The following is a 72,089-nucleotide window of genomic DNA, read 5'->3' on the forward strand; positions in this document are numbered from 1 at the left end:
CTTTGTGTCCTTTGTGTGTCCTTTGTGTTTCCTTTGTGTTTCCTTTGTGTTTCCTTTGTGTTTCCTTTGTTCATTTACTCACTCACTCACTCACTCACTCACTCATTTACTTTCTCACTCACTCACTCACTCACTCATTTACTTTCTCACTCACTCACTCACTCACTCATTTACTTTCTCACTCACTCACTCATTTACTTTCTCACTCACTCATTTACTTTCTCACTCACTCACTCATTTACTTTCTCACTCACTCACTCATTTACTTTCTCACTCACTCATTTACTTTCTCACTCACTCACTCATTTACTTTCTCACTCACTCACTCATTTACTTTCTCACTCACTCACTCACTCATTTACTTTCTCACTCACTCACTCACTCACTCACTCATTTACTTTCTCACTCACTCATTTACTTTCTCACTCACTCACTCACTCATGTTATGTTTCCTTTGTGTTTCCTTTGTGTTTCCTTTGTGTTTCCTTTGTTCATTTACTTTCTCACTCACTCATTTACTTTTTCACTCACTCACTCACTCACTCATTTACTTTCTCACTCACTCATTTATTTTCTCACTCACTCATTTACTTTCTCACTCATTCACTCACTCACTCATTTACTTTCTCACTCACTCACTCACTCACTCATTTACTTTCTCACTCACTCATTTACTTTCTCACTCACTCACTCACTCACTCACTCATTTACTTTCTCACTCACTCACTCACTCATTTACTTTCTCACTCACTCACTCACTCATTTACTTTCTCACTCATTCACTCACTCATTTACTTTCTCACTCACTCATTTACTTTCTCACTCACTCACTCATTTACTTTCTCACTCACTCATTTACTTTCTCACTCACTCACTCATTTACTTTCTCACTCACTCACTCACTCATTTACTTTCTCACTCACTCATTTACTTTCTCACTCACTCACTCATTTACTCTCTCACTCACTCATTTCCTTTCTCACTCACTCATTTACTTTCTCATTCACTCACTCACTCATTTACTTTCTCACTCACTCATTTACTTTCTCACTCACTCACTCACTCATTTACTTTCTCACTCACTCATTTACTTACTCACTCACTCATTTACTCTCTCACTCACTCATTTACTTTCTCACTCACTCACTCACTCATTTACTTACTCACTCACTCATTTACTCTCTCACTCACTCATTTACTTTCTCACTCACTCACTCACTCATTTACTGTCTCACTCACTCACTCATTTACTTTCTCACTCACTCATTTACTTTCTCACTCACTCACTCACTCACTCATTTACTTTCTCACTCACTCATTTACTTTCTCACTCACTCACTCACTCACTCACTCATGTTATGTTTCCTTTGTGTTTCCTTTGTGTGTCCTTTGTGTTTCCTTTGTGTTTCCTTTGTGTGTCCTTTGTGTTTCCTTTGTGTTTCCTTTGTGTTTCCTTTGTGTTTCCTTTGTGTTTCCTTTGTGTTTCCTTTGTGTTTCCTTTGTGTGTCCTTTGTGTGTCCTTTGTGTTTCCTTTGTTCATTTACTTTCTCACTCACTCATCTACTTTCTCACTCACTCATTTACTTTTTCACTCACTCACTCACACTCATTTACTTTCTCACTCACTCATTTATTTTCTCACTCACTCATTTACTTTCTCACTCATTCACTCACTCACTCATTTAATTTCTTACTCACTCATTTACTTTCTCACTCACTCACTCACTCACTCACTCATTTACTTTCTCACTCACTCATTTACTTTCTCACTCACTCATTTACTTTCTCACTCACTCACTCACTCACTCACTCACTCATGTTATGTTTCCTTTGTGTTTCCTTTGTGTTTCCTTTGTGTGTCCTTTGTGTTTCCTTTGTGTTTCCTTTGTGTTTCCTTTGTGTTTCCTTTGTGTTTCCTTTGTGTTTCCTTTGTGTGTCCTTTGTGTTTCCTTTGTGTTTCCTTTGTGTTTCCTTTGTGTTTCCTTTGTGTTTCCTTTGTGTTTCCTTTGTGTTTCCTTTGTGTGTCCTTTGTGTTTCCTTTGTTCATTTACTTTCTCACTCACTCATTTACTTTTTCACTCACTCACTCACTCACTCATTTACTTTCTCACTCACTCATTTATTTTCTCACTCACTCATTTACTTTCTCACTCATTCACTCACTCACTCATTTACTTTCTCACTCACTCACTCACTCACTCATTTACTTTCTCACTCACTCATTTACTTTCTCACTCACTCACTCACTCACTCATTTACTTTCTCACTCACTCACTCATTTACTTGCTCACTCACTCACTCACTCATTTACTTTCTCACTCATTCACTCACTCATTTACTTTCTCACTCACTCATTTACTTTCTCACTCACTCACTCACTCACTCATTTACTTTCTCACTCACTCACTCACTCATTTACTTTCTCACTCACTCACTCACTCATTTACTTTCTCACTCACTCATTTACTTTCTCACTCACTCACTCATTTACTCTCTCACTCACTCATTTCCTTTCTCACTCACTCATTTACTTTCTCATTCACTCACTCACTCATTTACTTTCTCACTCACTCATTTACTTTCTCACTCACTCACTCACTCATTTACTTTCTCACTCACTCATTTACTTACTCACTCACTCATTTACTCTCTCACTCACTCATTTACTTTCTCACTCACTCACTCACTCATTTACTTACTCACTCACTCATTTACTCTCTCACTCACTCATTTACTTTCTCACTCACTCACTCACTCATTTACTGTCTCACTCACTCACTCATTTACTTTCTCACTCACTCACTCACTCACTCATTTACTTTCTCACTCACTCACTCACTCACTCATTTACTTTCTCACTCACTCACTCATTTACTTGCTCACTCACTCACTCACTCATTTACTTTCTCACTCATTCACTCACTCATTTACTTTCTCACTCACTCATTTACTTTCTCACTCACTCACTCATTTACTTTCTCACTCACTCATTTACTTTCTCACTCACTCACTCACTCACTCATTTACTTTCTCACTCACTCACTCACTCATTTACTTTCTCACTCACTCACTCACTCATTTACTTTCTCACTCACTCATTTACTTTCTCACTCACTCATTTACTTTCTCACTCACTCACTCATTTACTCTCTCACTCACTCATTTCCTTTCTCACTCACTCATTTACTTTCTCATTCACTCACTCACTCATTTACTTTCTCACTCACTCACTCACTCATTTACTTTCTCACTCACTCATTTACTTACTCACTCACTCATTTACTCTCTCACTCACTCATTTACTTTCTCACTCACTCACTCACTCATTTACTTACTCACTCACTCATTTACTCTCTCACTCACTCATTTACTTTCTCACTCACTCACTCACTCATTTACTTTCTCACTCACTCACTCACTCACTCATTTACTTTCTCACTCACTCACTCATTTACTTTCTCACTCACTCACTCACTCACTCATTTACTTTCTCACTCACTCACTCACTCATTTACTTTCTCACTCACTCACTCACTCACTCATTTACTTTCTCACCACTCACTCACTCATTTACTTACTCACTCACTCACTCACTCATTTACTTTCTCACTCACTCATTTACTTTCTCACTCACTCACTCACTCACTCACTCATTTACTTTCTCACTCACTCACTCACTCATTTACTTTCTCATTCACTCATTTACTTTCTCACTCACTCACTCATTTCCTTTCTCACTCACTCATTTACTTTCTCATTCACTCACTCACTCATTTACTTTCTCACTCACTCATTTACTTTCTCACTAACTCATTTACTTACTCACTCACTCATTTACTCTCTCACTCACTCATTTACTTTCTCACTCACTCACTCACTCATTTACTTACTCACTCACTCATTTACTCTCTCACTCACTCATTTACTTTCTCACTCACTCACTCACTCATTTACTGTCTCACTCACTCACTCATTTACTTTCTCACTCACTCATTTACTTTCTCACTCACTCACTCACTCACTCATTTACTTTCTCACTCACTCACTCACTCACTCACTCATTTACTTTCTCACTCACTCACTCACTCATTTACTTTCTCACTCACTCACTCACTCACTCATTTACTTTCTCACCACTCACTCACTCATTTACTTTCTCACTCACTCACTCACTCACTCATTTACTTTCTCACTCACTCATTTACTTTCTCACTCACTCACTCACTCATTTACTTTCTCACTCACTCACTCACTCATTTACTTTCTCACTCACTCATTTACTTTCTCACTCACTCATTTACTTACTCACTCACTCATTTACTCTCTCACTCACTCATTTACTTTCTCACTCACTCACTCACTCATTTCCTTTCTCACTCACTCATTTACTGTCTCACTCACTCACTCATTTCCTTTCTCACTCACTCATTTACTTTCTCATTCACTCACTCACTCATTTACTTTCTCACTCACTCACTCACTCATTTACTTTCTCACTCACTCACTCACTCACTCATTTACTTTCTCACTCACTCTTTTACTTTCTCACTCACTCACTCATTTACTTTCTCACTCACTCACTCACTCACTCATTTACTTTCTCACTCGCTCATTTACTTTCTCACTCATTCACTCACTCACTCATTTACTTTCTCACTCACTCACTCACTCACTCATTTACTTACTCACTCACTCACTCACTGACTTATTTACTTTCTCACTCACTCACTCATTTACTTTCTCACTCACTCACTCACTCACTCATTTACTTTCTCACTCACTCACTCACTCATTTACTTTCTCACTCACTCACTCACTCACTCACTCACTCACTCATTTCCTTTCTCACTCACTCACTCACTCACTCATTTACTGTCTCACTCACTCACTCACTCATTTACCTTCTCACTCACTCACTCATTTACTGTCTCACTCACTCACTCACTCACTCACTCACTCACTCACTCACTCATTTACCTTCTCACTCACTCACTCACTCATTTACTTTCTCACTCACTCACTCACTCATTTCCTTTCTCACTCACTCATTTACTGTCTCACTCACGCTCTCTCTCTCTCTCCCTCTCTCTCACTCACTCATTTACTTTCTCACTCACTCATTTAATGTCTCACTCACTCATTTACTCTCTCACTCACTCATTTACTCTCTCACTCACTCATTTACTTTCTCACTCACTCACTCACTCATTTACTTTCTCACTCACTCATTTACTTTCTCACTCACTCACTCATTTACTTTCTCACTCACTCACTCACTCATTTACTTTCTCACTCACTCATTTACTTTCTCACTCACTCACTCATTTACTTTCTCACTCACTCACTCACTCACTCATTTACTTTCTCACTCGCTCATTTACTTTCTCACTCATTCACTCACTCACTCATTTACTTTCTCACTCACTCACTCACTCACTCATTTACTTTCTCACTCACTCACTCACTTATTTACTTTCTCACTCACTCACTCACTCATTTACTTTCTCACTCACTCACTCACTCACTCATTTACTTTCTCACTCACTCACTCACTCATTTACTTTCTCACTCACTCACTCACTCACTCACTCATTTCCTTTCTCACTCACTCACTCACTCATTTACTGTCTCACTCACTCACTCACTCATTTACCTTCTCACTCACTCACTCACTCATTTACTTTCTCACTCACTCACTCACTCATTTCCTTTCTCACTCACTCATTTACTGTCTCACTCACGCTCTCTCTCTCTCTCCCTCTCTCTCACTCACTCATTTACTTTCTCACTCACTCATTTAATGTCTCACTCACTCATTTACTCTCTCACTCACTCATTTACTCTCTCACTCACTCATTTACTGTCTCACTCACACTCTCTCTCTCTCCCTCTCTCTCACTCACTCATTTACTTTCTCACTCACTCATTTAATGTCTCACTCACTCATTTACTGTCTCACTCACTCATTTACTTACTCACTCACTCATTTACCTTCTCACTCACTCACTCACTCATTTACTGTCTCACTCACTCACTCATTTACCTTCTCACTCACTCACTCACTCATTTACTTTCTCACTCACTCACTCACTCATTTCCTTTCTCACTCACTCATTTACTGTCTCACTCACGCTCTCTCTCTCTCTTTCTCTCTCCCTCTCTCTCACTCACTCATTTACTTTCTCACTCACTCATTTAATGTCTCACTCACTCATTTACTTTCTCACTCACTCATTTACTCTCTCACTCACTCATTTACTGTCTCACTCACGCTCTCTCTCTCTCTCCCTCTCTCTCACTCACTCATTTACTTTCTCACTCACTCATTTACTTCCTCACTCACTCATTTAATGTCCCACTCACTCATTTACTTTCTCACTCACTCATTTACTCTCTCACTCACTCATTTACTTTCTCACTCACTCACTCACGCACTCATTTACTTTCTCACTCACTCATTTACTTTCTCACTCACTCACTCATTTACTTTCTCACTCACTCATTTACTTTCTCACTCACTCACTCATTTACTTTCTCACTCACTCACTCACTCATTTACTTTCTCACTCACTCATTTACTTTCTCACTCACTCACTCATTTACTTTCTCACTCACTCACTCACTCATTTACTTTCTCACTCACTCATTTACTGTCTCACTCACTCATTTACTTTCTCACTCACTCATTTACTTACTCACTCACTCATTTACTTTCTCACTCACTCACTCACTCACTCATTTACTTTCTCACTCACTCATTTACTTTCTCACTCACTCACTCATTTACTTTCTCACTCACTCACTCATTTACTTTCTCATTCACTCACTCATTTACTTTCTCATTCACTCACTCACTCACTCATTTACTTTCTCACTCACTCACTCACTCACTCATTTACTTTCTCACTCACTCACTCACTCACTCACTTATTTACTTTCTCACTCACTCACTCACTCACTCATTTACTTTCTCACTCACTCATTTACTTTCTCACTCACTCACTCACTCATTTACTTTCTCATTCACTCACTCACTCACTCATTTACTTTCTCATTTACTCACTCACTCACTCATTTACTTTCTCACTGACTCACTCACTCATTTACTTTCTCACTCACTCACTCATTTACTTTCTCACTCACTCACTCATTTACTTTCTCACTCACTCACTCACTCACTCATTTACTTTCTCACTCACTCACTCACTCATTTACTTTCTCACTCACTCACTCACTCACTCATTTCCTTTCTCACTCACTCAGTCACTCACTCATTTACTGTCTCACTCACTCACTCACTCACTCATTTACCTTCTCACTCACTCACTCACTCATTTACTGTCTCACTCACTCACTCACTCATTTACCTTCTCACTCACTCATTTACTTTCTCACTCACTTATTTACTTTCTCACTCACTCACTCATTTACTTTCTCACTCACTCACTCACTCACTCACTCATTTACTTTCTCACTCACTCATTTACCTTCTCACTCACTCACTCACTCATTTACTGTCTCACTCACTCACTCACTCACTCATTTACCTTCTCACTCACTCACTCACTCATTTACTTTCTCACTCACTCACTCACTCATTTCCTTTCTCCCTCACTCATTTACTGTCTCACTCACGCTCTCTCTCTCTCTTTCTCTCTCCCTCTCTCTCACTCACTCATTTACTTTCTCACTCACTCATTTAATGTCTCACTCACTCATTTACTTTCTCACTCACTCATTTACTCTCTCACTCACTCATTTACTGTCTCACTCACGCTCTCTCTCTCTCTCCCTCTCTCTCACTCACTCATTTACTTTCTCACTCACTCATTTACTTCCTCACTCACTCATTTAATGTCTCACTCACTCATTTACTTTCTCACTCACTCATTTACTCTCTCACTCACTCATTTACTTTCTCACTCACTCACTCACGCACTCATTTACTTTCTCACTCACTCATTTACTTTCTCACTCACTCACTCATTTACTTTCTCACTCACTCATTTACTTTCTCACTCACTCACTCATTTACTTTCTCACTCACTCACTCACTCATTTACTTTCTCACTCACTCATTTACTGTCTCACTCACTCATTTACTTTCTCACTCACTCATTTACTTACTCACTCACTCATTTACTTTCTCACTCACTCACTCACTCACTCATTTACTTTCTCACTCACTCACTCATTTACTTTCTCACTCACTCACTCATTTACTTTCTCATTCACTCACTCATTTACTTTCTCATTCACTCACTCACTCACTCATTTACTTTCTCACTCACTCACTCACTCACTCATTTACTTTCTCACTCACTCACTCACTCACTCACTCACTCACTTATTTACTTTCTCACTCACTCACTCACTCACTCATTTACTTTCTCACTCACTCATTTACTTTCTCACTCACTCACTCACTCATTTACTTTCTCATTCACTCACTCACTCACTCATTTACTTTCTCATTTACTCACTCACTCACTCATTTACTTTCTCACTGACTCACTCACTCATTTACTTTCTCACTCACTCACTCATTTACTTTCTCACTCACTCACTCATTTACTTTCTCACTCACTCACTCACTCACTCATTTACTTTCTCACTCACTCACTCACTCATTTACTTTCTCACTCACTCACTCACTCACTCATTTCCTTTCTCACTCACTCACTCACTCACTCATTTACTGTCTCACTCACTCACTCACTCACTCATTTACCTTCTCACTCACTCACTCACTCATTTACTGTCTCACTCACTCACTCACTCATTTACCTTCTCACTCACTCACTCACTCATTTACTTTCTCACTCACTCATTTACTTTCTCACTCACTTATTTACTTTCTCACTCACTCACTCATTTACTTTCTCACTCACTCACTCACTCACTCATTTACTTTCTCACTCGCTCATTTACTTTCTCACTCACTCACTCACTCACTCATTTACTTTCTCACTCGCTCATTTACTTTCTCATTCATTCACTCACTCACTCATTTACTTTCTCACTCACTCACTCACTCATTTACCGTCTCACTCACTCACTCACTCACTCACTTATTTACTTTCTCACTCACTCACTCACTCACTCATTTACTTTCTCACTCACTCACTCACTCACTCATTTACTTTCTCACTCACTCACTCACTCATTTACTTTCTCACTCACTCACTCACTCACTCACTCATTTCCTTTCTCACTCACTCACTCACTCACTCATTTACTGTCTCACTCACTCACTCACTCACTCACTCACTCATTTACCTTCTCACTCACTCACTTACTCATTTACTGTCTCACTCACTCACTCACTCACTCATTTACCTTCTCACTCACTCACTCACTCATTTACTTTCTCACTCACTCATTTACTTTCTCACTCACTCACTCACTCATTTCCTTTCTCACTCACTCATTTACTGTCTCACTCATGCTCTCTCTCTCTCTCTCCCTCTCTCTCACTCACTCATTTACTTTCTCACTCACTCATTTAATGTCTCACTCACTCATTTACTTTCTCACTCACTCATTTACTCTCTCACTCACTCATTTACTGTCTCACTCACGCTCTCTCTCTCTCTCTCTCTCACTCACTCATTTACTTTCTCACTCACTCATTTAATGTCTCACTCACTCATTTCCTTTCTCACTCACTCATTTACTGTCTCACTCACTCACTCACTCATTTACCTTCTCACTCACTCACTCACTCATTTACTGTCTCACTCACTCACTCACTCACTCATTTACCTTCTCACTCACTCACTCACTCATTTACTTTCTCACTCACTCATTTACTTTCTCACTCACTCACTCACTCCCTTTCTCACTCACTCATTTACTGTCTCACTCACGCTCTCTCTCTCTCTCCCTCTCTCTCACTCACTCATTTACTTTCTCACTCACTCATTTAATGTCTCACTCACTCATTTACTTTCTCACTCACTCATTTACTTTCTCACTCACTCATTTAATGTCTCACTCACTCATTTACTTTCTCACTCACTCATTTACTCTCTCACTCACTCATTTACTTTCTCACTCACTCACTCACGCACTCATTTACTTTCTCACTCACTCATTTACTTTCTCACTCACTCACTCATTATCTTTCTCACTCACTCATTTACTTTCTCACTCACTCACTCACTCACTCATTTACTTTCTCACTCACTCACTCACTCATTTACTTTCTCACTCACTCACTCATTTACTTTCTCACTCACTCACTCACTCACTCATTTACTTTCTCACTCACTCATTTACTGTCTCACTCACTCATTTACTTTCTCACTCACTCATTTACTTACTCACTCACTCATTTACTTTCTCACTCACTCATTTACTTTCTCACTCACTCACTCACTCACTCACTCACTCACTCATTTACTTTCTCACTCACTCACTCATTTACTTTCTCACTCACTCACTCATTTACTTTCTCATTCACTCACTCACTCACTCACTCATTTACTTTCTCATTCACTCACTCACTCACTCATTTACTTTCTCACTCACTCACTCACTCACTCATTTACTTTCTCACTCACTCATTTACTTTCTCACTCACTCACTCACTCATTTACTTTCTCATTCACTCACTCACTCACTCATTTACTTTCTCACTCACTCACTCACTCATTTACTTTCTCACTCACTCACTCACTCATTTACTTTCTCACTCACTCACTCACTCACTCATTTACTTTCTCACTCACTCACTCACTCATTTACTTTCTCACTCACTCACTCACTCACTCATTTACTTTCTTACTCACTCACTCACTCACTCATTTACTTTCTCACTCACTCATTTACTGTCTCACTCACTCATTTACTTACTCACTCACTCATTTACTTTCTCACTCACTCACTCACTCACTCATTTACTTTCTCACTCACTCACTCACTCACTCACTCACTCATTTACTTTCTCACTCACTCACTCACTCACTCACTCACTCACTCATTTACTTTCTCACTCACTCATTTACTGTCTCACTCACTCATTTACTTACTCACTCACTCATTTACTTTCTCACTCACTCACTCACTCATTTACTTTCTCACTCACTCACTCACTCACTCATTTACTTTCTCACTCACTCATTTACTTTCTCACTCACTCACTCACTCACTCATTTACTTTCTCACTCACTCATTTACTGTCTCACTCGCTCACTTACTTTCTCACTCACTCACTCATTTACTTTCTCACTCACTCATTTACTTTCTCACTCACTCACTCACTCACTCATTTCCTTTCTCACTCACTCATTTACTTACTCACTCACTCATTTCCTTTCTCACTCACTCACTCACTCACTCATTTACTTTCTCACTCACTCATTTACTGTCTCACTCACTCATTTACTTTCTCACTCACTCATTTACTTTCTCACTCACTCATTTACTTTCTCACTCACTCATTTACTTTCTCACTCACTCATTTACTTACTCACTCACTCATTTACTTTCTCACTCACTCACTCACTCACTCATTTACTTTCTCACTCACTCATTTACTGTCTCACTCACTCATTTACTTTCTCACTCACTCATTTATTTACTCACTCACTCATTTACTTTCTCACTCACTCACTCATTTACTTTCTCACTCACTCATTTACTTTCTCACTCACTCACTCACTCATTTCCTTTCTCACTCACTCATTTACTTTCTCACTCACTCACTCACTCACTCATTTACTTTCTCACTCACTCATTTACTGTCTCACTCACTCATTTACTTTCTCACTCACTCATTTCCTTTCTCACTCACTCACTCACTCACTCATTTCCTTTCTCACTCACTCATTTACTTTCTCACTCACTCACTCATTTCCTTTCTCACTCCCTCACTCTCTCACTCTCATTTTGCAGAGTCCTTCAAACACTCTTTTTCTTGCTGAAACTTGAGATCTGTTTATTTATATCTTTGTCTCGTTCATGCACTCCGGAAATCCTCCATTTCTATTTGTTCCTTGAACCAACGTCTGCCGCCTGCTGGACGACGCGGGTATTACCGTAGAACCCGTCTGGCATCCGGTCGAGTTAGAAAGGCCAGAACTGATGGTTGAATAGTTTACTTTGACCTTCCGTCCGTTAACCAACGTAAGAGCTCTGAAAATAAAACAGAACAACACAATAAAATTACCGTCTTTCAACCGTTACCATTCATAACTCAAACATTGAAACACAATCCTTACCAGAAAATACAACCATACAAATACCTAAAATACAACTACTACACAGATGTAATCACTTTTACCTCAAGCGCACTACCGTTGCTTAGCTTCCGGTTACAAGGCCGTTAACAAAATAAAAGCATAAACTCAAAATACTATTACTATTTATCTCAACAACGTCAACCTTTCGTAACTACCGTTACCTGATCGATGTTTGTCTAGATAAAATGTGTTTTAGCCTCACTGTCTGCTAGTTAGCAGTTCGCCAGACAGTGGTAACCATGGAAACCAGTCCAACTCAAAGCTTCTCCTCTTTCGAAACTTCAATCACTTGGCCCCCTTTACCAATCTCTTATTTAATAAAGTTTAAGGTTCAGAATGTCTCAAACTGCAGGTGTGTTGAGCAAATGGAAGGGAAATTAAAATGAGACTTACCGGTTTCATCTTCAGATGACGGTTGTCCTCGTTCGCGGGGATTAATTTAATTATTTAAAAGAGGGTCTATAAAATAAAGTTCTCAAAGAGGTTGTCTTGTACAACAAACGTGTAGATGGAGGTGTGTTCTACAAGAAACGGCCTTTGTGAAAGTTTTATTCTCTTTTTCTTCCTCAGAAATCGCCTCGATCAAAGTGCCGCTCCGAACTGACGCTCAGCAGAAGATGACGGAAGATATCTGCGCATGCGCAGTGTGCCACAAGCGCTCACAAACGGTTCGGCTAATTAGCCAACCACAACTGTCCTGTCCTGTCACGTGGTCCTGTTGACCAATCACTGGCAGGATGTCAAAGTTGAAAGGCGCTCGAGCTCCTTCCGTCATCCAGCTGATATCAGCGCGGGGAGAAACACGCCCCCCCCCCCCCCCCCCCCAAAAAAAACCTAAACATCCGGCCCGTCCTAAACGATTACAGCACATTTTATCTTAATTTTCTGGATATTTGCCTTCAGAAAAAGATTTACAGAAAATTGTTGACCAAGTTTTTGCGTTAGGGAATTTGTTCATTTGTAGATCACGTAAATAACCCCTTAATAATGAAAACGTGGCCTGTCCTTTGATATAGCTGTATTTATATGTACTTATATCTCCTTTCCCTCTTGCAGGCTCCCCATTATTGTATTTATTCTCAGTTCCTTTGACGTCTCTGCATTCCACGATTCTTTCTCAGGTCACTTCCTGCTTAACAACCTGGTCTCAGGCCAGTCCCACTACTCTAAAACCTCTAGTCTCTGTACAAACAAACACTGAAAGTACTCGTAGGAGCCAAATGGAAATGAGTGGAATGTGTTCCAGCACCAATCAAAACTCGATCTGAGTTAACTCCGCCCACAGGTCTCTGAGTCAGTGGAGGTTGCTGGTTCAGTGCTTGTGGCTCTCACTATGCTCTCCCTCTTTTTCCTCAGATCTGAGAACTTGGTGATCCAGACTTTCCTCTAGAGACGAATGTGAACCTGGTGTATTGGGACAACTCTTGGTGATGATTGGATGGAAGGGGTAGAATTAAGGAGCACAAATAAATCCGTTGCACTCTCTCCTCAGAACACTGTGTATTTGTCACTTTGTGTTTGTCCATGTTGTGTGTTCACTGCGGTGTGCACAGCCCTCTACGGCGGTAAGCAGGTAATAAATCCAATAAAATATGAATAAGCTAGTCTGCCAAGAGGGCAGGTGACGGTCACAATCACTATAAGAATAAAAAGCATAGAATCTAGCAGAGACTGACGTTGTTACTGTGGAGCAGGAATACAGACAAGGTGTAGAAAATAAAAAGGAAGTCGGTGATCCACCAGCAGAGGGAGCCGGGCACGTCGAGCTGGAGCGGCTTGTCCTGGAGCAGTCCTGGGAGGACGGTGCTGGGCTCAGAGCTGAAGTCCACAAACAGGATCCTGGCGTCGGTTCCTGGGAGCTCTGACTTCACAATAAGCCTTTCTTCAATCAGCATCTACACACATCGGCTACACAACGCTACACACTACAGCGAGAACAAACCCCCAGCGGGATGTTTACAACTAGGCTAGCATCGAAGCTAGCGCGCCCCTTCAACAATACCAGAATCTACATTCTGTTCAACTACCGGTAAGCGTTCACAGATATAAATACAAACGTTACATTTTAAAGTGCTGCACTTTCTAACAACACTATCGTCCCTTTTGTTCTGCAAGGAAACAGTTCCATCACGACTTAGATTTCACAAACATGAGAACATTCAGAATACTTTATTAATCCCAAAGAGAAATTCCTGTTTAACGCGAGTTAAAGGGCTCATCTGCAACACTATTCTTTAGAAGGTCACTTCTGCAGCATCATGTGAAGCAAACGAGGGTTCACAGACGCGCGTCAGGAGTCGGGAGACGTCGTCCGGAGCTCCGTCCACACAGAGTCTGGAAGGTCGTAGTAGATCCTGCTCCTCCCAAAGGCCTTCCTGTAGGGAAGCAAGTCCTCCAGCGTGAATCCATCGTTTGGATGCGTCCACACTGTCAGCGTGTACCTGTGAAGAGCAAGGGAAACAGCCACGTTACGGACACCTGGCAGATACAAGAGTAGCAGGTCACGTATACGCAAAAAAGTACTTTTAAGTACTCTCAATGTATCAGATGTTAATGGTTACAGAATATGCGCCAAGTTATTCAGCGCTTTTAGATTTTTCTTCTTCCACATTCTGTCTCGAGTAAAAAACAAAAGAAAACTGAACAGGTCTTCCTTTGGGTCAGGCTTCCTGGGACCAGGTCTCCCTTTGGGTCAGGCTTCCTGGGACCAGGTCTTCCTTTGGGTCAGGCTTCCTGGGACCAGGTCTTCCTTTGGGTCAGGCTTCCTGGGACCAGGTCTTCCTTTGTTGGCAGCGCGATTTACTCGCTGCAGCCGATGCTCACTCATCGAACTCGTTTCGTTCTTGCACTGTACTTGTACTGTGTACTTGTACTGTGTTGACAGTGTGTTTTTCTGAGATGTGCATAATGCAGCGACCATTCCGTGTAGCTCAACGTCCGACAGCGATGGCTCCATTCCGGCCGAGCTCCGCTCAGCTTTTTATCAGAAACGTTTCCATACCGAATGAGTCACACAACCGAATTACACCAAGGTCAAGAGGTCACTTCTCCGGGTCCCCATCAGCACAGATGTTCCCACGACGGGGACACTCCTGCAAAGCGTCTCCTGTAGTTGGATCATCACCTTTCTGACTGCTGCAGCAGCCACGCCATTTGAGAGAAGGACTGGGCCAGGAGGGCTGCACGGACCGGAAAGGAGACCGGGTGCTGAAGGGTCCGACACGTGTCCTCCATCGCATGCACCAGATCCCAGCTGTAGCCTGACGACGTGAAAACGAAGGAGCGGTTTGTGACGGTACTTGTACTCTAACACTCTAATAAATATATTGATCATGATCAAACGAGCCTTCTTACGGGGCTCTGACTCAGATGGCACCTCTTCATGGACAGGTTTCACTTTGTTCCTCCTGCTGCCCGTTAACCCAAACTAACTGAAAGTCTTCTACTGACGAGTACTGTGCATCTTTATATATAACATATTCACAACTACAAGGTTCCCCACATCTTCACTGCTCTGGAACGCAGACTCTAATCCACCTCCACTGATCCCCGGAGCTTCACCTGGGTTATGCGTCCCAGGGGTCCATCCTGTGGTCCAGCCCAGGGACAGCACAGTTTGGGTGGGAAGACTTCGGACAGCGGAGAGGAACGCCTCGGGCTCCACGGGCCGGGCCTTTCCGCCAGGACCAGCCAGGATATCGGCGTTGATCCACACGGGACATCTGGGCTCAGCCAGCGCATCGGTCAGGAGAGCTACAGCCGGAGAAACCGCCTCCAGGCTGCGTGGAGAGAACGCCACAGTGTTCGGCTCGCACAGACCGCCTCGGCCGGGGAGCGTGGGAGTCGGGCCGCACCTCTTAAAGTCCAACTTCATCCCCTTATCCCGCGCCGTCATCCCCACCAGCCACTCCTTAAGCGTGATGTCACTGTCCGTGTCAGGGGGGTGCGCCATGATTGGCTCCTCAGGGTCACAACGTCCCATGATGATGTCGGCCTCGATCATATGAGCGGAACCTGCGGGTGGAAGAGTTAGTCACGTTCCATGAGAGGGACTCGTGTTCTGCTCTCGTCTGATTGGGTCTCGTGTCACCACCACCGTGGAAAAGCCATTTCCTGAGACGCTTCTTACTACAAAGACAACCAGCAGCCTCCTGCAACATCTGGAGGAGAGAGAGCCATCGGCCACCGCTACCCTGGGGAAGCAGCGCCATGCATCTATGGGTGGACCCCCCTCAGACCCCTCAGACCCCCCTCAGACCCCCCTCAGGCCCCCATCAGCCCCCCCCAGACCCCCCAGACCCCCCTCAGACCCCCCTCACAGACCCCTCAGACCCCCCTCAGACCCCCCCTCAGACCCCCCTCAGACCCCTCTCAGACCCCCTCAGACCCCCCTCAGACCCCTCAGACCCCCCCTCAGACCCCCCTCAGACCCCTCAGACCCCCCTCAGGCCCCCCAGACCCCCATCAGACCCCTCAGACCCCCCCTCAGACCCCCCCTCATACCCCCCCTCAGACCCCTCTCAGACCCCCTCAGACCCCCCTCAGACCCCCCTCAGACCCCCCTCAGACCCCTCAGACCCCTCAGACCACCCCTCAGACCCCCCTCAGACCCCCCTCAGACCCCCCTCAGACCCCCCCTCAGACCCCCCTCAGACCCCCATCAGCAGCATGTCTTAAGAAAACCCGGGATGATTGTGCTTGGGCCCTCAACATCTCAGAAACCCAGGAACAAAATGGCCTCGGCCTCCAGCTCCACCGCCAGAAACCGAAAGATTCCTAGTTACTCCCCCTAGTGGCGTTTACCAGGCTGTGCCTCCAGTCGGACGCTGCTCAGACCGGAACCACGACACGAGATCGCGTCGCGCCTTTCATGGCAACGTTCCCCGTTCAATCCAGAATAGAATCTTTTTTCTTACTTTATGTTTCAAAACACAGATCAAGACATTATTTTTCAACAATTGTTTTCTTCTTTTTCTGCAGAGATGGAAGTCGTCCCAGCTTGAGGCGGGCCATCAACTCCAGATCCTCCTCCTCCAATCAGCTCATTCCGGTCACCTGTGCTCCCAGACTCACCTGCAGCTCACCTGTCATCAGGCCGGACACTATCCCGATCCTGACTCCGGTGAACCTGCCCTGCCTGTTTGCCTGCCTGTCTTGGTTACCTGGCTTTTGACCCTTGCCCTTTTGACCCTTGCCTGACTTCTGGAACTCTCCCTTTGCCGGCTGCTCCTCTGATTTGTCTGCTGGTCTTGGACTGACTACCCGGTTTTTGACAATAAAGGTCCGTTTCTGGATTTTCCCTCTACCGTCGTGCGTTTGGGTTCTCGCCTGCTTTTGTCCGAGACAAAAGTAGTAAAAAGGACAAAGTACCCGGAACAGAAGAGCGCGAGGGGAAACACTTCCTCCATTGTTTCCATGTGGCTAGCAGACCGGCTCACGCCGTCATGCTAATCAGCAGCCGATCGATCAGTTTGCATTCGGTCCCGACTCCCGAGCGATGACCTCCTTCCATGCGGTACCCAAGACGTCCCCTCGTTCTACGGCTCTCTCAGGTACGACCCACAAATACATCATTTGGGTCTTTTTTAATAGAACGGTGCAATATCCGTTCCAGGTTCTTATTCATTTCGTCCCAAAATGACTATCTTATATATATATCCTATATTTTTAAGATTCCAAAATTTCCACGACCAAAAACATTTCCTCATCCTGACAGGAGTACGAGTCAGCCTGACGGGAGTACGAGTCAGCCTGACGGGAGTACGCGTCAGCCTGACGGGAGTACGAGTCAGCCTGACGGGAGTACGAGTCAGCCTGACGGGAGTACGAGTCGGCCTGACGGGAGTACGCGTCGGCCTGACGGGAGTACGCGTCGGCCTGACGGGAGTACGCGTCGGCCTGACGGGAGTACGCGTCGGCCTGACGGGAGTACGCGTCGGCCTGACGGGAGTACGCGTCGGCCTGACGGGAGTACGCGTCGGCCTGACGGGAGTACGCGTCGGCCTGACGGGAGTACGCGTCGGCCTGACGGGAGTACGCGTCGGCCTGACGGGAGTACGCGTCGGCCTGACGGGAGTACGCGTCGGCCTGACGGGAGTACGCGTCGGCCTGACGGGAGTACGCGTCGGCCTGACGGGAGTACGCGTCGGCCTTACCGGAGTACGCGTCGGCCTGACAGGAGTACCCGTCGGCTTTACAGGAGTACGCGTCAGCCTGACAGGAGTACGCGTCAGCCTGACAGGAGTACGCGTCAGCCTGACGGGAGTACGCGTCGGCCTTACCGGAGTACGCGTCAGCCTGACAGGAGTACGCGTCGGCCTGACGGGAGTACGCGTCGGCCTGACGGGAGTACGCGTCGGCCTGACGGGAGTACGCGTCGGCCTGACGGGAGTACGCGTCGGCCTTACCGGAGTACGCGTCGGCCTTACCGGAGTACGCGTCGGCCTTACCGGAGTACGCGTCGGCCTTACCGGAGTACCCGTCGGCCTGACAGGAGTACCCGTCAGCTTTACAGGAGTACGCGTCAGCCTGACAGGAGTACCCGTCAGCCTGACGGGAGTACGCGTCAGCCTTACGGGAGTACGCGTCATCCTGACGGGAGTACGCGTCAGCCTGACGGGAGTACACGTCATCTTTACGGGAGTACGCGTCAGCCTGACGGGAGTACACGTCAGGCTGACGGGAGTACCCGTCAGCCTGACTGGAGTACGCGTCAGCCTGACGGGAGTACCCGTCAGCCTGACTGGAGTACCCGTCAGCCTTACGGGAGTACGCGTCAGCCTGACGGGAGTACCTGTCAGGCTGACAGGAGTACGCGTCAGCCAGACAGGAGTACACGTCAGCTTTACAGGAGTACCTGTCAGCCTTACAGGAGTACGCGTCAGCCAGACAGGAGTGCACGTCAGCTTTACAGGAGTACGCGTCAGCCTGACTGGAGTACGCGTCAGCTTTACAGGAGTACGCGTCAGCCTTACAGGAGTACGCGTCAGCCAGACAGGAGTACGCGTCAGCCAGACAGGAGTACGCGTCAGCTTTACAGGAGTACCCGTCAGCCTGACTGGAGTACGCGTCAGCCAGACAGGAGTACACGTCAGCTTTACAGGAGTACGCGTCAGCCTTACAGGAGTACGCGTCAGCCAGACAGGAGTACGCGCCAGCCTTATAGGAGTACGCGTCAGCTTTACAGGAGTACGCGCCAGCCTGACAGGAGTACGCGTCAGCTTTACAGGAGTACGCGTCAGCCTGACAGGAGTACGCGTCAGCTTTACAGGAGTACGCGTCAGCCTGACAGGAGTACGCGTCAGCCAGACAGGAGTACGCGTCAGCCAGACAGGAGTACGCGTCAGCCTGACAGGAGTACGCGTCAGCTTTACAGGAGTACGCGTCAGCCTTACAGGAGTACGCGTCAGCCAGACAGGAGTACGCGTCAGCTTTACAGGAGTACGCGTCAGCCTGACAGGAGTACGCGTCAGCTTTACAGGAGTACGCGTCAGCCTGACTGGAGTACGCGTCAGCCTGACTGGAGTACGCGTCAGCTTTACAGGAGTACGCGTCAGCCTGACTGGAGTACGCGTCAGCCTGACTGGAGTACGCGTCAGCCTTACAGGAGTACGCGTCAGCCAGACAGGAGTACGCGTCAGCCAGACAGGAGTACACGTCAGCTTTACAGGAGTACCTGTCAGCCTGACAGGAGTACGCGTCAGCTTTACAGGAGTACGCGTCAGCCTGACTGGAGTACGCGTCAGCCTGACTGGAGTACGCGTCAGCCTGACTGGAGTACCTGTCAGCCTGACAGGAGTACGCGTCAGCCTTACCGGAGTACGCGTCGGCCTGACGGGAGTACGCGTCAGCCTGACAGGAGTACCCGTCAGCTTTACAGGAGTACGCGTCAGCCTGACAGGAGTACCCGTCAGCCTGACGGGAGTACGCGTCAGCCTTACGGGAGTACGCGTCATCCTGACGGGAGTACGCGTCATCCTGACGGGAGTACGCGTCAGCCTGACGGGAGTACACGTCATCTTTACGGGAGTACGCGTCAGCCTGACGGGAGTACACGTCAGGCTGACGGGAGTACCCGTCAGCCTGACTGGAGTACGCGTCAGCCTGACGGGAGTACCCGTCAGCCTGACTGGAGTACCCGTCAGCCTTACGGGAGTACGCGTCAGCCTGACGGGAGTACCCGTCAGCCTGACAGGAGTACGCGTCAGACTGACGGGAGTACGCGTCAGCCTGACAGGAGTACCTGTCAGCCTGACAGGAGTACGCGTCAGCCAGACAGGAGTACACGTCAGCTTTACAGGAGTACCTGTCAGCCTTACAGGAGTACGCGTCAGCCAGACAGGAGTACACGTCGGCTTTACAGGAGTACGCGTCAGCCTGACTGGAGTACGCGTCAGCTTTACAGGAGTACGCGTCAGCCTTACAGGAGTACGCGTCAGCCAGACAGGAGTACGCGTCAGCCAGACAGGAGTACGCGTCAGCTTTACAGGAGTACCCGTCAGCCTGACTGGAGTACGCGTCAGCCAGACAGGAGTACGCGCCAGCCTTACAGGAGTACGCGTCAGCCAGACAGGAGTACGCGTCAGCCTGACAGGAGTACGCGTCAGCCAGACAGGAGTACGCGTCAGCCAGACAGGAGTACGCGTCAGCTTTACAGGAGTACGCGCCAGCCTGACAGGAGTACGCGTCAGCTTTACAGGAGTACGCGTCAGCCTGACAGGAGTACGCGTCAGCTTTACAGGAGTACGCGTCAGCCTGACAGGAGTACGCGTCAGCCAGACAGGAGTACGCGTCAGCCTGACAGAAGTACGCGTCAGCTTTACAGGAGTACGCGTCAGCCTTACAGGAGTACGCGTCAGCCAGACAGGAGTACGCGTCAGCTTTACAGGAGTACGCGTCAGCCTGACAGGAGTACGCGTCAGCTTTACAGGAGTACGCGTCAGCCTGACAGGAGTACGCGTCAGCTTTACAGGAGTACGCGTCAGCCTGACTGGAGTACGCGTCAGCCTGACTGGAGTACGCGTCAGCCTGACTGGAGTACGCGTCAGCCTGACTGGAGTACGTGTCAGCTTTACAGGAGTACGCGTCAGCCTTACAGGAGTACGCGTCAGCCAGACAGGAGTACGCGTCAGCCAGACAGGAGTACACGTCAGCTTTACAGGAGTACCTGTCAGCCTGACAGGAGTACGCGTCAGCTTTACAGGAGTACGCGTCAGCCTGACTGGAGTACGCGTCAGCCTGACTGGAGTACGCGTCAGCCTGACTGGAGTACACGTCAGCCTAACAGGAGTACACGGTGATGTATTCACCACGTGTACTCTGCTGTTCTGTCCCGGGCGGCTCCACGCTAAAGACTTGTTCTTCGGACCTCCTCCCTGAACCGGATACCTGAGAGCGCCTCCGCCAGCCTCCTCCTGCTGTTGACGGCGTGAGACCATCTGACGTCAGCAGCGTCTTTCCTCCTGATCTGCTTCCGACTCAAGAAATAGTCCAGCGTCTGGTCGGACATCTCGGGTTTCCTCTTTAACCCCGAAGTTTATTTACCCCGCGAGACCAGAGCTGTTCTTCCTGTTCTTCTTCTTCTGCTTGTTCTTCTTCTTTTACGCTACATTATCGCCACCTTGTGGAATTATCATGTACTGTATCTCCTTCTCTGTATCTCCGTCACATTCAATGAAACTTCTTTTCAAAGGCTTTATTAACATAACAAGCGATGACAAATTCACAGGACATATTTCAGCATTCCACACTTAAAAACATTCACACCGAAATAGAATCAAAAAGAGGGAAATCTGACAGTGAGATATATTATATCACTAACTAAAAATACAGCATAAAAAAGTAAAGAATGAGATGGAAAAATAAAATAACAAAAAATAATATACAAGTAAATTTAAACTTAATTACAAATTCGGGGTTTGGTAAAGGTTAAATTCTGCTATAAATGACTTTGACTTTGACACGTGTGCTTCAGTCTGAACCACAGCGTCAGCAAAGGCGTGAGGACAGTGAGGAAGAAAAAGAGATGAAGATGGAGGTTAAAATCAGGAGACTTCTAGATCTGGTCGTTTTGTTCTCCGTGGCGTCTGCGTCGCCATGCCGACAGAGAGACTAATTTGCACATACTGATGTCTGTCTTCTAAAATGCTGCTTCATGGGTAGCACGGGTAGTTTAGAGAATTAATTAAATTCACATAAATAAGAGGACAGGGTGAAGCGGAGAAGGTTGATTATCTGTGGCAACCCCTCACAGGACAAGCCGAAAGTACTGCAGTAGTAGTGGTAGTAGTGGTAGTAGACGACACAAACAGCATGAGGTTTGGTTGATGCAGTTTTATTTCTTCATCATCTCCTTGGAAACAGTCGAGCCAATGACGTGCTCTGACAGAGTCACCAGCAGAACCTTCATTGATGGATGAACCTGAACTTGGGTTACTTCTGGTTGGGCTAGAGCCAGTCTGGCAGATGACTGAAGGTCAGACACGTCTTTGCATGGCTTGCAACTCAACCAAGGGTGTAGGAATAATGGATGGTCCCGCCTTCCTGCAGGAAGCAGTCATGCTCATTGGTTCCTGGCTTGATCTGTCTCTGGCAGACTCCCAGCAGGTCATCGAAGACAAGGTCACTGTCATGAACTTCGAGCCTCAGTATGTCGTTCTCTTGAGCGCTGAAGTTGGAGAACTCTTCTCCCCACCATGGGTTGACTTCATTGTGACGGATGGATGTAATACCCAGAGTAGATGCACCACAAAACACCTTCACGTAACCGTCTGGTTTAACCGTTCCAAATACGTCAGCGGGAAGACCCGTGGCCCGCAGGTCAAACACCCTCAACTGAGACTGAGCCACACTCAGGAAACCCAGAAGCATCGAGAGGAGAGGAAGAAGGGAGGCCATGGCTTCACAGGACTCTGGAGAGGAACAACAAATCAATAACACGATCAGTTTGCTTACAGTCAGAAGCGAACCCTAAACTCCCAGTCTTTGATTCTGAAGCGTTTGTGGCCACTGTGAAATGTTCTTTGTCACCAGCTGGTGTTCACCTTAAACACAGAAACCAGTTCCAAAAGGCTTCAAGATCAAACGGAGCCAGATCTGTGTTTGTCCGTTCGGCGCTCAAACCCTGAGCGACCCTGAGCAGACGTTGCATCATCGTCCCAGAAAGCCGGTGTGAATAATTAGCTCTGCAGCAGCTGGACGCCTGAACAGGCTGTTTACTGCTGTTATAAACGGGCGACCTCCAGTGTGTCGTTGTGTGAAGGGCTTGTGTTCCAGTGCTGCGTTGATCTCCCAGCAGTCTGTCACTGGTTCAAGTCCCAACATTACGGGCCTGAACAGGTTGAGGTAAAACGACAAACCCATCATGGAGCAGATGAAATCTCAACCTGTCAAAGTCTGATCGTGTTTACAGCCTCTTAGAGATCACTCCACTCCCCACATCTGGAGCAGACCAGGGACAGACCAGGGACAGACCAGGGACAGACCAGGGACAGACCAGGGACAGATACAGGGACAGACCAAGGACAGACCAGGGACAGACCAGGGACAGACCAGGGACAGATACAGGGACAGACCAGGGACAGATACAGGGACAGACCAGGGACAGACCAGGGACAGACCAGGGACAGACCAGGGACAGACACAGGGACAGACCAGGGACAGACACAGGGAGAGACCAGGGACAGATACAGGGACAGATACAGGGACAGACCAGGGACAGACCAGGGACAGACCAGGGACAGACACAGGGACAGACCAGGGACAGACCAGGGACAGACACAGGGACAGACCAGGGACAGACCAGGGACAGACACAGGGACAGACCAGGGACAGACACAGGGACAGACACAGGGACAGGCCAGGGACAGACACAGGGACAAACCAGGGACAGATACAGGGACAGACCAGGGACAGACCAGGGACAGACCAGGGACAGATACAGGGACAGACCAGGGACAGATACAGGGACAGACCAGGGACAGACCAGGGACAGATACAGGGGCAGACCAGGGACAGACACAGGGACAGACCAGGGACAGACCAGGGACAGACACAGGGAGAGACCAGGGACAGACCAGGGACAGACACAGGGACAGACCAGGGACAGACACAGGGACAGACACAGGGACAGGCCAGGGACAGACCAGGGACAGACACAGGGACAGACCAGGGACAGACCAGGGACAGATACAGGGACAGACCAGGGACAGACACAGGGACAGACCAGGGACAGACCAGGGACAGACACAGGGACAGACCAGGGACAGACCAGGGACAGATACAGGGACAGACCAGGGACAGACACAGGGACAGACCAGGGACAGACACAGGGACAGACACAGGGACAGGCCAGGGACAGACCAGGGACAGACACAGGGACAGACCAGGGACAGACCAGGGACAGATACAGGGACAGACCAGGGACAGACCAGGGACAGACACAGGGACAGACCAGGGACAGACCAGGGACAGACACAGGGACAGACCAGGGACAGACCAGGGACAGACCAGGGACAGACAACCATATGACATAATAGGGTTAATAATAATTGATGTATTGATGACTTGTTTATTGGAGCTCATTCATCTTTTTCACTATTTTTATTAAATACCAATGGTATTAATAAATAAGTTTTATTGGAGTTTTGGTCCTAAAATATTGATTCAACTTGTAGTTACTTTAACTATAATAGTTACTTTAGTTATACTAGTTACTTTTAAAGCCCTCACCGGCCAGGCCCCTCCGTACCTTACAGAGATGATTATCCCGTATTGCCCCACTAGAACCCTGCGGTCCCAAAACGCTGGCCTGCTCGTGGTTCCAAACATTTCCAAGAGCAGACAGGGGGGCGGAGCTTTCAGTTATCAAGCTCCTTTATTGTGGAATCAGCTCCCTGATTGGTTCGTGAGACAGACACCATCTCCATGTTCAAGAGTAGATTAAAGACTTTCCTTTTTAACAAAGCTTATAGTTAATCAATATAATCAATATGCTGTCATTAGGCAGCATTGGTGGCTTAACATCATGACACACTGAGCTCCTCCCCCTTTATCTGGTTATTCATGTTGTAAATATATGTGAGTAATCTCTCTCTCTCTCTTCCCGTAGTCTTGTTCTCTCTCTCCCTCTGTTTGTCCCTCTCTCTCTTTCAGGTCCTTCTGTCCGTGGTGCTGCAGAACCTGGACCTGTGTCCCTCAACACTGATGTCCATATCGCTAGCATTAGCATTTATAGCTTTATATCGCTAGCATTAGCATTTTGTTTTTGTCTGCTCCTGCTCTGTCTCACTATCACTTCCCTATCCATCTCCTTGACTCGTCTCCGACCTGCCATTCTCTCTCTCTCTCTCTCAGACAGATGGCCGTCCACCATGAGCCTAGGTTCTGTCCAAGGTTTCTGCCCGTTATAGGGAAGTTTTTCCTTGCCTCCGTTGCTCTTGTGGGTCAAGTTGGGTTCTGTGTTTCCCTGCAGGTCTTTCCCTGCTAATCCTGTAAAGCCTTGAGATGACTTTATGTTCTGATCTGGCGCTATATAAATAAAACTGAATTATAGTGACGACGATGACCAGAGAAATGAAAATGGAACAGCTCGAATGGCTTGAAGACGAGAAATGGAACTCTTACCTTTGATCTTGACAGGTTTCTACTCACCTCTCCCTCTGTATGCTTTTAAAGGCCAACAGAACTCATATCAGTTTGATAAAAAAACAAAAAAAAACTACTGAAGCACATCTGTTCCACTCTCAGCATTTCACAATGTGAGAGACGCCCGACTAAATATTTTATTTTCCTTTCATTAGAGATTCTTCTGATAGGCGAGACGAGCCTCTTTCCTGCTGGAGCCTGTCCCAGCATGCTCTGTGTGAAAGGTGGGCTACACCCCGTACGAGACGCCACGGAGCTCATCATGAAACACAAACGCATATGGACAGTTTGCTTTGACCAGTTTGCCTGTTCGCCCGGAGGAAGCCGGAGAACCCGCTTCACCCGCTACATAGCAAAATGTAGCTCCATGAAAGACTCTAACTTATGGAGTTAACATAATCTAAAGCACGTATTTAGGACCGTACAATATTCTGTCTGTCTCTCAATCTTCTTTTTCTCTCAGTTTGTCCCATGAACGACAGCAAACAAAACGTCTCCACTTCACCCTGTCCTTTGCATCGTCCTCCCCAACACCAGCCACACTCATGTCCTCCCTCACTACGTCCATGTCTCTTCTCCTGGGTCGTCCTCTAGTCCTGTCCTTTGCATCGTCCCCCCCAACACCAGCCACACTCATGTCCTCCCTCACTACGTCCATGTCTCTTCTCCTGGGTTGTCCTCTAGTCCTGTCCTTTGCATCGTCCTCCCCAACACCAGCCACTCTCATGTCCTCTCTCACTACGTCCATGTCTCTTCTCCTGGGTTGTCCTCTAGTCCTGTCCTTTGCATCGTCCTCCCAACACCAGCCACTCTCATGTCCTCCCTCACTACGTCCATGTCTCTTCTCCTGGGTCGTCCTCTAGTCCTGTTCCCTGGCAGTTCCATCCTCAGCATCCTTCTACCGATATAGTCCCTGTCTCTCCTCTGGACATGTCCAAACCATCAAAGTCTGGTCTCTCTGACCTTGTCTCCAAAACGTCACCCGAGAGGTGAGACATCACCTGTCTCACCTCGTCCCTGAAAGACACACAACACTCTTCGTTCTTCAGCCTCCACCACTTTGTCCTCTTCATCTTCTTCACCACTAGAGTCCTCTTCCTCACCACCAGCCTATGCTGGCTGGCTACTCTCTCCTACCACGACCTTAAGGTCACCGACCTGCTTTAAACTGCTCCGTCTACACAAGATGTCCACCTGGTGCTCCTCCCTCCACTCTTGTAGGTCGCTCTATGTTCTAGTCCAGGGGTGGGCAAACGTTTTGACTCGCGGGCCACAATGGGTTCTAAAAGTTGACAGAAGGGCGGGGCCAGGAACAGATGGATGGAGTGTTTGTGTGAGCTAATATAAATGACATGTAAAACACATTACATGAAAGGATTTGGCCTTTTACAGGTAACATTACAGGGAAAAAATGGAATTTCGTTGTGTGTTTGCAGTGTAAAAAGTGTAAAACGTATAATGACAATAAAAAGGTACAATTAATGAGGTTTAATTATAATAACATTGTATGATATAATTTGGACAAATTTGGCGGGCCGGATTAAAAAGCCCAAGTGGCCGCATATGGCCCCCGGGCCGTAGTTTGCCCATGCCTGTTCTAGTCTCTTCTGGAAATAAGTGTTAACGACTGCCATTTCCATCCTTTTGTTAAAGTCCCCCACCGTCTGTCCTCCTAGGTTGCTGTCCTGAACACCAAACTTGTCCATCACTTCTTCATCTCCTCTGTTTCCTTCCCCAACACGCCCATTGAGGTCTGCTCCAATCTCATCATCATGTCCACCAGCTCTCTAGTCTTGCTTCCTTTCCTCCTGGTCTCCTGGACACACATCAACCTTCCTCCTCCTCCTCATCATCATGTCCACCAGCTCTCTAGCTTTCCCCGTCATCGTCCCGACATTCAAAGTCTCTACTCTCAGTCCTAAACTCTTCCATTGCCTCCGCTCTCGCTGCTGATGCTCCCGTCTTCCTCCTCTTCTTCAACTGTCTTCGACTCACAGTGATCTAATTTCCAACAGCGTGCCCAACGCTGCTGGCGGTCGTTGTTAACCCGGGCCTCGACCGATCCGGTATAAGTTTCTTTTTGTACATTAATTACGCCGGATGCCTTTCCTGACATAACTCTCTGCATTTATCCGAGCTTGGAACCGGCTCAAGGGAGAAACTGGAAATGCTACGTTAGCTGCTGCTATCCACACTACCTGTGCTACCCACGAGGCTGCATTAGTCCCCACCCTACATAACTGTCAAATTCCATCAGCATCGGTCAATAATCAACCGAGATATTGAGGAACAAGTTTTGATGCTCCATTGACTGTAATGTTACCGAAAATCTCAAATTGATCCATAATCCAGGATCTCAATTTGACGGGACAAGCTGAAAGAAAACAAGGATTCAGAGACAGACAGAATATTGTACAGTCCTCAATATCTGCTTTTGATTATGTTCATTTGAATTACATGCTTGCAAACGCATCCATGGCGTTTTTAATGGGGCTACATTGTGCTATCTGGCGGGTGAAGGTCTCTGTGGGTTCGCCGGCTTCCCCCCCACCTCCAAAAACATGCAACAGGCCAACGGGTCAAACCAAATTGTCCATAGGTGTGAGTGTGAGCATGTGTGTTTGTTTGTGTTTCCCACGATGAGCTGGCGTCTCGTACGGGGTGTACCCCACCTTTCACACAGAGCATGCTGAGACATGTTCCAGCAGAGCCCTGACCCGCACGGCAGGTAAGCGGCTCGTCTCGCCTATCGGAGAATGGATGGATGGACTCTCAGTCATCCTCTCAAATGAAAGGCAAGCAAACACATGTAGGGCGTCTCTCACATTGTGAAATGCTGAGAGTGGAACAGATGTGCTTCAGTAGTTTTTTTTATCAAACTGATATGAGTTCTGTTGCCCTTTAAAAGCATACAGAGGGAGAGGTGAGTAGAAACCTGTCAAGATCACAGGTAAGAGTTCCATTTCTCGTCTTCAAGCCAGTCGAGCTGTTCCATTTTCATTTCTCTGGTCATTGTCGTCACTATAAATAATGTAACTATTATAGTTAAAGTAACTACAGTAATTATACTAATGCCACTTAGACAATGATATGATTAATTAAATAAATGATAAATTAAGATCTGTACAAAGTTGAAACAATATTTTAGGACCAAAACTACAGATAAAACTTACAGGGTATCATCTCAGACTTTTACAATTTATTATTAAGTAATAGATCAGAAAACTCGAGAAAAAAATTGATTTCCTGGAATCTGTCAATATTAGTGAACAGGATTGAGACAAGCCGTTTAAGGATATTGCAATTCAAATGTATGATGCAGAAACTAAATAGGCGCAATAGAAATATTCCAGACTCGTGTGTGTGACTTAAAGGTTACGTCGATACGCTGCGTGTGGGAATGCAGTCAAATAAACTCTTATTCTCTCAGAAGTAAAGAATCCAACAGAAAAGATCATTTCAAGACAGATTAAGTGAGATCCTAAAAGGTTGATAATGGATTTATATCCAGATAAGAATTTAGTCAAGCAGAAAGGACTTTTATTGATTTCAGTTCATTGATCGCAAAAAGATCTATTGCTTTGAATGGGAAAAATACAAGCGGACCAAGTGGCTCCCAGCGGTTAAAAAAAAGATGTTGTCCACCCTTCCTTTGGAAAGAATAACATATATTCAGAAATCAAAACAGCAAGTATTTAAAAAAAATTGGGGGGCTATTTATTGATTTTGTTCAGAGTTTGGATTTTTCTGAGGACTTTTTAAACTCCTTCCAGCTGGGATGGATACGCAAGGATGAAGCAGCGTCTTTGCAAGGCCCAGTTTTATTTTCACGCAGTTTTTGTTTGTATTTTCTCTTCTTTTCTACATTTATATAAAACATCCTGTGGTACGGAATTGTTGTGTAAGTTAGAATAATTATTGTTGCAAGATGTACTATGTGGAAACCTCTAATCAAAAAAAATATATATATATATGGCAAAAAAATTAAATTATAATAATAATGGGAGTTTAGGGTTCACTTCTCTGTAAGCAAACTGATCGTGTTATTGATTTGTTGTTCCTCTCCAGAGTCCTGTGAAGCCATGGCCTCCCTTCTTCCTCTCCTCTCGATGCTTCTGGGTTTCCTGAGTGTGGCTCAGTCTCACTTGGAGGTTTATGACCTGTGGGCCACGGGTCTTTCCTCTGAGGTCTTTGGAACCCCAGACGCTTATGTGAAGGTGTCTTGTGGCTCATCCAATATGGGAATGACCTCTGTCGAAAAAGGTGATAAAAACCCATCATGGGACGAAACATTTGCCTCCTCCAGCGCTAAAGCCGGCAGCGTACTGAGGCTCGAAGTTCATGACAGGGATCTGATATTCGATGACAAGCTGGGAGTCTGCCAGGGAAAGATCGAGGCAGGAACCCATAATGAAGATTGCATCCTGCAGGAAGGCGGGACCCTCCATTATTCCTACACCCTTAGTTGAGTTGCAAGCCATGCAAAGACGTGTCTGACCTTCAGTCATCTGCCAGACTGGCTCTAGCCCAACCAGAAGTAACCCAAGTTCAGGTTCATCCATCAATGAAGGTTCTGCTGGTGACTCTGTCAGAGCACGTCATTGGCTCGACTGTTTCCAAGGAGATGATGAAGAAATAAAACTGCATCAACCAAACCTCATGCTGTTTGTGTCATCATTCATCAGAAGCTGCAGGAGTGACAGAAATAACCAGTCCAGCTCTTTTATCTGTGGTTGACTCCTGATGTTCAGCATAAAAGTTCTAGAAAACTCGGTCACGTTCAATATTTCCAAGTACTTTGCCACCATCTTAGCGGCTCTTGTTGACAACACTCCACATCACGTAAAAAAAAGAGGCAGTTAGTCCAGAACCCACCTCACCCCCGACCACGTCTGCTGCTGGATCTCTGTCTGCCCCCCCCCCCTACTTCCAGTACAGAGAGAACTACTACTATTATACTACTACTACTACTACTACTACTTATTATTACATTTTTGAATGACTATAGTGGTTAGTCTTAGATGACAGCCTCAGCTGAATGAATGTAATGCTCTATAAAACACAAGCTCATACAGGTTAGAAACTGAGAATGTAATGTCAGTAAAACAGACCCAGATGTTAAATGAATGCGGGATGTGTGTGTGTGTGTGTGTGTGTGTGTGTGGACCGGCCCCTCTAACGTAGGTTTAATACTCAAATGCAATGCAGACATTCCACCTCTGTGTTTGATAAATGTCAGGTGTGCTACCCAAAATGAGACACAACATATTAAAGGAGGAGAAAGCGTCAACGATGAAAGGTTAAACATTTATTTTATTTTGTTGAGCAAAAGAAGTTCCCTTTCCCCCCCTGTGCAGCAGCTCGTGTTCTAACAGGAACCAGACTGAGAACACATTTCCCCTGTTCTGGCGTCTCTGCATTGGCTTCCTGTTAGGGAACGAATTGAATATAAAATCCTTCTACTCACTTTTAAAGCCCTCACCAGCCAGGCCCCTCCTTACCTTACAGAGATGATTATCCCGTATTGCCCCACTAGAACCCTGCGGTCCCAAAACGCTGGCCTGCTCGTGGTTCCAAAATGTCCAAGAGCAGACAGGGGGGCGGAGCTTTCAGTGATCAAGCTCCTGTGTCCCTCACCGCTGATGTCCATATCGCTAGCATTAGCATTTATAGCTTTATATCGCTAGCATTAGCATTTTGTTTTTGTCTGCTCCTGCTCTGTCTCGCTATCACTTCCCTATCCATCTCCTTGACTCGTCTCCGACCTGCCATTCTCTCTCTCTCTCTCTCTCTCTCTCTCTCTCTCCATCTCTCTCTCTCTCTCTCAACCCAGCCGGCCAGACAGATGGCCGTCCACCATGAGCCTAGGTTCTGTCCAAGGTTTCTGCCCGTTAAAGGGAAGTTTTTCTCTCTGCATTGGCTTCCTGTTAGGGAACGGATTGAATATAAAATCCTTCTACTCACTTTTAAAGCCCTCACCGGCCAGGCCCCTCCTTACCTTACAGAGATGATTATCCCGTATTGCCCCACTAGAACCCTGCGGTCCCAAAATGCTGGCCTGCTCGTGGTTCCAGACATTTCCAAGAGCAGACAGGGGGGCGGAGCTTCCAGTTATCAAGCTCCTTTATTGTGGAATCAGCTCCCTGGTTGGTTCGTGAGACAGACACCATCTCTATGTTCAAGAGTAGATTAAAGACTTTCCTTTTTAACAAAGCTTATAGTTAATCAATATAATCAATATTCTGTCATAGACCAGCACTGGTGGCTTAACATCATGACACACTGAGCTCCTCCCCCTTTATCTGGTTATTCATGTTATAAATATATATCAGTAATCTCTCTCTCTTCCTGTAGTCTTGTGCTCTCTCTCCCTCTGTTTGTCCCTCTCTCTCTTTCAGGTCCTTCTGTCCGTGGTGCTGCAGAACCTGGACCTGTGTCCCTCAACACTGATGTCCATATCGCTAGCATTAGCATTTATAGCTTTATATCGCTAGCATTAGCATTTTGTTTTTGTCTGCTCCTGCTCTGTCTCTCTATCGCTTCCCTATCCATCTCCTTGTTTTTGACTCTCTCTCTCTCTCTCAACCCAGCCGGTCAGACAGATGGCCGTCCACCATGAGCCTAGGTTCTGTCCAAGGTTTCTGCCTATTAAAGGGAAGTTTTTCCTTGCCTCCATCTCCAGAGTGCTTGCTCTTGTGGGTCAAGTTGGGTTCTGTATTTCCCTGCTAATCCTGTAAAGTGCCTCAAGATGACGTTCTGTTCTGATCTGGCGCTATATAAATAAAACTGAATTGAATTGAATAGGTCTTAAATATTTAGAGCCTCTGGTACTTAAATATATATTGTGTCAAGTACTGACTATAACATTCTATTTTGCTTGAGGGGTGGGGTGAAACAAATTAAACAGAAACCAAGCTTGGTTTATACATTTGCAATTTTTTTATTTTACTATGTGTAGTAAGTGTCTCCTACAGAAACAACTGGCTTTCATCCCTTCCTGACAGCTGATGGGAGTGGATTAGCATCACCGTCCATTCACGCAAAAATATTTAGCTGATTTTGAATACAGTACTTCCTGGCAGCTACTTTTCTTCATGTTCATTTCTGTACCAAAGAGAAGTGAAGTTTGAAGTTTCTTCAAAATATTTGTCACTATATAACTTTACAGAGAAAGATTAGTGCACATAATCCCTAATGGAAAATAAATGCACACGACTGTTGTTGCTTAGCAACTACACATGAATGAGAGACAAAACAAATGACAAAATGAAAACTTAATCGACCACTGATGATGTTTTATTAGGATTAAAGACATATAAATAGGATGAAGATGATGCTGGCTACATGAGTGGAAAAACAAACAAACAAATGTTACAGTTTTTAAAGCACATTGCTCAATTTAGCTATAATTTGTTTTAAATGAAACATGAAGTTTTTGCATATTAGATTTGGATTAGGTCTCCACATTATAACAAAGTGTATATGTATAAGGAAGAATATGCACATGTTAAGATCACAGAAAAAAGACCTCAATTTGTAATATGATTTATGATTTACATTTTATAAGTAAATTTACGTTTTTGGAATACTCAATTATCTTCAATGACAATTAAAGATAAAAATCATATTACTAATTGAATCTTGAAGGCTATTTCTAAAAATAAAAAATAAAAAATATTTTAGATGAATTCTCAAACAAAATTACAATACAACACAATCTTACAAAAGTTCCCCAAACGACTGCAGTTTCTGTTTTTTGCATTTTCCATTTTTTTGAGCGTGTGCACTAATTTACGTGTTTCTGCGTCACTTTGTAAACTCTGTGGAGGCAGACTTCCATCTTGGTGTTACCCCAGGAGACTTTCTAAACTCTGTGGAGGCAGACTTCCGGCTTGGTGTTACCCCAGGAGACTTTGTAAACTCTGTGGAGGCAGACTTCCAGCTTGGGGTTACCCCAGGAGACTTTGTAAACTCTGTGGAGGCAGACTTCCGGCTTGGTGTTACCCCAGGAGACTTTGTAAACTCTGTGGAGGCAGACTTCCGGCTTGGTGTTACCCCAGGAGACTTTCTAAACTCTGTGGTGGCAGACTTCTGGCTTGGTGTTACCCCAGGAGACTTTGTAAACTCTGCGGAGGCAGACTTACAGCTTGGTGTTACCCCAGGAGACTTTCTAAACTCTGCGGAGGCAGACTTCCAGCTTGGGGTTACCCCAGGAGACTTTCTAAACTCTGTGGAGGCAGACTTCCAGCTTGGGGTTACCCCAGGAGACTTTCTAAACTCTGTGGAGGCAGACTTCCGGCTTGGTGTTATCCCAGGAGACTTTCTAAACTCTGCGGAGGCAGACTTCCAGCTTGGTGTTACCCCAGTCTGAGAAGAGGGTTTGATTGCAACTGTTCTACCTCTTAAAATCTTCTTTTTCATCATGACAGGTTCCATCTCTTGTTGTCGTTCAAACTTCCGACTTAAAACATTGATCTTTTCCTCTTCATCCAATAACAGGTTTAAGTCCTTCCCCTTTTCGCTAGTGGTGTCAAGATCCCCCCTGTTATACGCGTCTTCCAATTCAGCCTTTTCTTTTTGGATTACAGGTACCTCTTCATCAGTTCCTTCCATTTTCTCATCACCATTGTTTTCTGATTGCTGGATTTTGTATCCTCATCCCGAGGAGTTTTCACTTCCTCTTCCCGAGCCTTTGTCCCAATCGACTTGAAATTTTTACACAAGCAAGGTTCTGTCCGTGGCTCGGTCCTCCCCGAGAATGGCGTTGATCCGGATCTGGATCCAGATTCTAGAATTATTTTTACATCTGGAATTGTGCCTCTGCTGTAAACTGCCACTTTGGGAGGGAGGGACACGAATGGCATGATGGGAAAAAGAGTCCAGAAGGAGTCTTGTAGTACGTTCCGGAGCAGCAAACTAGAGCAGGTTTGGCCCCTCTGATCCGGAAGCCCTGTTTACTGTCTCACAAGATCCAATAGTCTATTGGAGGCGGGGTCTGCAATCTCTGATTGTCGATTTCTAGTTTCCTAACTGCCGTGTTCTTTCTCCTCAGCTTCAGCAGTAGCGCTCTCTGTCTATAGGTTCCTCTTCAGTATTTTTTTCTACCTGCCCGGGAACCTCAGCTTCCTCTACTCGTATATCAGAAGGAGTGCTCTCTTCTTCCTCCTTTGGCTGACGAGAGTGCAGGCTCTTTTGTACTTACTTCTAGATGTGGCAGCAGAAGCAGAACGCCGTCTCTTCCTGAGAACCCTCGCTTCTTTTGGGCTTTCATCTGCCTCATAGTCTTGCTCCTCGCTCTTTGGGATTTGAACCTCACCTGTTTCAGTTGTCTCCTCAGGTCTCCCATCACCTGTATCTTGTAGTGTGTCTCCGTCTTCTACTTTAGGATCACTACCTCCTCCCTCGTTCATTTCTATTTTCTCCGGCTCAGTTTTTCCGACATCAACAGGGGGACCAGGAACATACTCCTTTGCAAATTGTTCTTCCTCTTCCATTTCTCTCTCTTCCACCTCTGGACCAGTCTTTTCTACAGGAACGCTCTGATCAATAGATGCCATTCCTTTGTGGACTTCTTGATGGCATTTTTTCAGGTCCACTAAATGCACCATCACCTTTTGGCAGTGAGGCGGTTGGAGTGCCATTCCCACTGGTGCCTCTTCCTCTTCAAAGTTATTCTCCTCATCTCCTCGAGCCAGTGTAAGATTATCTTCAGCATCAACGACTGCTGAGAAGTCTGCCTTTACATCTTCACGTATCTCCAAAACGTGTGTTTCCGCCACTGGAACTCTTGCAGCACTCTTTTCCATGACTTCCATCTCTTCTACCTCGACAGGGTCTGTTTCTGCTTTGTTGACCTGTCGTGCAACAACCACAGATGTATTGTCCTCATCCTGCTGTTGGGAACTTGCTTTAACACTCTTTGTTCCACTTTGAAGAACTTCTGTTACAAGCAGTATTTGCTTGGCCTCCCGTTTCTCTGCAGCAGAGGATTCTTCCTCTTTGTCACCCGAGTCATCTTCTTCAAGGCCCTGCTGTTCCGCAGTGTCAGCCTCCAGGCTTACAGATTGCTCTACATCATTGTCAGGTATTTCTGGGTCTGATGCCTGCTCCTCTTGTTCAGCTATCCCTGGTTGCTTTTCTAGAGCAGCACACTCCCCGTCGGTTGGAGTCTCTTCTGCCTTCTCCACATCTAGCTGATTGCTGGCTGTTTTCAGGTCTACCACGATCACAGTGGCTTTCGGGAGTTTAGGGATTTCGCAGGCAGTATCCTTGTCCTGTTGCTTTTGACAAACTCCAAACGCAGCCCCCTGGTGAACTTCAAGCATTACGGCTTCGATCGCTGATGCCGTGTCTCCCTCATTGTCTTTCCGGACTTCCTTGCACACCTCCATATCCCCATCATTTGAAGGTATGCCCTGTGCAGTTGTATTTTCCTGTACAACCTTTAATTCCTCTTCTGTTCCATCAACAATGTCTTCCTGGTGCTGTTCCCCCATCGTCTGGTCTGTTACTTTGGCAGCTGGTGTTTCTTCACTTGAAAAACCTCCTGCTTGCTTTTCGTCTCGTTTGTCGTGCGCTTTCGTTTCTTTATTGAACATAAGTCCCGAAGTGACGTTGAGGTTGCTTCTCAACGATCTCCTCTGAACAACAAGGGGTTCTCCTATCTTGTCATCTTGTCTATCCTGAATCTCTGATGTGTCGACTCCTTTACCTTCCTGTTCTTTCTCATCTATTACATTCACATTTTCTGTTGTACAAGCACCGCCTGCCGTGTCTGGACTTTCTGTGAAGCTACCCTTGATTGCTCTGTTTCCCACCGTATCCTCTTGTTCCTCTTCATTCGGCAGCTGTTCCGGTTCTTTTACGTCTTCCACACTGAATTCACTCTCTATGGATTGTATAAAGTTTCTTCTCGTTTTTTCAGCTTCACCATCCTCTGGTGTTTTGCGTGTTGAAAGATTGAAATTGTGTTCAACAATTTCTTCTAACTTTTCATCACTGACCACAATTTGGGCTACCTCTCCTAATTTGTTAATGGCTTCTGCTTCCATGTGTCCTTCTAAAACGTCCTCAGAGACTAACTTCACTGTCGTGTCTTCCCTCTGACACTCTCCATCCGGTTCCTCAATTTCTGATGCCACATTTTTGACTGTAATCTGTGACTCATGGGGGCTGTTGTTCACAACCTGAGTAGTATCTACCACTTGTGGCTCCTCCATCATAGTCATGGTTTGGAATTCATCATCATCTTGGGAGCCCAGGACTGTGGCTGGTTTATCTGACATTGCAACTGTGTCTCCTTCAGGTTTACGATCACCATCATCATCATTCTGCCCATTTTCTTCAGGAGCCACAATGAACATACCCTAAAATCAAAATGAAGTCGAAATCAGGTAAAAAACAAAAATATTCATACTGACAAAGAACCAAATAATAAGCAAACACATGTAACCGGTTCATTAATAAGTGTTTATAATTACACAAAATTGTCCGTGTGTCATGTTTCTATTATACCTGGTGTGTCATATGCATGCAGACTTCAGGTCCTCCAACTACTTCTTCTATGGTTTTATTTCTTCTTCGTGTGTCTGTGTGTCTGTTATAAATACTGAGTTCTCCCGCTGCCTCTTCCCTTTTCGTATGTGATCGCGGAAGAGGTCAGTCATCCCCAATACCTTGTGTGTGTGAAGTAAGTGTGGGGAGATGCTAACTGTTGCATGTCTTCTCCCCCTTTAGTTTGGGCCGGATCGTGTGCTAGCAACGCATATTGATGTTTTATTTTATATGTCAACCAGATTAAACGGAGAGTGCCTCCAAAGGTTCCCGCTGTCTGCCGTGGCTCCTTCCTGCATCACACGCTGCACGAAATTACACAACGCAGAAGTCCACCGGTCACACACACCTCAGTCCACGACACTTCAGACAGATGTGTTTCCGTCTTGTGCTGTGCAGGGACCGTTTCCTCTCGGGGTGTTGCTGCTTCAATGTCTTCGATTCTGCAGAGCATTAGAAGCTAATGTCAAGAATCTGTGTGGATTTGATGATGGGACAACACAATGCAGAATTTAATGGTTATAGTGTCAGAATTCAAATGGATGCATCGACCACACTAGTACAAAATGTTGCTTTGAGATGCGAGCAACTTCCAGACGGTGGCGCTTCACTGGTTCAGTGGTTCTGGCTGTGTCTGTTAGTATTCCTGATCAGGGATGGGTCCAAATAAAGCGAGTGGTGAGGAGGGCAGTGAGGAGAAAAGACGATGATGACGATGGAGATGAAGCATGAAATGATCCATCAACAGGACCGTGGTGTCCGTAAGTGATGGGACACGCCACTAGGAGCGGAGTACATCAACGTGTACAATCCTCAACCAGAAGGATGCTATCAAGAACACAAAGCCTTCCAGAGGCAGAACTAGTTTATGTACGAGTACCTGTAAGGTACAATTACTGCATAAAGTGTCTACGTACCACCCAACTCCCCTAGTAGTACTAATATAGTGAAAGGAGGGGCAGAGTAGTCAAAAAGCAAGGTGAACATTTACGTTATTACATGAGATGATTATTTTCACATTCGCTGTGTTTGATTCGCTCGTCGTTTCCACTTAACGTTGTGTTTCTTGCACGCCTCTCTTGCATCGCATTGAGCAACGTATTTAAACACACACCTGATGTCTGTCTCTGACTCGTCCTCTGTCATCTTGCCTTCCATATTCTGACTGTGTTTTGAGCCCCCGCGCCGAACCCAGGCTGACACAGGTAATTCACTCCCTGAAATGAATGACACGGTTACAATGTGGCTCATCGCACGAAGAAAACGCTGATGAGACAGGATGAAATGCAAACCTTTGCTCATTCTCAGGGCAGGCACTTCCTCCTGGGAAGTAGAATGACAATGACATACTTTTGCCTGATGATTTACCTCTCTAATCTAGCTCAAACGGAAGGTTCAATAACCCTACCACTGTGCCGTCCACAGACACAGGCTCTCCTATTTGTGTGGCGATGTCCTCCATTTTGTTTTCAGTCACCTCAGTGATCACTGAATCCCCTGTGAACGTGAGACTCTTGGACTCTAGAGAAAAACCGTTGAAAAACCACTGTAGCGCGACGAAGCAGAACTCATCCAATCATTGGGCAGCAAACGTCGATGGAATTACAACACATGACTATATGAGTTGAAAGACACTGAAATAAAACAGACCGGATTTATTAACTAGCTACAATGCAGCTCATGATATTCCTTACTCAGATTCATGGCCTGGAGTTTTCTAGAAATGCTGGTCCTCTGCTTGGGTCCACCTACGCTCTCCACCTCCCACAGCAGGTCTGCGTCTCCTGGGTACTGGCGCAAGTACTTGTCACACACTGGGAACAAATGCCGATACACTGAGACTACAGTAATAGTACGTATATATTTATGAAATACCAGTGATAAAGTGGAGTAAGACTGTTCAGTATTGGTAAAGAGTACCGGTACTAGCTGCAGGGTAGGTTCGTGTACCTTTATACATGGATTTGGAGAGGGGGTACTTCAACCCCAGGTAGTAATCCTTGTAAGTGAGGACAAAGTCCTCCAGCATCCAGACGCCAAAGCCTTTACCCCGATGACATGTGCGAACAAACACCGAGTCCATCACAGGAAGCTGGTAGCGTCGGTCTGAGGAAGCGCTGCAGAGGCTGCCTAGAAGGGGAACAAAAGATAAGAGCAGTCATGAAATGAGCTTCTATGCAGACAAATGCGTTCAATCTTAGCTTACCTGAGGGTTTGACAGAGTAGAATCCAACGGCCTCTCCATCATTCCAGAGGATTTTTGCATGATCATTTTCTCCATGGCAGAGAAAGGGAAGCTCATCAGAGCTCATTTCCTTGGTTCTATAGATGACACGATTAAGGATGTATAAAACTATTCTCTCTCCGGTCGTCTCCACCTGTGGAACACCCAAAGAAATGCATTAGTGTTCATCCAATAGCAACGTGCCACGCATTCTTTAATAAGCTGTAAAACCAAACATCATGTTGGCAACATCTTCTCTCATGTTTATCCAGTCATAGCATTAAACAAGATTACAGGAAACCATGAGTAAGTACTGAAACACACTGACCCCTAGTGGTGTCGGCAAGAACTGCAGCAGGCCATGATTCATTTCAGGCCAGCACAGAAACAATGACCGAAGTTAAAGGGAGAACATTTCCCCTGGTGCTCCAAGTAAATCACCAGAAGACATTTATTAGTAGTTCAACATTTATTGACTATTAAACAGCCGGAAACGGATTTCTGGTCTGTTGCTCCGCAGCCGAAAAATACCACGTTCCTTCCTTTTACTCAAGTTGCACTCCCAGTCTGTTTCCCATGAATCACATAGATCCAACATGTCTTCTACGCTTCAGTTAACTATACTAAGAACATAAAAAATAAGACACAAATATTAACACAAACAATTATGCTTAACAGGTTGTTGAAATATTAAGGGATCGCAGGAGGCCCCAGATAACAATGACAGTAGGCAACACCTCGTCACAGAATACGATTCTATCGTGTAAAAGGCTGCACTGAGATCTAATAAAATAAGCACGGAGACAAGTCCATTATCAGACGCTATTAAAGGTCATTGGTGACTTTAACTAATGCTGTCTCTGTGCTATGATGAGCTCTGAAACCCGACTGGAAAACCTCAAATAACTGATTGTCTTGTAAGAATTAGAAATGGAATTCTAATTGAGGGTGTGAAGACCCCTGTGGGCAGGGCATAGGTCCTGAATTAGTCATTAGGGTCATTGGAGACTTTGCCGAGGTGTCGCAGGTATAAAAAGCCATGACCATTAACACTCTCTCTCCTTCCCTGCGGATGCGCCAGCCCGGTGATGTGCTTCGTTGAGCTGTTCTGTTAATGTCTAACTGGCTTTGCTGAAACAAGCGAAGCAGCGGCCCAGAGCAAAGTCTTACGTCCAGCTCCCCAGCGGCAAGCGGCTTAGAAGTAACCACAGGAGAAGGCGGCCCATCACAAAACCCCGTGCAAGGTCATTACCTAAAATCATGGCCACGCCATTGTAGAGATTCCACAACGTGATTACATGCCGACATGACAACAGGAACGCACCACATTTAGTTTGGTATCGCTATGACTGATTTCCTTTGAACGTGTCACAACAGTGACGTCACACAACACAGATAAACATGGGCTTAGATTGGCTGGGGCAAAGTCCCGCCTTCAGGGGACGGAATGACGTGTGACGAAGCAGGAAGCGTCTTCATTCCTCCATGAGGCACCTCATGGAGGAATTCCACGTGGTGGAATCTCAGCGCTGATATCTGAACTAACTGTAGGGCCTCCAAAGGGGTTTAGACATCTCTACACCGTCAAATGGAAGAGCTCGGCGCACCCCAGCTGACACCGTACCGTGCACCAAGTTACGATCCAGCATTAGGAACCAGCTCCAACCCCATCCCATGCATGAAGATGAAGTCCCCAGTCTCTGACATAGATGAGAAGAGCTAAGCTGAACCCAAGATGAAAGAATGCCGGGCGCCAGTGTCACGCAGAACTTTCGTTGGAGCCGCTCCTTCCTGCCGACCAGAGACAACGACATCTGTGATAAAGGGCTTAAAACCATTCACTGCCGAATCAACACATAGGCTTCAGCACAGGCTTCAGCACAGGCTTCAGAACAGGCTTAAGAACAGGCTTCAGCACAGGCTTCAGAACAGGCTTCAGAACAGGCTTCAGAACAGGCTTCAGCACAGGCTTCAGAACAGGCTTCAGAACAGGCTTCAGAACAGGCTTCAGAACAGGCTTCAGAACAGGCTTCAGAACAGGCTTCAGAACAGGCTTCAGCACAGGCTTCAGAACAGGCTTCAGAACAGGCTTCAGAACAGGCTTCAGAACAGGCTTCAGCCCGGGCACTCTCGAGCAGGCCAGAGCAGCTGAGGAAGATTTACGCGTACTTTTATTCCTCAACACAGGACACTGATGCCTCCAATGGCCGCTGCCTGGAACATAATGACGCACTGCTTCCCTCGTCTTTACCCCGTGATGATCGAAACGTCTGCGCTATAATAGGCGCCACCATAGCTGTGTCTCACGCCACCCGACCGCACATCTGCTTTCATGTGTTAGGACTAAATCATGGGCCAACTCCGCTGCCTTGAGCGCCATGGCGGCTGTGAAAATTGTTGTGGATACTTGAGTTGGAATTGCAGATAAATGGGGGTTTAATGTAACATATTCTCATGTTAAGTAAGTCGCAGGGCCAGCCAACCTATGAAAAGCAGAGCGACTTATAGTCTGGAAAATGAGGTATGTTCAAGAACCGAGGTTCCATATGGTGCAGCTACTTTGCTGATTTTCACCTATGGCGGGGGGGTGTCCCTGGAACGTAGCGCCCACGGTAAACGACGGACGACTGTACAGCAGACCTTCCTGATGACCATGAATTCCACATGAGCAGATCTTCGAGCTGGTAAAAATTGACTCTGATACCTCCAGAGCTCCATCTCGAGCTGGGTCTGCAGTCCTGAGAATGTCTTCGACTGTCCACCACTGGTCCAACAGGTAAAGAGCTACAGCAGTCAGTGGGTCGCTGGGGGAGAACAGGGCCAGGATCCTGTGTTCATCACTGGATCCATAGAGAGGGAGGAAGCCCACGCTGGTAATATTTATGCTGACCTAAGGACAGACATGCAGGTTCATCACATGGTCTTCAAACACACCCCAGTCCCTGGGTATGATGTCCATCATGCGTGGATTTGAGAAGAAAAACCCTGAAAAGTGTCTAAATTAAGGTCTCAACCAAAATCAGTCTCTTGTTTTACGCAGAGAATAGCAGGCAGCAACAAAGCCTGCTCTGTAAAAGGACTTTTATGTTTGAAGTCTGACTGTTCGCGCTCCTCCAGTCATAGAAAGGTTCTCGTTGTGTGGGTGCAGACGTGCAGCGTTCTTAAATCTCCCCAGTGTGGATCGGCATCGACACATTCAACCATTAATGATCAATATAAACACCTCATCAGACGACAGTGCAATACTGCTGACGAAATACTTGGCAGACAAAGGTGGAGGTAATTGTGGAAGCGTGGCGTAGTGGGTAGCACTGTCGCCTCAAAGCAAGAAGGTTGCTGGTTTGATTCCTCCCTGTGTCTGCCTGGGTTCTATGGTTTCCACCAAAATCATGCAGTTTAATTGAATTGATCTCGCTAGATTGTCTGTCAGTGTGTGTGTGTGTGTGTGTGTGAATGATTGGGTGCCCCTGCGATACAGACCCCTAATCAATAAAAGTGGAGTCTTTAGATCATTTAGCGTATTTTGAGATCGAATAGCATGTTCCACATCACCACCACTTTGCAGAGACGGAATAAATAAAAAAATATATTGGAACATGTTTCAAAAATGGTTTCATACTCCTACAACTACATAATGAGGTAAAATGTTAATTTTTAGTAATAATTAGTGTTTGTCTTTTTTTTTTTTTTCTGTTAGCACTGTCTCCTCGTCTCGATATCGAATCTCCGTGAAGCAATAAATACTATGCGCTCGTCAACTCGTGTTTGTGTGTGTCTGTGTGTGTGTGTGTGTTGTTTAGTGTCGGGGTGTGTGTGTGTGTGCGTGGGTGTGTTGGTTGTCGTCAACAGCATGGCAAAGTTGGATGCCGAGGGTTGACTCACTGCGCTCGTCAACTTGTCGTCTTCTGCGTTGCAAAAGCAATAGCCCCTTACGCCTAGGATAGGCGCTCGGGCCTAATAATACGGGGAAAGCCAAAAACATTATGTCTTTCAGATGCATCTTGGTCTTATTTTAGGTTGAAAATCATACAAAATACGCCATAGGCGTACTGGTTAGCAGGTCTGGCGACATGTCTGGGGTGTATCTCGCAGTCAGCCAAGAAAGTCTCCAGCAACACCTGTGACCTGCAAGGTGGATAAAGCGTCCGTAGACAAGACGATTGAGGTCGTCTCATCTACGAGGCGTTCTGTAATTAATGTTTGACCGTAAATATATTAAAGGAACAACATTTATTAATTAAACGTACAAATTGAAAGTGGTGCACAGTTCCTTCAAGAACCATTCGGCATGTGAACAGTGCCATGCGTTTTACCTCGGGAGAACCAGGCAGCGCGAGGCGTTCGGGTGAATCGGGATTCTTGTAAAGGAGGTCATTCATGTAGATGTGGGCCAAGCGCTGCAGCTCTGCCTGGCTAACATCTGCCAGGAGATCCACGGGGAACTTCATGCCTTCAAAAGCCACAACAGACAGACAGAAGTGAGGAAGAGGAGAGATCAGACCCTCCGTGAGTCAGCGCTTAGCATTTAACAAGCAGCAAGTTAAAGTTAAACGCACGCTGCGGTGATAAAAACAGTCTCTGCTTCTTTAATTTAGCATTCATATTAATAAATAATTACAGAGGATTCTAATACTGGCGGTTGATTAACGACTCTTCATTCTGAGTCAGTTTCATTTTTCCAACTCGTTTATCTTCGTAGATTTCATTTTGCTCAATATTTCTTTCCCAGACAGTCAAAGAGCGCACGTGAAGAATGACACGTTTCTGTTTGACCCGTTTCGTTTCATGGTGTTGACATTTTGATACCATTTGGGTCAGAAATATCACCATTGCACACTTTTCAGGGTATCGGACATTCAATCACTTTGGAATGGACGGAATGATAGAAGGGCCCGACGTATATAAAGTATGCGTGTTACAACACGCCATTCAATCCAACCAGGATTCCCACGACTGTCACCAAGCATCAGCAGCAGAGCAGAAAGTCCCGCCTTCCTTTTATCAGTGAGAAAACACAACTAGTGTGTGTGTGTGGGGGGGGGGGGATGGGGACACACACACATGACTGATCGAAGCAGGCACAGCGCTCCCTCAGGGAAGGGAGACGTGAAACCCACCGAATGCGTTTCCAGACACGCTCGCTTTCTCCTAAACAGCCGGGCACCCAGCCGTTCACTGGATGACTGATCAATCAACCCATTAGAGGCTGGACTTGTTGCTGCCTGTTCCAGTGTCCTCATTTTGCAGTTATAAGAACTTACTTCATACAAATACAAAAAACACATTTTCATATAACATGGGTTCGAATCCCATCTGTGCAGAGTTTGTATGGTTCTTTCCGGTTTCCTTCCACATCCAAAAACATGCAATTTAAGTGAATTGATGACTCCAAATTGTCCGTAGTGTGTGCGTGAGTGGATGTCTGTCTCTGTGTGGCCCCGTGATGCGCTGGCGACGCATCCGGGGAGTAGCCTGCCTCCCACCCATAGCAAATGGCTATGGACCGTGAGCTGCAGACGGTGGCCCTCATCCAGTATGGAAGCGCTGAACTGTGGGAATTGGGGAAAAACCAGGTTGGAATACCGTCTATTTTGGATTTGATCCCTCCCGAGCTCCAGCGAACATCGGAGCCCCCCACCACCCCACCGCTGTGGCCGAGGAGGCGAAGAAGATACCGTAAACAAAAGCGGGGTAAGCGTGGCGGCGTGCGTGCTAGGCTACGTGCTAACCCACACAGGCCGGCGCTACCCAGCATCTTCCTCGCCAACGCCAGGTCGCTCGTCAACAAGATGGACGAAATACGGCTGAGGATCGTCTCAAAGCGGACCGATAGCTGCGTGGCGATCTTCACCGAGACCTGGCTGGACGCCAACATCCCCGACGCAGCGGTGGAGCTAGCGGGCCGCTCGCTGTTCCGCGCCGACCGGACTGCAGCTTCAGGTAAGGCCAAAGGCGGAGGTTTGGCGCTGCACGTTCACAACTCGTGGTGTTCTGCTACGAACGTGATCGGAACATTCTGCTCCCCCGACCTGGAATATCTTGCAGTGAAATGCCGACCGTTTAAACTGGCTAGAGAACTCAGCTCCGCTATGATCGTAGCGGCCTACATACCACCGCGTGCTAATGCTAAGCTAGCGCTGGAGGAGCTGTACTGCCTGGTTAGCAGCCAGATGGACGCTAATCCAGAGGCCGCTGTGATTGTAGCTGGAAACTTTAACCACGTGGAACTGAAAGCTGTGCTCCCCAAATTCCACAAATTCATCACCTTCCCCACCAGAGAACACAACATTCTGGATCAGGTCTACTGCAACATCCCGGGGGCCTACAAGGCTGTAGCAGCCCCCCACCTGGGTATGTCTGACCACATCTCAGTGAACCTGATCCCTGCTTATAAACCGCTGATCTGCAGGACTAAACCCACCTCCAGGACCGTGCAGGTCTGGACTGAGGAGGCTTCCTCAACCCTGCAGGACTGTTTTGAGCACACGGACTGGGAGGTATTCAAAGAGGATGCAGATTTTGAGGAGTACACGTCATCTGTGCTTTCCTATGTTCACTTCTGCACTGATGCTGTCCTTCCCACAAAGACGATCACGGTTTTTCCAAACCAGAAACCGTGGGTTGACAGCACAGTGCGGCTTCTGCTCAGAGCCCGAGATGCAGCCTACAGAGCAGGAGACCGACTGGCCTATAGCAGGGCACGGAGTGAGCTAAAAAGAGGCATCAAGCAGGCAAAGCACAGATACAAGGGACCAGATGGCGTGTCAGGCCGGACACTGAAGACGTGTGCTGACCAACTGGCAGGGGTTTTCCTGGACATCTTCAACCTGTCCCTGCAGCTGTCCACCGTCCCTGCCTGCCTTAAGTCCTCCATCATTGTGCCGGTACCCGAGAAATCATCCATCTCCTGCCTCAACGACTACCGCCCTGTTGCTCTGACTCCCGTCGTGATGAAGTGCTTCGAGAGGATCCTCCTTAAACACATCAAGGACGCCGTCCCTGCTGGCTTGGACAGCCTGCAGTTCGCCTACAGGGGGAACCGCTCCACGGAGGACGCCGTCTCGCTGACACTTCACTCGGCCCTGACTCACCTGGAGCAGCCTAACACCTACGTCAGGATGCTGTTTGTGGACTTCAGTTCAGCTTTTAACACCGTCCCACCGGACATGCTGGCTCTGAAGCTCCACAGCCTGGGACTGTCTCCACCGCTCTGCTCCTGGGTCAGGGACTTCCTCAGCAACCGGCCCCAGGTGGTGAGGATAGGAGACACCACATCCTCCCCTCTGATCCTGAACACTGGGACCCCCCAGGGTTGCGTTCTCAGCCCTGCTCTGCATCCACTCCACAAACATGGTTGTGAAGTTTGCGGACGACACCACCGTGGTGGGTCACATCTCCAACAATGATGAGACCCACTACAGAGAGGAGGTCCAGAACCTGATGCTGTGGTGCTCGAGTAACAGCCTTGTTCTGAACACCAGCAAGACCAAGGAGGTCATAGTGGACTACAGGAGGTCCAGGAAGACTGAACACGCCCCCCTGTGCATACGAGGGGAAGCAGTGGAGCGTGTGGAGAACATTAAATTCCTGGGCATCCACATCTCCTCTGACCTCTCCTGGACACTCAACACCAGACACCTGGTGAAGAAGGCCCAGCAACGGCTCTTCTTCCTCAGGAAGCTGAAGCGGGCTGGACTCTCCTCTGTGCTGCTTGAGAACTTCTACCGGGCCACGATAGAGAGCATCCTGTGTCTCAGTGCGACCGTGTGGGACGGCAGCTGCACGGCGCAGGACAGGAAGGACCTATCCCGGGTGGTGAGGACAGCTCAGGGGATTGTGGGTCACCGTCTGCCTGATTTGGACTCTGTTTACACCTCCAGAGTCCAGAGGAGGGCCAGACGCATCGCCACAGACCCCACCCACCCGGGCCACAGACTGTTTGTCCCGCCCCCATCAGGGAAGCGGTTCAGGACAATGAGAAGCAGCACTACGAGGCTCAGGAACAGCTTCTTCCCCCGAGCTGTGAAAGCAGTCGTTCCCTCGTAGCGATCTGGGACACTTTATGCCGGCCCTGTTGCTGCTGTTGCCATTTGGCACTACTGCCTGTGATTCTCACTCTCTCTGTGTGTATATATATTGTTTCTTAAGAGAGAGAATTTAGTTTATGTTATGATGTGTGCCTTAAGCCGTGGGCCTTCTCACGATTTTATTATGCTCGCATAATGACAATAAAGTATCTCGAATCTTGAATCTTGAATCTTCCTTACGCTTTTCCACACAGATGATATTCGAACCCGCCGCCTTCTTGCAGTGCTAACCACTGTGCCACCGTGTTAAAGTTCATGTTTGCAGAGACACCAATCTGACCTTTAACCTGTGTTAACCTGCTTCTTACCATCTACTGATTACATTTCCACGCAGCTGTCAGTTGCGTGTTAGGACCTACTTCACACGCAACTGTGTTGAGCTCTATTGTGTTGAGCTCTATTGTGTTGAGCTCTATTGCGTTGAGCTCTATTGCGTTGAGCTCTATTGCGTTGAGCTCTATTGCGTTGAGCTCTATTGCGTTGAGCTCTATTGCGTTGAGCTCTATTGTGTTGAGCTCTATTGCGTTGAGCTCTATTGCGTTGTGCTCTATTGCGTTGAGCTCTATTGCATTGAGCTCTATTGTGTTGTGCTCTATTGTGTTGAGCTCTATTGCGTTGAGCTCTATTGCGTTGAGCTCTATTGTGTTGTGCTCTATTGCGTTGAGCTCTATTGTGTTGAGCTCTAGTCGCACCTTGATTATTAACGCAGAGCTTTGTGAGCACTTTAACGCAAACAGCGCAGCAAGCAGTCGAGCAAAGATCCACTTATTGGATAGGATGAGTGCACAGCGGAGGTTTAGGCTGGAACTAAAGGGAACAACGGTGGTTGGTTCGGTTCGGTTCGGTTCGGGACGGAGTGAAGGGGGGGGGGGGGGGGGGGGGGGGGGCGATCTGCAGCCTCTGATGAGCAGCAATAACACAACAGATTTCACAAACGCAACAATCTCACGCAGCACGTCACGTTCTTGCTTCATTCACTGAACACGCAGTAAAAAGTTGCTGCCGGTATTTACATCGCGTTCCGTCTGAAAGCCGGTTTAAAGCCGGTTTAAAGCCGGCAGCATCGAGCGCGTAACGCGCATCAGCAGCGACTCGCCTTCATTCAGCGCCTCTCCGGGTCCTCTCCGTGCGCGGACGTCTTGCTTCCGTCCACCGGGAATCCACGGACCGACGCGCACAACGCGCAGAGCCGCGCAGCACGCACACGCACTCGCACTCGCTTCTACTTTCCTGCGAAGTCAACTCAGGTTCCAGGTTTATTGTCGTCGGTGTGGCGCTTTGCGCATGCTCGGTTCAACCCACTAATCTGGCGCAACACCATTATATAACTGAACCATAATCCGATCTAATCCCATCCGGCAACGTTGGCGCCGCGGTGTCACGTGCGTGACGTGATTGTGAGACAGATGATAATGGTTCTGTTTTTAGCGGGATCGTGAGGAAACTGCTGGATGGATCTTCATTTGTGTTTCTTCTTAACCTGAAGATGTTTCTAGTTTAGTTCCCATTAAAAGAGTAAAAAGAAAAAGGATTTTCCCAAAATGGAGGCTTTAAAAAGTAAAATAGGCTTTCAAGTCACTCATCAAAAAGCCCAGTCCTAAAGGGGTCCGATACGATCTACCATGAAACATGTCTTCTGGTTCTGATCCAGAATGAGGTCGGGAAAAAAGTATTTCATTTTAACACTGAAATCCATTTATGGGTTCAGAAATCCGTTAAAAATACACACAAACTCTGATTCACAATCTAGAACCTTTTGGTGCTGATCCAGATCAACCTGTGGATCCAGGAATGTGTTGGGAGATTGGGCTATTTTTTGACATATGCAACGTAACTCCACAAATGAAAGTGTAAATGTGTAACTTCCAGGTCTTGATTCTACTGGAACGTTTATGCTGCAGATTGTGTTCCAGAGAATTACCGCGCTGGAATCTGTGTGAGTGAGACGATCCGTCCACCGGACAGGTGTGGCATCTCGAGATGCTGATTAGACAGGGCACAATAAAAGGCCTCTCTAACATGTGGTTGCCATGGTTACACGTGGCCTGCGGTTGTGAGGCCGCTTGGATGTGCTGCCAAATTCTCGGAAAGGAATTTGGAGACGGCTTATTGGAGGGAAATGAAAATTAAATTCACAGGAAGCAGCTCTGGTGGACATTCCTGCAGTCAGCATGCCGAAGCACGCGCCCTCAAAATGGAACTGCACATGTTAGAGCGGCCTTTTATGTATTTACACTACTGCTGAGCAAACCACTGAATAAAGCTATGAATGCTAATGCTAGCAATAGGGACATCAGGGTCGAGGGCCACAGAGGGACAAACAGAGAGAGCACAAGACGAAGGGGAAGAGACAGTAAATAGTGACACATACAGTGGAACCTCGGTTCTCGAACAACTCAGTACTCGACCAAAAAAATGGAGCTTAAAATTCCTCGGAAGTTGAACAGATTTCCGGAATTTGAACACAAGTGGAGCCGAAGACAGGTGAACAAAGGCGGAGTCTACCCGAGCAGGTTCGGGGTGAATCGACCTGCCGGAGGAGGAAGACTCTGCTCTAATTCTTGACAAATACCTGTCTGGCGATAGTATGGCAACTAAGGTGATCAAAAAAGTAAATCAGAGAACAAGATTTTTGGGCAGAATGTCTGCTTTTGTCAACAGAAGTGCTCTCCGGACGCTTGCTGGAGCCCTCGTTCAGCCCCTCTTTGACTATGCTAGCACCTCCTGGTACTCCAACATCAAAATGTCCCTGAAAACCAGGCTCCAAACTTCCCAAAACAAACTGATTCGGCTACTCCTCAATCTGGGGCCCATGACCCACCTTCTTCCTGGACATTTTGCTAGCCTAAAATGGCTCAGGGTAGAAGACAGGGTTAAACAACTCAAAATGGGATTGGTATTTAAAATAGTCAATGCAGCTCTGCCCTCAGTCCCCTCAATCCCTGCATACCTGAATAAACACCTCCACAGATTTAGTGACACCCACAGCCACAACACTAGAGGGAGCTCAAACAACAACCTGATTACCCCCTCCTATAGGACTAACATGGGTAAATCAACTTTTTACAATACTGCCCCCTAAGGGTGGAACTGTTTGACTGTTTGACCCTCAAAACATGCACCTCTTTGGCCTCCTTCAAAACGGCCCTAAAAATACACCTTTCAGGGGGACAGAAACGGAGATAGTCATCACGACTCTCTCCGGATCAACCCCCCGCCCTCCCTTTTTTGTCCACCTACGTTGCACATATTATGTGTCTTTGTAATTTATTGTAATTTATGTAATTTATTGTCATTCATTGTCATTTTGCATCAGTGGTGTAATTTATTTTAGATTAATTGTTAGTTTGCACCGGTGGTATAAAATCATTTTATTTTTCTAATGTTACTTTGCATCAATTGAGTTATCGAATATTGGTTTTATTTTTATGTTTTATTTTTTATTAGTTTTGTTTGTATTGTTAAATGTCGATGATTTATGTACGAAGGACTTTCAACGGAAACAAGACTGCAAGGGCTTTTTAGAAATGCTCCTCTTAGGCAGGATGTTTGACTTTATTTGTACTGTAATACATGCTACTGTGTGACTGTACATGTACTGTAATACATGCTACTGTGTGACTGTACTTGTACTCTAACATTCTATCTAATAAATATATTCATCATCATCATATTCAATGTTTGTCTTTGTTCTCTTTAGCTCTTCGTCATGGATCCAGAAAGGCAGCAGTAAAACTACTGGAACAGAACAGAGGAAAGTAGAGAGAACAACTGCTGAACTAAAGGAGGAAATAATCTCCAGATATGGAAACGGCGTCCGTGTCTGGGATCTGCTGCAGGACGGGACGGAGGAATCAATGATTCAGACTTTACTGTAGAAAACTGAGCTAAAGAGGAGGACTAAAACCCAGGAGGACAGTTACCCAGTCACGGAATGGAGGAGGACTCCCTTTACAGGACGAGCCCCTCCCCCTTCTGACACCGCAGCCTAAACGGGGTGTAAATGATACAGAACTGTGTTAAAATAACTTTTATTTTGCTCTTGTTTTGTACTATTTACACTTTTATGTATTTTCCATTATTTAGATACACGTAGTTACACATTAATATACCTGTAGCCATGGAAACGGACATTTATCTGCTGCGTAGGAACGGATTCATCCAATTTACATTATTTATTATGGGAAATGTAGTTTAGATTTTTGAACACTATGTTTGAAAACCGAGGTTCCACTGTGTGTATAAAATGTGAATAACCAGATAAAGAGGGAGGAGCTCAGTGTGTCATGATGTTAAGCCACCAGTGCTGGCCTATGACAGAATATTGATTACTGCATCGATTAGCAATAAGCTTTGTTAAAAAGGAAAGTCTTTAATCTACTCTTGAACAGAGAGATGGTGTCTGCCTCACGAACCAATCAGGGAGCTGATTCCACAATAAAGGAGCTTGATCACTGAAAGCTCCGCCCCCCTGATGGCAGATAGTCGTAGAGAGAGAAGGAATTCTCTGTGCTAGTGCAGAGTGTAATAAGTACACATTACAGGTCAGAAATGAATGAGTGAATGAATGAAAGCATTTTTTAGTTTGGTTCATTTTTCAACCAAACAAGTACAAAGGACAAAAGGACAAGTATATAAAGGCTTGTTAACACGGATGTACTGAAGCAATCGATTATACCTGATAAGACGCTGCCAGACTCCAAAGCAAGCATGGAATGTGCTGAAAAGACCATTTTGAGACTGACACTTGGGAAATAAACTGTTCCTAATCTTTAAAAGAAAATTTAAAATGAATGAAAGAAATGACCAATCAGCTGGGATCAGTGGAATCTATGATTGAAGTGGAAGGCCAAATTATAATACTGTTGGGTCATAGGCGTAAAGAAGATAGAGAGTACTATTGAACTATTGCTTTTTACAATTATCTGCTGTTTTATAACATCATAATTTGCTTATGTCAAAATGAACTATACTTATAGATGCTGAATAGCCGTTTCCAATAAAACGTATCGTCTTAATTTCATTGCTTGAGTCATTACATACAAAATTGTTGCACTCATTATCAAATCCTATCACATGTCCCTGCGAGCAGCCGTGGATGAAGGACGATGACATCACAGCAGAGGGTGGATCAGCCACTCCAGGAGACTCTTTCTTAGCTGCATTGCAAAGGATGATATACAAGTAGTGAATATAGTGCTGTCTGGAGCACTTTCAGGTCGTGTCACCGTGTTCTGAGCTCTTATTAGGAAACACTGACAGAATAAACTGTCATAATGAAAACATGACAAAGCGGTTTCTCTTGTTCATTAATGATGATGATGATGATGAATATATTTATTAGATAGAATGTTAGAGTACAAGTACAGTCACACAGTAGAATGTATTACAGTACAAGTACAGTCACACAGTAGCATGTATTACAGTACAAGTACAGTCACACAGTAGCATGTATTACAGTACAAGTACAGTCACACAGTAGCATGTATTACAGTACAAGTACAGTCACACAGTAGCATGTATTACAGTACAAATAAAGTCAAACATCCTGTCTAAGAGGAGCATTTCTAAAAAGCCCTTGCGGTCTTGTTTCCGTTGAAAGTCCTTCGTACATAAATCATCCACAATTAACAATACAAATAAAAATAAAACCAATATTAAATTACTCAATTGATGCAACGTAACATTAGAAAAATAAAAATAATTTTACACCACAGATGCAAACTAACAATAATTTAAAATAGATTACCCCACAGATGCAAAATGGCAATGAATGACAATAAATTACAATAAATTGGGTGTCACTAAATCTGTGGAGGTGTTTATTCAGGTATGCAGGGATTGAGGGGACTGAGGGCAGAGCTGCATTGACTATTTTAAATGCCAATCCCATTTTGAGTTGTTTAACCCTGTCTGGTGTCAAGAATTCTCATTTTGATGATACTGGCAGTTTCATTGACAAGAAGACTTCCTTTTGAGGAATGGACCGTCCATTTTGAGTAGTGACGTGATTTTTGCAGGTTATCCACTCGGTTTTGAAGCAGTCTCCTCCTCACAGAGTTTGTAGTACATTAGACCTGATCTGTGTGTTTCTGAGATCAAGACAAAGAGCTTGAGATACTTGTAGTTTATGTGGATGATCAGATTCAGATTAGACTCATAGAGTCAAGTGAAAAAACCGAGACAAAATGAAGGACACTGGTTAACTTACTCATTTCCTGTTATCCAAGACAATGAAAAGAACTGTGCCTTACGGCGTCACAAACATTGCATTTGAACAAGCTGTGCTCACCGTGCTGGGTCGATACCTAGAGTTACCAGGAGGTGGCAGTGGCCAATAAGAAGTGCACTCATTCATTCATACCTGAAATGACGAGTGAATCAAGCTTTTGATTTGATCTAACTTTAAACTGAGAGAGAGACAACACTTCTGTCAACCCGCGGAAGCGCAGTCTTCCCATCACGTCATCGGGCAGACGGAATCTGACCAGGTGTCCATTAGTCCTTCAAATGTAAAACATTCTGGATTTCCAGACATGTAATCTTTCTTTGCTCCAAGGACAAACAGTAGTGTTTGCTAAATCTGATATTTTTGAGTAGGCGTTGTGGACGTCGTAAAAATGTCAGCTTCCCACAATGAATCTTTTGACAAAAACACACTTGATCCAAATGGTCTGCAGGTGTGAGTGTGTGTGAGTCTGTCTGTGTGTGGCACTGCGATGCACTGGCGAAGTGTCCGGGGTGTACCCCAGCTCTCGCCCATAGTCAGGTCTGACCCGTGGCCCGCAAGGCCGCTAAAGCGGCTGCAGACGAGACGATTGAAGTGGAAAATGGAAAGATGGAAAATAAATGTAATTATTTGAACCAAGACAATAATGGAAGGACAGGAAGTCTCCTCACTGCTGAAAGGAAACCGCAGGACTTGTTTTATTCTTCGTTTGAAAGAGATGAATCGTCCTGAGCAGACGATCATCATGACACAAGTAGATTAAGAGCAAAACAGAGTTTGAGGCGCACAGAAGCCAACAAGTCATCGCAGTTCACCACAGATTTCCGTTTGGTCACACTCTTGTGCTGCTGGCGTCTGTCTGAGCCACTCAGCTTTCATCCACAAAGCATCTTCTGCTCGGTTCAGTTTACAAGTCGAAAGCTGCACGCTTGAGTTTCGTACAAGCCCAGAGAACACTTGGCCTCGTGCTTTTAGACGTGCTTCCCTCAGAGCTGTGTCAAGCAGCTTGGTATCGCGTACTGTTGCCATCGGATGTGCAAAAACACCAAATGCTTTATCTCCTCCAGCTCAACGAGGGGGACCTCTGAATCTGGATGAGCCACGGTACCAGATGCCCCGGGGATGAGCCCGGGCTCAGAGGAGCTGAACACAGAGACAATGTGGACTACAGAGGTCATGGATCAGGACAAACGACCTCCGATTCGGTTTGGAATACTGAGTCAAGGACATAAATTGAGATTTATAGGGTCAGCATGTGATGATAGAACATGACGAGACCCCAGCGACGACAGGACGGGCTGGACCTCCATCCACTGGCCTTGTCTCGCATTTGTGTTTTCAGCTGCAGGAGGCTTTGAGCTACGCTTTCCTCATGTCTCCAGACCCCCCCCCCCAGGAGTTACCAACCACCTCGCCCTCATTCCTTTCATCCACCCATTTTCTTGTAGGTGAGCCGCTTTATCCGGTGGCAAAGGTCACGTCTATCTGGACTCAGCAGCAGCAAAGAAGCGAGGGATGGACCAACAAACTCACGCCTGAATGAGGTAGACGGGTAGACGGGGGTCACAACGCAGCATGAGCTTGTCCTTCAGAAGAGCTATTTACACATTTGGATTTTGATCAGGATTTCAGGGACTGTCGGGTTTGTAATGGAAACACTGATCTTGGTAGGTGGAGGTCTCTGACTGCTCAGCAGCCAGCGGGGAGCGTGTGAGAAGCGATCGCACACAGCGCCTCTGTTACTGCAGGTAATTACTTCATGCAGTGAGGTGTTGGTTGGAACCTGTGGCTGTCTCTGCAGACAAGGCCTCCATTATGTTCAGCGCGCCGCGCTCTGTGGACACTTCGGTTTTCATCGGCCATCAGGCACAACGCTGACTTTTCATGAGGTTCCCGTCTAACAGGACGGTTGAGCAACCAATGGCTGGCTTGCAGCGACTGAAATAATTCAGATTCAGATTCAGACAACTTTATTTATCCCAAGGGGCAATTCAGTTTAAGCAGTCTACCAGACCATGCAATACAACCAATACAAACACAATAAATAAATAAAATAAAAATAAAAATAAAAATAAAAATAAAAATAAAAATAAAAATAAAAATAAAAATAAAAATAAAAATAAAAATAAAAATAAAAATAAAAATAAAAATAAAAATAAAAATAAAAATAAAAATAAAAATAAAAATAAAAATAAAAATAAAAATAAAAATAAAAATAAAAATAAATTAAAAAAGCTTCTTCTTCGTCTTGGCTTCCTGTCCGTGTGAGCATGCGTACTTTTGCAGCAGGAATACGGATCGCACGTAGAGGAGTGTTGCTTGACCGAAGCCAACGCTTGATTTGTTGCCTCGGTTATTTGTTTGACCAAGCAAAACATTTACATGAATGCAAAAGAGAGAAGTCTCAGACAACCAGAGCCTCGCATCGAGACGCACTGAACTGCAGACACACGGATTCCAGAACTCGTCACACTCCAGATAGTTTATCATTCAGCTTTGCATCGTCCCTATCTCAGGGAAACTCTCCTTATCCCTGGCACAGGCAGGAAAGAGGGGCTTATTAACCCCCCCCCCCCCACCTATCTCCAGATTCCTAATCCTGCAGCTGGATCCTGGGTTGCTCCACAGGAACAAAGGCAGGTTGTTCACTCTGAGGTATTCCAGGTCCGTCAGGTCCGCCATCACCGCAGGAACTGGGCAGGGGGGGGGGGGGGGGCGGCGACAGCTTGCAGAAGCTGCTCTCATTCATGCTGAGCGGCCCTGGGTTAGGCCAAACCACCCTGAGGGCTGAATCACGGGGGAACATCACGGTACCATGTGCTTTCATATTAACGACCATGTTGTCTTAATGCCTTCAATAACAATTTGAAATACGATAGCACTTATTTTAGAGAACCTGACAAAACGAGAAATCATTCGGACTCAAACTGTGACTCATGGAAATATCCAAAGAGAAAAGAGACGTGCAGCGTCATTGATTTAAGCAGTTTCAATATAAAATATTCGGCTTTTCAAAGTATTTTCCAAAGAAATCAAGAACATTCAGCAATGATATCAGAAAGAACGGTGATAATAATGTGATTAATTCCTCAACAAAGAACAGACAAATGGTGTAAACTAGTCACAATGTCCCGCTTCCTGTAGCCATGGCAACCTTTCCCTTATCTTAACCCAATCACAGCCAGCTAACGCCAAGGAAACCGTTTAATGTTAGACAATACAAAAGCTTAGCAGGGGTCACAGCACCGATGCGTGTGTGTGTGTGTGTGTGTGTGTGTGTGTGTGCATGTGTGTGTGTGTGTGTGTGTGCGTGTGTGTGTGTGCGTGTGTGTGTGTGCATGCGTGTGTGTGTGTGTGTGCGTGCGTGTGTGTGTGCAGCCACGCGTGTCTGTGTTCTTCCCTCTCCAAGTAAGTTGAGTTTTGCTTTTACAGATACTTTATTAATCCCCAGTGGGGAAATTCTACTCTATATTTGGCACACATGCGGACCAAAGCACACACAAGTCAAGTCTTTGTGTGCTCAGGTACTGCCGTCACTGGTTGGTTGTGTGTTTGTTTGCAGAATTAAACAAAACAACCAAACACAATGCCATTGGTGCGTTTACATGGACACATTTAACCCGGTTAAAATCCTGATCGGAATAAATAAATTTTGTCCATGTAAACGCACCTATTGGTGCCAACCCTCGTGGGTTTGGTGCAGATCCAGACAGAGAATAGAACTATCAGTGAAGACAACAAAGCTAATCTTCACAGAATCGCTCTTCTCTTGCTTTTGGACTTCCATTTCATGATTTTACTACTTTGGTTGACTCGGCTCTGGAAAATGGATTTCTGTCGGTGTTCAAGTCATTAGAATTAAAACCTTATTGAATTAATGACTTGCCAGAAAAATGAGAGCTATGACAGATTTCTGTTGCCAAAGCAACAGAAGAGAGACGGTGGAACTTTGGCCTCTTGGTGTTTTTAACTTTTTAAATGTTAAAATCACGCCACTGCTGTAACAGTGCCTCGAGGATAATTCCCCACTGCAGCAATCAGCCATGTGACTCACGCCACTGGGCTTCCATCCATCCATTTGTCCGTTGTTGGGTCACGGGCCAAGCTGGAGCCTATCCCAGCAGTCAATGGGTGAGAGGCGGGGCTACACCCTGGACAAGCCGCCAGTTCATCGCAGGGCTCCACTGGGCTTGTGGACAATAATTTCCTCTTTGCATTAAAACATTCTGGAGAACGGCAATAGTACAATTACATTAATTGGGCAATGTTGAATTTTAAAGCTAATTTTTTTTTTTAAACCAAAACATATATTAAATAAATGTCGCTCAGTGTATTTAGGGGGGTGTCCAAAACCTGAATCCTTAATTCACAGACGTGGAAGATGACACTTTATGAACCAGGGGAAAAGGAGTACCAGCTCGGGTTGGACCCCGCCCAAAACGCCTGCCCCCAGAGAAAGAATGATGCTTATTGTTCATTGTATACCTGCAGACAGACATTTAGGAGGGGGGTGGGGAGGGCAGAGGTTTTGTGTTCAAGTTTCATCTGTCCTCGACAACCTCACTGCACTGCAGAGACACCATGAACAGAGTTTATTGAGGAGGGCAGGGACTAACCACTCGGGTTTAATGAATCAGGTAATGAGATATTATGAAAGTCCTTCCAGAACACTCCAGTAGGCGATCTCATCGAAGGATAATATCCAGGAGTGCAGCTGATTTGAGAACACATCACAAAATCCTTCGGAACAAATCAAGGAAGTGTAGCTGATCAAATATTAAATTCCTTGAGCTCTCCCACACCAACAGCAAGTTCAGGTCCCGTAGGCGATGTCTTCATGGGGTCCTGTGGCTCAGGGAAGTGGTTCAGTCTGCAGCCAGTGGAGTGTCCTTCTGAAAGAACCCTCATTTGGTCCCCAGGTGCTGTAACGGCCTGCAGACCTCCTCGGGGACGGGCATGCACTGTATCGTGTATTGGATAGTTGCATGAGGTATATAAAGCTACTTATTCTCATCTCTGTCCAGTTTAAAAGCTGTTTCCTAATCAGGAAAACACATCTCCAGTCATCAGGTAGTTCCATGATGCAATTTGATCAAATATGTTGTTGAGAACAGCGGTCAGGTTCTCTGGTATAGGCTTTGGGTTAAGCCAAACCTGAGATGGCATCATCGAGTTTATTTTGTCTGACTTGACAAAGCTCCTACCGGGTCCCTGGGGCCTCCATAGTGCTCCCCACGACTCATAAACCAATTCTGGTTCATAAAGTTAGTGGAGATTTCGCTTCAATTCAATTCATTTCTATAGCGTTATCTCTTTACAGGAGTAGCAGCGAAAGACCGAACCCAACGTGTCCCACAAGAGCAAGCACTTTGGAGACGGAGGCAAGGAAAAACTTCCCTTTAACAGGCAGAAACCCTGAACAGAACCTAACCTTTTCTCTCTTTCTTTCCTCCTTTCTCCCTCTCTCTTTTTCAACCCAGCCGGTCCACACAGATGTTTTTCCTTGCCTCCGTCTCCAAAGTGCTTGCTCTTCTGGGTCAAGTTGGGTTCTGTCTTTCCCTGCTACACCTGTAAAGAGATAACTTCCTGTTATGATCTGGTGCTATGGAAAAAAATAATTTCATTAAATTGAACTCCACCTCGAGAAATGTGAGAGTTAACGTAACTGGGAGGCGTGGCTTCATTTAAACTGAAATAATCTTCAGGAAACAACCAGTTTCTGTCAAACAGAAAATATCAACATGCTGATCTGATATAAGATCATTTATTAAAAATGCCTTTGATGCCAGAGAGCGAATATTTAAAAGTCCACATTTAATGGTTTTGCTAAAATTCATTTCTGTGGCGGCGGTATTTATTTCTATGAGGTTTGCCCGAGTAACTCCTCTTCTGTATAATTTAGCATTCTTCGGGGGGTCGGGGAACAGACACGATAAGAAAAGATATTCCTGTGAGTCTCGCGAGGGGAAATTCCAAGTTACAGCAGCAACGGTGTAGAGCAGGAAATGTTTTTAGGCAAACACACAGGATGCTGTACAGATCGTATCTGTGCCTATCAAAGTGGAAGTACGAGCATGTACTGGGAGTAATGGGAATATAACGTGTAGTACAACGATACCGCAGCATCATATCACTGACGGATGGATGCAGTGAGTGTGTGTTGGAGGGGGTGGGAGTCGTTACCTAACATAGGGGACAAATCCAGGGCATCCCAGAACAGAGCTGGACTTCTTAATGACTGTCCAGCCTCTTCCTGTCAGCTGCTGTCATGCTGCCCCCCCGCCCCCCCAGCAGACCACATAGGCGGTCTTCAGGAGAGACTCCTGCACCCCCAACGACCTCAGCCTCCTGAGCAGATCGAGTCCGCTCTGTCCCGTTTTGTAAAGTGCAGTGGTGTCATGTGTTCAGATTCACACCCAGGTACTTATGAAATGTCACCGTCTCAATGTCCTTTCCCTGGATGTTCACTGATGAAGGGGGAAAGCGGGGGCGCCTACCGAGGTCCGCAACCAGCTCCTTGGTTTTTGCACCAGTAACCCTGGAGGTGGTTCCGCTGCCACCGGCCCACAACCTCCTGGCTGAGTTCCCTGCATCAGCCGCCGTCTCCATCTGGGACGAGGCGGACAGCGGCAGAGAGCAGTCAGCAGTGTCGGGGGTAAAGGGGGACGGCGGGGATTCCAGATCTTTGCTTCATCTGCTCGTTTAAAAGCGTTGGAAACATTTCTCAATACTTTGAAATATCTCATTATTTTCACAGTATTTGGACATTTAGAATACTGTTCGATGTTTAGGTTGCAGGTTATTCATTTGAAATAGATTAAAGGAGCACGCCTACTTCAGCTGTTGTTTAGCTAGAGTCTGGTTGACGTCGGCATCTTATGGGACACTCAAAGTAAAGCCTCACTAATCAGAGAAGGCTCCTGTTTAAAGGCGGAGAGGGTAGGAATCACTCCTGGGCTCATGGACATGGGACATGGGACATGGGACATGTTGAAGGAAAACACCAGCAGCACAATCCTTCACCGGGGTAACCGCCTGCAGGAGACCAAAGCACTGGACACACACAGGTGCACAACAAATGAATTGTGACTAAATGCTACATTTAGATGCCCTGGACCTCACATTGCGTAATAAAGTCAGATGCAAAGCTAGCTATTTAGCACACGGTCCATTCTGTCTTCATGTACGAGATACGAGCTACAGGCTGCGCTGTTCAGCAGCCAGTCGAGCAGACGGAAGCGTTACCCGGGCAACAACGCCCGTCCTTTCTGTTTTCTAACAGTAACGTGATCCGGGAACTGTAATCATGTTCACAAACTTAAGAAGTATATTTCAATAAATAAATAAAATAGGCCACTCTCCAGCTTTGCTTGAATCTGAGACGCAGGACTTCCCCTCCACTCTGCTGTATTCTAACAGACTGAGGCAGAGGAGTCGATGACTCACGTTGCTCCGCCCTCCTCACATTCACACTTTATGCCAGTTCTGTTAAGTCATCAGACTCTGGAGCCAAATCTGGAGCCAGCTGCAGAGGAAATTAAAACTCTACCCTCTGCAGTTAGCTGAGCCACAGGATCTGTAGGTGAAAAGGCCGTGACTCACATCTACATGGATACGAAAAGCTAACGCGCACAAGGAGAGCACTCGGTTTCAGGCGGGCTCTGCTTGAAGGCGTCCTGCCGGGTCCAGAGTTCATGCAGTACAAGCCTGTCCCTCTCTAAATGCTGGAGCCAAGAGCTAATCCATGAACAGGCCCGATTCATTGTCCTCTGACCTCACATCTTATATTGATCTAATCAAATTGTTCTTGTAATTTTGGAAACAGCTAATGAATAATGGAATAAATGTATTGCACAATGGCGGCTGAATAATTTTGCTTCCAATCATACCTATTGGGTAAAGCTAGGAACTGTTGTTGATCATTCATCAGAGTCCAACCGGTGAGAAGCGTCAGTCTTTATTCAGGAACAAATCAATCAGCCGAGACTTTCCTATCAAACAAAACGATTTCACTTCCCGTCATCGACAAAACCAGCAACAACTGGTGGAGCATTTCATTCCCAGAACGCAGGAGACCAGCACAAGCCTCCTCCCAGTGGACAGTAAGCGCCGTCCAACAGTCGTCCAACAGCACGCCAACGAGACGTTTGGATGCGTCGAGTGTCTTCAGGGCTCCGTTTCCTCAACCGAGCCTTTGAGACGTTGCCAATTCTCTCATTTCCGCTGGCGACTGATTAAACGTCTTGTTTGATCGGTGAAAGTTGCTGCTTGACCGTTATTAGAACAAAGGAAACGTGCCAGTTGCTTGAGAATAAAACTCCCTTACAAATAAGACACTGGAAAACAACAACAACACTCTTTGAAAGTAAAAGTCCAGCAATCAACATTTAGGAATTTTATGTTTGAATGTAATGAAACGGTTTTGAAGTTCTCTTTTCACAGTGTTGAATTACTGACGCATTATTGATCGACCAGGTGGAGTCCCTCCACTCAGCTCATCTAAATTATTGCAGTGTACATTTTGGATGTATCAGCACGGGAGGGGAGGGGGGGGGGGGGTTAGAGACTTTGTCCCATGGTATGAGCTGAACCAGCTCAGCGACAAAGACGAATGAAATGGTGGTGGACCTGAGGAGGACAAAGTCCAAAGACATCCAGGGTGTCAACGTGGACTCAGTGGAGTATAAATATCTGGGAGCTTCAAGGCTGAGCTCGAAACTCTGAAGCCCTTTATAAGCAAGACAAGACCAGCCCTCGCAAAATCTGAACACCATATAAGGTCATTCTTTCCTGTGGTAGTAAACGTTTACAATGCATCATTGTAGACGTTCTATTGTTATTTTCTATGACATTCATATCACTGCTGAGTGGAACATTGTTGCAAATAGAATTTCTCTTTGGTATCAATAAAAGTGTTTCTGATTTTATGATCTCATCACGTGTTTCACATCTGCAAGTACCCCCCCCCCCCCCCCCCAGTAGAGTTCAGCAGAGGATAAATACTCGAGTACAGTACGAAGGTCGACAGTGTCTCCGATTGCACCTCGGCATAGTGATGAGCTCCCCTCTCGCCTCGCTCGGCTCGTCATGTTTGTACATTTTGACGTTTCTCCATCAACTTCTCCTCCAAACACTCGATCAGGATCGGGTCCACTTTGGGGTCAAATTTGTTGGCAAACCAGTGACCATAGTTGAGAAGCCAGCGAAGCTCAGCAGCGCCGTAGATGCAGACGCTCCGCATGTGTGTACCGGTGCAGGCTGGGTAAATAGTTCCTTCTAGATAGTTCCATTTCACCAATCGGGTTTTGCTTTTCAGATCGGTCACGTCCCCTTGTGACCTGGGAATGTGTCCAGGCACCCCAGGGACCCTGACAAGGGTGGCCCAGAAGTGTTCGTCTGGAGAGTATGTGTCAGCAGACCAGGTCAGGAAGTCCTTTACCACCTGGCTGCCGCTGATGTGACTCACAAAATCCCATGAGAGCACAAAATAGGCACTGCCAATGAACATCTCAATGGCGTGAGGCGGGGCGTCTTTGGCTGCCGCGGTTTTGACAGGAATACGACGGTATTCGTAAGGCACGTTTTTCAGCTCGTGCTGGAAGCTGAAGCGCTGCTTCTTCAGTTCGCTGGGCCGACTGGACTCCAGCATGTTGCTGCCGTTGAGTCTTCTCAGCTCTGTCACCAGCTCATAGTTCGACTTGAGAGGGAAGTCCTGGCCGCACAGGTTGATGACGTACCTCCACCTGACCTCTGAACGCAGCAGATCGGAGAGGCAGTTCAAGTCGGCAGAAAGCCTGCTGACGTGGGCGTATTCCACAGACTCCAGCTTTGAGGCAACAAAAACATTTGGAATACACTGAGCCAGGTTTGTCATGGACTTCACAAAGGCTGGAGAGGACTTCTGATCATAGTGAATGCAGTAGATGTTATGAGGTGCGTAGATGGCGTGAAGAATACGCTCCACCATGGGTGCGTCCTTGTGCACCACAAGGGAGTAAGCCAATGGGAAGCTGCGCTCCGCGTTTGACACCGGCACCTCATTGTAAGCCCTCGTTTCGATAAAAGCTTGACAGTCTGAGGTCAAACTCACAGTGCTGTCGTCCCCCACGTCCACGGTGGCTTTCCGTTTCATCGCCAGAGCTTTACCGACCTCCACAGGGTCCAGCTCGTAGATGGCTGTGCAGTTGATGTCATACCTGCGGTTGTGGCGTCCGGATAAGCTCACGGTGATTCCATAAGGTTGGATGTAGACGCTGTCGCTCACGGTCACTTTGACGTAGACCAGCTTGAGCAAGCAGACGGCCAACAGAGACAGAGCAACCAGGCAGCACCTGTGTCTCAATCTATGGATGTAATGCGCACATCTTATTTTCATTCTGCAGACGAAAGGGATTGAAAAAGAAGACAAGGATTGGAATAATGAACGTGAATTTGAACGTATCCACCCTGGCATGATGAACGAGGGCGCTCTGCCCACACAGAAATAAGAGTTGCTGCAGGTTGAGCAGAGCTGCCTCTGCTCTATGTCAGGCTGCTCTGCTCTATGTCAGGCTGCTCTGCTCTATGTCAGGCTGCTCTGCTCTATGTCAGGCCGCTCTGCTCTATGTCACGCCGCTCTGCTCTCTCAGCCTGCTCTGCTCTATGTCAGGCTGCTCTGCTCTATGTCAGGCTGCTCTGCTCTATGTCAGGCTGCTCTGCTCTATGTCAGGCCGCTCTGCTCTATGTCACGCCGCTCTGCTCTATGTTAGGCTGCTCTGCTCTATGTCAGGCTGCTCTGCTCTATGTCAGGCCGCTCTGCTCTATGTCAGGCTGCTCTGCTCTATGTCAGGCTGCTCTGCTCTATGTCAGGCCGCTCTGCTCTATGTCACGCCGCTCTGCTCTATGTCAGGCCGCTCTGCTCTATGTCAGGCTGCTCTGCTCTATGTCAGGCTGCTCTGCTCTATGTCACGCCGCTCTGCTCTCTCAGCCTGCTCTGCTCTATGTCATGCCGCTCTGCTCTATGTCAGGTCACTCTGCTCTATGTCATGCCACTCTGCTCTATGTCAGGTCACTCTGCTCTATGTCATGCCGCTCTGCTCTGTCATGCCGCTCTGCTCTCTCAGCCTGCTCTGCTCTATGTCAGGCCGCTCTGCTCTATGTCATGCCACTCTGCTCTGTCAGGCCGCTCTGCTCTATGTCAGGCTGCTCTGCTCTATGCCATGCCGCTCTACTCTATGTCATACCGCTCTGCTCTATGTCATGCCGCTCTGCTCTATGTCAGGCCGCTCTACTCTATGTCATACCGCTCTGCTCTATGTCAAGCCGCTCTGCTCTATGTCATACCACTCTGCTCTATGTCATGCCGCTCTGCTCTACGTCATACCGCTCTACTCTACGTCATGCTGCTCTGCTCTATGTCATGTCGCTTCCTGGTAGCAGGCTAACTGAGGCATGCAGCGATGGTGAGTTCTCACTGAATGAACAAACACTTCAGCGCCGTAGAATCCGTTTGGGATTACACGGACACTAGAATGAACATTTCAGATAGATAGAGCGGTTCTGTCTTTACTGTTTTTAACAGTTTTAAGTTCTGCTGTAGCTCCAAAGGTTGAGCCTTAGATGATGAATGAATTCGAACTTATACGGTTTTAAAATAGGCACAGAATCGGATTAATTTCTGCCACAGAATCACTTAAATCCATTTTTATTGACGCGTCTCATTGTTCAATAAGGAAATGAAGTGGAAACTTGAGCCTGAGTTACCTTGCTGTCTGAAGTCTGTCCTCGCGCTGCTGTCCTCAAACGTGTCCCACAACAGAACCTGAAACAGGAAGAAACAAGTGTGGAGTGGAAACAACAACAACAACAACACACAACAACACACAGCAACAACAACACACAACAACAACAACACACAACAACAACACACAACAACAACAACACACAACAACAACACACAACAACAACAACAACAACACACAACAACACACAGCAACAACAACACACAACAACAACAACACACAACAACAACACACAACAACAACAACACACAACAACAACACACAACAACAACACACAACAACACACAACAACACACAACAACAACACACAACAACACACAACAACACACAACAACACACAACAACAACACACAACAACACACAACAACACACAACAACACACAACAACACACAACAACAACACACAACAACAACAACAACAACACACAACAACAACAACACACAACAACAACACACAACAACAACAACACACAACAACACACAACAACAACACACAACACACAACAACAACAACACACAACAACAACAACACACAACAACAACACACAACAACAACAACACACAACAACAACAACACACAACAACAACACACAACAACAACAACACACAACAACAACAACACACAACAACAACACACAACAACAACAACAACAACACACAACAACAACACACAACAACAACAACACACAACAACAACACACAACAACACACAACAACAACAACACACAGCAACACACAACACACAACAACAACAACAACACACGACAACACACAACAACAACAACACACAACAACAACACACAACAACACACAACAACAACAACACACAATAACAACAACACACAACAACAACACACAATAACAACACACAACAACAACAACAACACACAACAACAACACACAACAACAACACACAACAACAACACACAACAACAACACACAATAACAACAACAACACACAATAACAATAACAACACACAACAACAACAACACACAACAACAACACACAACAACAACAACACACAACAACAACAACAACAACACACAACAACACCACACAACAACAACAACAACAACACACAACAACAACACACAACAACACACAACAACAACACACAACAACACACAACACACAACAACAACACACAACAACAACACACAACAACAACAACACACAACAACAACAACAACAACAACAACAACACACAACAACAACAACAACACACAACAACACACAACAACAACAACACACAACAACAACACAATAACAACAACAACACACAACAACAACAACACACAACAACAACACACAACAACACACCACAGCGGTGTTACCACTTCAACACAGGCTCCGGCTGGAGCCGGACGGCGTCTCCGCGTTACGCACCGGTCCCCGTGAAAGAATCACGTGCACGAGCGCAATGTAAATATGAATAACAGCCCATAACGACGCGGACGAGCACATTCCTTACCCCACCGTGCGCGCCGCGAGGAGCCAGGCGGTCATGAGTCCCGTCCGCTGTGCCGGGCGCGTCACCGCGGAGCGGCGGGAGGGACAGTCCCGGCAGCAGTCCGCCCACCGCCGCCCTCTCTCTGATGAAGAGGAGGGGGCTGCGCTCCGACCTGACGCGGCCGCGCGTCCAGCAGCCATGATGAAACCTGCCTGAGGACACGGGGGACATGTCCCACCCTGCAGGACACAGCGGACATGTTGCACCCTGCAGGACAAAGCTGACATGTCCCAGCCTGCAGGACACAGCGGACATGTCCCAGCCTGCAGGCTGAAACATGAAGATGACTCCGTTACGCATCTTATCCATCAAGTTCAAACATCTACACATCAAACAATGCGGATTTCTAATGTCGGAAAAATGTCCTGCAGGTTACAAGGACTAGACGTAAAGAAGGGAGAGGACTTCAGGTACCTCGGGTCAACAGAGCAGAGTGATGGAGAGAATGTGGAAAGGAGGTGAAGAATCGTGTGCAGGCAGGCTGGAACGGGGGGAGGAAAGTATCAGGTGTGCTCTGTGATAGGACGAAGGGACAGGTCTACAAGACAGTGGTGAGGACAGCCATGATGGACGGCTTAGAGACAGTGGTGAGGACAGCCATGATGGACGGCTTAGAGACAGTGGTGAGGACAGCCATGATGGACGGCTTTGAGACAGTGGTGAGGACAGCCATGATGGACGGCTTAGAGACAGTGGTGAGGACAGCATGATGGACGGTTTAGAGACAGTGGTGAGGACATACATGATGGACGGCTTAGAGACAGTGGTGAGGACAGCCATGATGGACGGCTTAGAGACAGTGTCTCTGAGGAAAAGACAGGAGGCGGAGCTAGAAGTGGAGGAGATGAAGATGCTGAGGTTCTCCTTGGAGTGACCAGGTTGGACAGGATTAGAAATGAGACAATAAGAGGGACAGTGAAGGTTAGACGTTTTGGAGACAAGGTCAGAGAGACCAGACTTTGATGGTTTGGACATGTCCAGAGGAGAGACAGGGACTATATCGGTAGAAGGATGCTGAGGATGGAACTGCCAGGGAACAGGACTAGAGGACGACCCAGGAGAAGAGACATGGACGTAGTGAGGGAGGACATAAGAGGGGCTGGTGTTGGGACAGGGGGACCCCTCACGGGACAAGCCGAAACAAGACGTCCTGCAGCGCCCCTGTCCTGATTTAATGGGTCGCCTGTCCTTTAGTCCACCGCAGCAAAAGGTTCTGTTGGTTTTTAAATAAGTCACAAATCGACACACAATGTTCAGGACATTTATTGAAATGCAACAAGAACTTGGTCCGAACCAAAATGGACAGCGGTGAGGTCGCGACCTCAGCAGCTGCCTTTGGGGTTCAGGTCGCTTCACTCTGACGGCAACAGCCGGAAACAAACACAACGAACATCATAAATAATCCAGTTATGAGAGAGCTATTGTAACTCCTCCCCCCAGTTGTCAGACTCCGCCTTCAGGAGCTTCTCCCAGTAGCAGTCCAGAACAGCGTTTGGCAGTAATTCCTCTTCCTGCACCAGGTGGATGATCTTGATTTTCGCCAGCGGGTTCAGGCTGGCCGCCTCTGATGAAAACAACAACAACAACATAAATACACAAGCCGCTTTAAAGATGGCGGCTGCAGCAGCGGAGGCAGCTGATTGGGCCGTGCCCTACGCAGTGTCGGCCGACGGGGATCACGGACCTGTGAGCGACGCCCCGTGAGCCGATCCCGCCGCGCCGCGGAGAACGGCGGCGGCTTCGGCCTCCATGCTCGAAAAATGATACGCCAGAGGTTTGGCGCCGAAGATCACCTGAGAAAGGAGCAGAACCGCCATCAGGAAGTTCAACGCTCGGTCATCGTCTCCCCAGACCCCCAGCAGGGACGTGAGGCTTGTTCCACATCGACGGATAAAACAGCGATTGGGATTAGAATAATCCAGTCCACCTGGATTAAGGAGATTATTCCACATCCGAACACCCCAAATTCAAAATGTGTCTGAACGCTTCATCGCCACGGTGTCCACACGGGTATCTTCTTTTCATCGTGGATAATCCACCACCGTCGCCACCACCTCCAGCAGAGCTCCTGCAGACGGACCCGCCTCCTGCCCAGAGGATTAACTCCTCGTTCCTGCTTCATTTGTGTGATCCCATCATTTCCTGTCTTGTTTTTGTTACCGCTGCCAAGGAAGTTGTGTTCTCTTTGTTTGTTTGCAGCTTAACTCGAGGCATTTTCATGACATTTTCAAGACATGCCAGAAATGGGTCTCGGAACCAGTGATTAGATTTTGGAGGTGATCCGGATCACTGTCCAGATCCAGGAATGTTTTCAATGATTCTTTGATATTGAGCGATAAAGATGTTTTCATCACACGTGCCTTTAACTCCACAATAAATGGTCCGGTAAAAATTTTTAAAAAAATACAGGCAACGTTCCCGACAGGGTCCGGATCCTGGAAAAATTCTGGATACTATGATCCAAAACAAGAAACAAAATGGGTTCCTTAGAATTGTCATTACTGCAAGGGAAAACAATTAAAGCACAGACATGCAACAAACACCCAAATATAATCAGATTTGTTGTTTATTCAAAAGCTAAATCCAGAAGAAAACCACCATTACTGAATAATGATATAGATTTATTGACATCATTATGTAGAATAACTTCTATAAGTGAATCCGATTTCTAAAGACCTATTTTCACGGTGAAGGAATCTAAAAATGCTGATATTTATTTTTCAGTTTGTTTTATTGATCATTTTATTTTATTGGAGTCATTTTGTCTCCAGATTATCTCAGATACACTGTAACTGTAACCAGATTATCTCAGCTACAGCACCGGTATCACACTGTAACTGTAACCAGATTATCTCAGCTACAGCACCGGTATCACACTGTAACTGTAACCAGATTATCTCAGCTACAGCACCGGTATCACACTGTAACTGTAACCAGATTATCTCAGCTACAGCACCGGTATCACACTGTAACTGTAACCAGATTATCTCAGCTACAGCACCGGTATCACACTGTAACTGTAACCAGATTATCAGATACAGCACCGGTATCACACTGTAACTGTAACCAGATTATCAGATACAGCACCGGTATCACACTGTCACTGTAACCAGATTATCAGATACAGCACCGGTATCACACTGTAACTGTAACCAGATTATCTCAGATACAGCACCGGTATCACACTGTAACTGTAACCAGATTATCAGATACAGCACCGGTATCACACTGTAACTGTAACCAGATTATCAGATACAGCACCGGTATCACACTGTAACTGTAACCAGATTATCTCAGATACAGCACCGGTATCACACTGTAACTGTAACCAGATTATCAGATACAGCACCGGTATCACACTGTAACTGTAACCAGATTATCTCAGATACAGCACCGGTATCACACTGTAACTGTAACCAGATTATCAGATACAGCACCGGTATCACACTGTAACTGTAACCAGATTATCAGATACAGCACCGGTATCACACTGTAACTGTAACCAGATTATCAGATACAGCACCGGTATCACACTGTAACTGTAACCAGATTATCTCAGATACAGCACCGGTATCACACTGTAACTGTAACCAGATTATCAGATACAGCACCGGTATCACACTGTAACTGTAACCAGATTATCTCAGATACAGCACCGGTATCACACTGTAACTGTAACCAGATTATCTCAGCTACAGCACCGGTATCACACTGTAACTGTAACCAGATTATCAGATACAGCACCGGTATCACACTGTAACTGTAACCAGATTATCTCAGATACAGCACCGGTATCACACTGTAACTGTAACCAGATTATCAGATACAGCACCGGTATCACACTGTAACTGTAACCAGATTATCAGATACAGCACCGGTATCACACTGTAACTGTAACCAGATTATCAGATACAGCACCGGTATCACACTGTAACTGTAACCAGATTATCAGATACAGCACCGGTATCACACTGTAACTGTAACCAGATTATCTCAGATACAGCACCGGTATCACACTGTAACTGTAACCAGATTATCAGATACAGCACCGGTATCACACTGTAACTGTAACCAGATTATCTCAGATACAGCACCGGTATCACACTGTCACTGTAACCAGATTATCAGATACAGCACCGGTATCACACTGTAACTGTAACCAGATTATCTCAGCTACAGCACCGGTATCACACTGTAACTGTAACCAGATTATCTCAGCTACAGCAGCGGTATCACACTGTAACTGTAACCAGATTATCTCAGCTACAGCAGCGGTATCACACTGTAACTGTAACCAGATTATCAGATACAGCACCGGTATCACACTGTAACTGTAACCAGATTATCTCAGATACAGCACCGGTATCACACTGTAACTGTAACCAGATTATCTCAGCTACAGCACCGGTATCACACTGTAACTGTAACCAGATTATCTCAGCTCCAGGTCAGCATCCTCGCTGCAGCGGCTTCTCACGAACCATCGATGAGTCTCGATGAGGAGTCGTTTAATCAGAGTCCCGCTCGTGTCCGTGACCCGATGGGACTCTGGGGCGTGACTCACCTTGTCCCAGGCGTACGCCGAGCTCACTGGGATGTTGTTGCCGAGCAACGACTCCAGCCAGCGTTCTGGCGTCTTGTGAAGCTTTTGCTTACAGTCCTTTATTGATCCGTCACCCAGCACATGAGCATGGTGCCAGTGACCCTGCGGGGGCGAGACAAAAAGACACGTCCAACACAAACCTGTCAAAGGACCTGGATTCATTCAGAAGGGAAGGGGGGGGGGTTGATATTTACCCGACGGTGGCGAGTCAGC

General features: G+C 46.2%; 3 protein-coding genes across 3 annotated transcripts; all 3 read right to left on the reverse strand.

The window, feature by feature from the left end:
• Positions 1-13,964: 13,964 nt before the first annotated feature.
• On the reverse strand, positions 13,965-21,816 carry fam151b (family with sequence similarity 151 member B). The gene is made up of 5 exons (XM_068738437.1): positions 21,633-21,816; positions 16,100-16,259; positions 15,807-16,024; positions 15,370-15,505; positions 13,965-14,686 (listed from the first exon to the last, which is right to left on the reverse strand). The coding sequence occupies exons 1-5, from the start codon at positions 21,751-21,753 to the stop codon at positions 14,536-14,538; spliced, it is 786 nt and encodes a 261-aa protein (XP_068594538.1). The 5' UTR covers positions 21,754-21,816; the 3' UTR covers positions 13,965-14,535.
• A 932-nt stretch (positions 21,817-22,748) lies between these two features.
• Positions 22,749-44,114, reverse strand: LOC137918006 (soluble lamin-associated protein of 75 kDa-like). The gene is made up of 8 exons (XM_068760749.1): positions 43,980-44,114; positions 42,371-42,556; positions 39,649-39,820; positions 39,393-39,572; positions 39,137-39,256; positions 38,851-38,963; positions 38,735-38,765; positions 22,749-23,155 (listed from the first exon to the last, which is right to left on the reverse strand). The coding sequence occupies exons 1-8, from the start codon at positions 44,112-44,114 to the stop codon at positions 22,749-22,751; spliced, it is 1,344 nt and encodes a 447-aa protein (XP_068616850.1).
• Positions 44,115-62,990: 18,876 nt separating this feature from the next.
• LOC137892928 (beta-1,3-galactosyl-O-glycosyl-glycoprotein beta-1,6-N-acetylglucosaminyltransferase 4-like) lies at positions 62,991-65,774 on the reverse strand. Its single transcript, XM_068738343.1, has 2 exons — positions 65,725-65,774; positions 62,991-64,358 (listed from the first exon to the last, which is right to left on the reverse strand). The coding sequence occupies exon 2, from the start codon at positions 64,355-64,357 to the stop codon at positions 63,068-63,070; it is 1,290 nt and encodes a 429-aa protein (XP_068594444.1). The 5' UTR covers position 64,358; positions 65,725-65,774; the 3' UTR covers positions 62,991-63,067.
• Between the last annotated feature and the right edge of the window lie 6,315 nt (positions 65,775-72,089).

The sequence above is a fragment of the Brachionichthys hirsutus genome, chromosome 4 (assembly GCF_040956055.1).
Source record: "Brachionichthys hirsutus isolate HB-005 chromosome 4, CSIRO-AGI_Bhir_v1, whole genome shotgun sequence".
NCBI classification, from domain to species: Eukaryota; Metazoa; Chordata; class Actinopteri; order Lophiiformes; family Brachionichthyidae; genus Brachionichthys; species Brachionichthys hirsutus.

What these genes read in the sequence shown, in the direction of transcription:
- fam151b (XM_068738437.1), bottom strand. Translation starts at nt 21,753, where the DNA reads ATGTCCGACCAGACGCTGGACTATTTCTTGAGTCGGAAGCAGATCAGG. An exon ending in ATGAAGTTGGACTTTAAGAG is followed by an intron (nt 16,025 to 16,099) that starts GTGCGGCCCGAC and finishes CTCTCCACGCAG; the next exon opens with CCTGGAGGCGGTTTCTCCGG. An exon ending in CCCTGGGACGCATAACCCAG is followed by an intron (nt 15,506 to 15,806) that starts GTGAAGCTCCGG and finishes TCACGTCGTCAG; the next exon opens with GCTACAGCTGGGATCTGGTG.
- LOC137918006 (XM_068760749.1), bottom strand. Translation starts at nt 44,114, where the DNA reads ATGAAGTTCCCCGTGGATCTCCTGGCAGATGTTAGCCAGGCAGAGCTG. An exon ending in CTACTCTGTCAAACCCTCAG is followed by an intron (nt 39,573 to 39,648) that starts GTAAGCTAAGAT and finishes TTCCCCTTCTAG; the next exon opens with GCAGCCTCTGCAGCGCTTCC. An exon ending in ACTCCAGGCCATGAATCTGA is followed by an intron (nt 38,964 to 39,136) that starts GTAAGGAATATC and finishes GTTTTTCTCTAG; the next exon opens with AGTCCAAGAGTCTCACGTTC.
- LOC137892928 (XM_068738343.1), bottom strand. Translation starts at nt 64,357, where the DNA reads ATGAAAATAAGATGTGCGCATTACATCCATAGATTGAGACACAGGTGC.